Raw genomic sequence first — 72,089 nt, forward strand, 5'->3', positions numbered from 1 at the left:
TTGAACATTATATATTGTATTATCCTTAGGGCAAATATCAATGAACAATAGATTTTATTGTTTTCATATTATTTCTTGCTCTCTCCTTATTCTTCTTCTAACATGGTATCAGAGCCAACGCTCTTCTGAGCCAATGCTCTTCTTCTTTACAAATCTCACCAATTAAGAGAGAAGCGACTTTTAATCGCTCGTGATTTTTTTTCCTCGATTTTAATTCCCTCCTCTCTCGGTTTTAATTTCTCCTTCTAATTTCCTCCTCCTCCTCCAAACAATAACAGCCCCTTTCTTTTCTCCCACGTGCTGAACCCTCTCAGAATAATTCTTTACCCTCATAGCCCTATCTTCTTATTTTTCCTCAACTCTTCACGATCTAAGCGTGTAACGACCCGCCTTCTACTGACTAGGCTGTGAGGCCGATCGCTACATTATGCTGTGCTAAATTGCTATTGTAAAAATCTGGATTGAAATTTTACTAATCTGATTACTGTAAAATCTGAACTTAATATTCTAGGTGTACCTAGGAGTTGTACACATGCTAGGGAAGATAATCTACGCCTCTCGGATGTACTGCTAGCTGTAATCAGGCATTTCAATCGATCCATGAATCGATTGGGCCGTCGGATCGATCCAGTGATCGATCCCAACTTGATATCGCACGGAGAAAACACCGATCGGTGGCCGACCGATCCGTAAGCTATATCGCTTCAGATGCGGGGATCGGCCTCACCGACCGATCCAGAGTACACCGACGTTGGTAGATCGATTCAGGCTCACCGACGGTCGATCGACCGATCGGTGAGCTTTGGTACTCGCAGACGCTAACTCTGTTGGATCGGATCGGCCACCGACCGATCCGGCACACCCAACCGATCGATCTCAGATCGATCCGTTTCGATTTCGAATCAACCCCGATTTCAAGACTAGTTCGTGCCAAAATCTCATATAAGAGTTCTAAAATCAATTGAACTAAGTTCTAACATCTATTAACTAGCATTCCAACATAATTACTAACAACTTAAACAAATCTTCCATGGTTTAAACATTCTAAGGTCTAAAAGTGCATAAAGGTACTTGAGAAAAGAAACTAAGTTCTTAATTTGCTAAACTCCTTAAGGATCTTCATTCCAGGTTCCTACCACACACACCATCACTGCATTGACCTTCAGCTTCCTCTGCTAATCCATTTTACCTTTACCTTTATCTGTAGTATAAGGAAAAAGTATTTGTAAGCTTTAAGCTTAGTAAGAAACCATCTACCTCACAAAAACATGCAACGATGCAATCATGTTTTTAAAGAATGCTATTTACAAACATGCACTGAATTTGTTAAAGCATGACATACTGAAGTTACATGGCAAAAATACTAAAACATGGCATGCATAATAAAATCTAAGCATGGAGCTATCTCATGGTATCAACTAGGAGAAAATAAGCTGAAACTGTAACTGAAACTGAGTTAAAACTGAGCTAGTGCTGATCTTAAACTATAATCACATAACTAGATTATGAGTTTGAAAGCTATTATCATAATAAGTGAAAATAGTAATCATGCTGCTGTTTGGGCCCGGCAACTATACTTGCTGTGCGCGCATCCCTAACTAGACCCGGGTTTGCAAGTCCCGCATTTAGTAGGGTTTACTAGGTTATGAACCTAGGGACGACTGTGGGAGCCCAACCCAAATGGACATCTGGTCCAGTACAGTGCCACTGAAAATAAAATACTGAATATAGCTACTAATTGCTTATTTTGCTGTTTCTAGGTTATCTGAACCTAGAGCTAGGTTATCTAAACCTAGAGGCGACTGTGGGAGCCCACCCATTGGACCGTAGTCCCATGTAAGCTGCAACTAGACTAATATACTGATTTAAATGCTAATAATGCATTTAACTGAGCTGTTAAAAATATCTGAGGTGGTATTTAGCTACACTAATCATTTTGTCGAACACCTGGTGTGCTCCAACTCTCCCCTCTAATAGGGAGACCACCTCTACGCACCCGACAACGTCTAGAGCCTCCAACTGAAGGAGAACAACGTGTCTGGCCCATCTAGAGGTGCTCATCTAGATCCCTAATCTGTGAGGAGGGTTTAAACGCGTAACGACCCGCCTTCTACTGACTAGGCTGTGAGGCCGATCGCTACATTATGCTGTACTAAATTACTATTGTGGAAATCTGGATTGATTAAAATTTTACTAATCTGATTATTGTAAAATCTGAACTTAATATTCTAGGTATACTTAGGAGTTGTACACATGCTAGGGAAGATAATCTACGCCTCTCGGATGTACTGCTAGCTGTAATCAGACATTTCAATCGATCCATGAATCGATTGGGCTGTCTGATCGATCCAGTGATCGATCCAGCTTGATACTGGCACGGAGAAAAACCCTGGATCGGTCGGCTAACCGATCTAGAAGCTATATCGCTTCTGTATGCGGCTGGATCGGTCTACCGACCGATCCAGGAGTACACTGATCGGTCGGTAGACCGATCCAGTGGCTCACTGATCGGTCGGCTGACCGATCAGTGAGCTTCGGTACTCTCTGTTCGCAGACGCTAACTCTCTGTTCGCGACTGGATCGGTCAGCTGACCGATCCAGTGGCACAACCCAATTCTGATCGATCTGTAGATCGATCGGGTTTCTGATTTCGAATCATAACCCCTGATTTCAGCACTAGTTCGTGCCAAAATCTCATATAAGAGTTCTAAAATCAATTGAACTAAGTTCTAACATCTATTAACTAGCATTCCAACATAATTACTAACAACTTAAACAAATCTTCCATGGTTTAAACATTCTAAGGTCTAAAAGTGCATAAAGGTACTTGAGAAAAGAAACTAAGTTCTTAATTTGCTAAACTCCCTAAGGATCTTCATTCCAGGTTCCTGCCACACACCATCACTGCATTGACCTTCAGCTTCCTCTGCTAATCCATTTTCCCTTTACCCTTATCTGCAGTATAAGGAAAAAGTATCTGTAAGCTTTAAGCTTAGTAAGAAACCATCTACCTCACAAAAACATGCAACGATGCAATCATGTTTTTAAAGAATGCTATTTACAAACATGCACTGAATTTGTTAAAGCATGGCATACTGAAGTTACATGGCATAAATACTGAAACATGGCATGCATAATAAAATCTAAGCATGGAGCTATCTCATGGTATCAACTAGGAGAAAATAAGCTGAAACTGTAACTGAAACTGAGCTAAAACTGAGCTAGTGCTGACCTTAAACTATAATCACATAACTAGATTATGAGTTTAAAAGCTATTATCATAATAAGTGAAAATAGTAATCATGCTGCTGTTTGGGCCCGGCAACTGTACTTGTATTTGCTGTGTGCGTATCCCTAACTAGACCTGGGTTTGCAAGTCCCGCATTTAGTAGGGTTTACTAGGTTATCTGAACCTAGAGACGACTGTGGGAGCCCAACCCAAATGGACATCTGGTCCAGTACAGTGCCACTGAAAATAAAATACTGAATATAGCTACTAATTGCTTATTTTGCTGTTTCTAGGTTATCTGAACCTAGAGCTAGGTTATCTAAACCTAGAGGCGACTGTGGGAGCCCACCCATTGGACCGTAGTCCCATGTAAGCTGCAACTAGACTAATATACTGATTTAAATGCTACTAATGCATTTAACTGAGCTGTTAAAAATATCTGAGGTGGTATTTAGCTACACTAATCATTTTGTCGAACACCTGGTGTGCTCCAACTCTCCCCTCTAATAGGGAGACCACCTCTAGGCACCCGACAACATCTAGATCCTCCAACTGAAGGAGAACAACGTGTATGGCCCATCTAGAGGTGCTCATCTAGATCCCTAATCTGTGAGGAGGGTTTAAACGCACCCTGGGTGCGGAAAAAATCTGCATATAGCTAAACTAAAGGCATGCAATCAAACGGAAGCTACTTATACTGCAGGTGAGGGGTTTCTTACCTCTTACGCTAATTTCCTTACAATTCTATTCACTAGAATTCCGGTGGAGACGACCCCTTCGACGATCTTCTCGCGTCTATGCGTTCCTCTCGCGAAGAAGAGTGTCCTCGTGCTGGAGTTGTCGTCGGAAGATGACCTTGGGGCCCTAGGGAGGGAACCCTAGGATTGGCGCCGAGAGGAAGAAGAAGAGGGAGAGGTGCGGCGTGAGGTTAGGGTGAGGAGGAGAAATTGCCGAACCAAATAAAAATAAACCAAACCCCACTTAAATCTTCTATTTATATTAAGTGGGTAACTCGGCCTAACTTAAATATAAATATAATTGACTCCCCTTTCTTTCAGCACGGCCCTGCTGGATTCAACTGGTTACTTAAGCAGTCTAAAGGCTTAGCGGACCCGAGAGGTCCCGGGTTCGATTCCCGCTTAAGCTATTTTACTTTTCTAATTATTTTTGCTACTTCCGCTACTCTAAAAATTCTAGAAAAATATCTAAAAATTCCAGAATAATTATAGAATATTTCTAATATAGTTTTTAGAATTTTCGGGCGTTACAATCCCCCATACCTTATAAAAAGTTCGTCCTCGAACTTAGAATAATTCTGGGTACTTCTGTCTCATGCTGGCTTCTGTCTCCCAAGTTGCCTCTTCTGCTGTGTGACTGTGCCAAATAACCTTGACTAATGGTACTTCCTTGTTCCGCAATTTCTTAACTGCTCGGTCTATTATCTGAATAGGCCGACTGCCATAGCTGAGGTCTTCGCGGACTTGTACCAGCTGGGGCTCAATCACCTGGGTGGCATCTGGGATATGCTTCTTCAGCATAGAGACGTGAAATACATTATGTACAGCTGACATTTCCTGGGGTAGCTCTAGCTCATATGCTACCTTGTCCACTCTTCTGCTGATAAGGTATGATCCCACATATCTGGGACTTAGCTTGCCCTTCTTCCCAAAACGCATTACTCCCTTCATAGGAGCTACTCTGAGGAACACTGAATCCCCAACTAAAAACTCTAAAGGTCTGCGCCGTGTATCAGCATAGCTTTTCTGGCGGCTCTGAGCTGTCTCTATCCTCTGGCGGATCTGCTGTATAGCTGTTGTGGTATCTGTCACTAGATCTGTCTGAAGTTCTAGTTCTTTCTGTTCACCACTCTCATACCAGCAGATTGGAGATCTACACCTCCGCCCATAGAGAGCCTCATAAGGTGTCATACCGATAGTGGCCTGATAGCTGTTATTGTATGCAAATTCTGCTAGACTCAGATATTTGCACCAACTTCCTTTGAAATCTAGGGCACATGCTCGGAGCATATCTTCGAGTACCTGATTTACTCGCTCCGTCTGACCATCTGTCTGAGGATGGAAGGTTGTGCTAAACTTTAACTTAGTGCCCAAAGCTGACTGTACACACTCCCAGAAGTGTGATGTGAACCTACTGTCCCTGTCTGAAATAATGGTTCGTGGGACTCCATGTAGTCTACCGATCTCCTTGAGATATAACTGAGCCAGCTGCTCCATGGAGTAGGATATCCTGATAGCTAAGAAGTGGGCTGATTTAGTCAACCTGTCGACTATTACCCAGATGGTATCAAAACCATTCGTGGTTCTGGGTAATCCCACTATGAAATCCATAGAAATGTCTTCCCACTTCCATTCTGGAATCTGAATGGGCTGCAGAACTCCTCCTGGTCTCTGATGTTCTGCCTTAACCCTCTGACAGGTTAGGCAGGTGCTGACATATAGAGCGATGTCTCTCTTCATCCCAGGCTACCAAAAACGTTTCTTCAAGTCCTGATACATTTTGGTGGTGCCAGGATGCATCGCATAGGGAGTCTTGTGAGCCTCATCTAGGATTTTCCTCTGTAGTTCCTCCTGATCCGGAACACATAGCCGGTCACCGAAATACAACACCCCGCTATCTGATATTATGAACTCTCCACCTTCTGATTCTGCTAAAGCTTGGTTGATCCTCTGAATTTCAGGATCCTGCTCCTGAGCTGTCTGGATGTCACCAAGCAAGGTAGACTCTAATGTCATAGTAGAGAGCTGTCCGACTATGAGTTTGAGACCGAAATCTGAGATCTCCTTCTGTAGGGGCGGTGACATGGCTGCTAGAGATAATAGGGTAGCGCTGGACTTTCTGCTGAGGGCGTCTGCTACCCTATTCGTTTTTCCTGGGTGGTAGAGGATATCTATGTCGTAGTCTTTGACCAGTTCTAGCCATATGCGCTGTCGCATATTCAGATCCTTCTGAGTGAAGAAGTACTTCAGACTCTGATGATCTGTATACACTCTGCACTGAGCTCCATACAAGTAATGTCTCCAAATTTTGAGAGCGAACACCACTGCTGCAAGCTCAAGGTCATGAGTAGGATAGTTCTTCTCATAATCCTTGAGTTTTCTGGAGGCATAGGCGATCACCTTGCCATCTTGCATCAGCACTGCTCCTAGTCCCAACTTCGAGGCATCACTATATATGTCAAAGCTATCTGCATTTTCTGGTAGAGTCAGAATAGGTGCACTGGTCAATCTTCTTTTCAGCTCGCTGAAACTGTTCTCACAGTCCTCTGTCCACTGAAATTTTCTGTTCTTTCTGGTAAGAGCTGTCAGTGGGGAGGCTATCCTGGAGAAGTCCTCTACGAACTTCCTGTAGTAACCTGCTAATCCCAGAAAGCTTCTGATCTCGCTGGCGTTCTTGGGTCTTTTCCAGTTGCTCACAGCTTCTATCTTACTGGGATCTACCATGATACCATCCTTCGAGATGATGTGACCCAGGAAGGACACCTGATCTAACCAAAATTCACATTTTGTGAACTTGGCGTACAGCTGATTCTGCTGAAGGGTCTGCAATACTGTCCTCAGGTGCTCTGCGTGTTCTTCCTGAGTTCTGGAATAGATAAGGATGTCGTCGATGAACACGATAACAAACTTATCTAAATATTCCCTGAATACTCTGTTCATGAGGTCCATGAAAGTAGCTGGAGCATTTGTCACGCCGAAGGGCATGACTACGAACTCGTAGTGTCCGTATCTAGTCCTAAATGCTGTCTTGGGTATATCCCCTTCTTTAACTTTCACCTGATGATAACCTGATCTGAGGTCTATCTTCGAGAACACTGCTGCTCCCTTTAGCTGATCGAACAGGTCGTCTATTCTGGGAAGAGGATACCTGTTCTTGATTGTGACTTGGTTCAGTGCCCGGTAGTCTATACACAAGCGCATGCTCCCGTCTTTCTTCTTCACGAACAATACAGGTGCTCCCCATGGTGAGTGACTAGGACGGATGAAGCCCTTGTCAAGCAGCTCCTGTAATTGCTCATGAAGTTCTTTTAGTTCTGCTGGAGCCATGCGATAAGGCGCTTTGGAAATCGGATTGGTACCGGGAATGAGCTCTATCTCAAATTCAATCTCCCTGTCTGGTGCTAATCCTGGTAACTCTTCAGGGAAGACTGCTGGGTAGTCACATACGACTCGGACCTCTGCTAGCTTTTGGTCCTTGTCCTGACTGGTATTGACTACGTGTGCTAAGAACCCCGTACATCCTGAATCCATCATCCTCTGTGCCTTCATAGCTGAGAGAAACTTCTTGGCTTTTCTCCTAGGTTCTCCGACGAATTCGAACTATGCTTCTGCTTCAGGTTGGAATATGACTTTTTGTTTACGGCACTCGATGGAAGCACCGTATCTGATCAGGAAGTCCATCCCAAAGATAACATCGTAGTCAGTCATATTTAGCACTATCAGATCACAAAAGAGTTCTCTGTCTGCTATAATGACTGGCACTACTCTGAGCCAGTGCGTGGATGCCATAATTTCTCCTGAAGGTAACGTCGTCAGAAACTGACTACTGAGTACCTCTGGAGGTATTGCTAACTTGTTTGTGAATGCCCTGGCTATATAAGAATGGGTTGCCCCAGTATCGAATAAGACAGTTGCTATTTGCTGAAAAATACTAATCTGACCTGTAACAACTGTCGAGGCATTTGCTACATCCTCTCTGGTGAGTGAGTAGATCCTCGCATTCGTCGTAGCTGGAGGGGCTTCTAATCTGCCCTGACTGATATGTGGGCCATCTAAAGCGGCCTGCATCTGATGTAACTGAGCTGGCTGGCCTCCATATTGAATCGGCTGTGGCTGAGGAAGACTGTGTTGGTCCCTTTGGAGGCCGACAAGAGGGGAGGGGTGAATTGCCCTACAAGATAAAACAAAAAACCCTTCTCGGATATTCAACTAACTTAAAAGAACTTGTAATTAAAAGGGCAGAGACTAATTAAAACAGAAAATAGACACAGAGGAATTACTTGGTTTGCAATCAGAGGATTGCTAATCCAAGGCAAAGAAGGCGCACTAATTGATTCTCCTCTGGGCGGAGTAGCCTCTTACAGCGTTGAAAGCACAGAAAGAAATAACAAATGAAAGCACTGGATTACAAGTAGTTGTTCTTGATTAATTATTTTGCTTCTAGACCAAGGCTATATTTATAGCCTTGGTAGGGGCGCCTGGAAGGGTTCCGGGCGCCCTGGGGGGGATAAATTTTATCCCCCAACGTTCAGATCGAGTCAAAGCTCGATCTGCTCGAAAATCAACTTTCGGGCGCCCGGAAGGGTTCCGGGCGCCCCGGGCTGCTCCGGGCGCCCCGGAGCCCAAAGTCAACACAGTTGACTTTTGGCCCGGGCTCTTTGCTCCGGTTCAGTTCTCCTCGGTCCAGGTCTTGTTCGCTCCAGTCTCGCTAGCTTGGGTGATCTCGACCATCCGGAATATGGCTCACCCGAACCCAAGTTCCGGCCTTCTCCTCGAGCAGCCTTCCTTCCCGGTTTCTCGTCCCTCGAATGCCGCGCACGTTCTTCTCGTCCACCTGTGTACTCTTCCGCGGATACCTCGTCCCTCGGACGCACCGAGCCCGTCGGCTCTCTCCCGTGCCGTCCTTCTCGCTAGCCGCGTCTTCCGCTCGACTTCCTGTGTTCCTAAGTTCCTGCACACTTAGACACAAGGGTAAAACTACGCAGGACCTAGATTAACTTGTTTGATCACATCAAAACACCTCGGGGTTCCAACAATCTCCCCCTTTTTGATGTGAGCAACCCAAGTTAAGCTAGGGTAATACAGATGCAGTAAAAACAATTTATTTGTAATTAAGTCCAAAGATATTTCAATTTAATAAGTGTATACTTCCCCCTAGACTTAACATACTTCTCCCCCTTTGATCACATAAAAAATAGGGGTTTTCTAAACAAGTCTAAGGTAAAAAAAAATTTAAGTGAAAAAAAAAAAATTCTAAGGCAATTAATATTTATTTCTAAGGCAATGTTTCAAAAGAGAATATCTAGTTTAAAAAAATTCTAAGTCAATATTCAGAAAATTTTAAAGTGAATTTTTATAAAAGATTTTTAAGGCAATTTTCAAAGGAAAATGTCTAAGACAATATTCATAGAAAAATTCCTAAGTTAAAAAAAATATCTAAGTTAATTTAAAAGGATTTAAGTCAATTTCCAAAAAAAATATTATAAATTAATTTTAAATATATAAATTGAATAACTCTTTTAAAGCATTAGGTAAATTAAATTAATGCTTTTTCAGTTAGTCAATTAAACTTTTCATTTCGATACTTGGCTTCTAGGTCGTGGCGAGGCACTAGGCCTTCTTGGTTATTGGAGCAACAACCACTTCCTTAGACAAAGCTTCATAATGAAATTAGTCGTTTAATTTCCTTGCTGAAAATGCTAAGTTAAATTAAACAGGTTTTTGGAACCCAGTAGAGGTTCCTACCTACAGGGTTAACCAAGTATTTCCTAGGTACATAGATTTTTGATATATTTCTAATTTGACTTTGATGAAATCTATAATACCAATTTAAACCTCTATAATCTCTAAAAGTAGAAATATTTGAACTTTTATATTTTTTCAATCTTTCTATTTCTTCTTTTAGTTTTTCATTGTGAATTTTCAATTTATCAAAATCCTCTATTAGACATGATTTTGCTAAAATTCTTTTTGTTTCCAGAATTTCATTTTTTAATTTGATATTTTCATTTTCTAATTTATACATGGATTTAGTCATTGCCTTAATGCCAGAATAAAGTTGATCAGGGGGTAAGAGGCATACCTCACTTACCATATCAGACTTGAAGTCTGAATCTCCCCCTGCTTCGCTGCTCTCATCTGAGGTCGCTCCCCCTTCATCGATGCTAGGTTCTGACGAGCTTTGCCCTTCGTAACTTGCCATCAGCGCTATCCCAGCATATTCTTGAGCTTCTGATTCGGATGAAGAAGTGTCGTCCCAAGTTGCTTTTAGGTTGTGTTTCTTGGGTGTCTTCATTTTGACCTTCTTGAGTTCTGGGCAGTCTTCCCTTAGGTGTCCCTCCTTCTGACACTGGTAGCACCGCACCTTTCTTCTACCTTTTTGATTCTTTTGATTCTGCATTTTAAATTTATTAGATCTAAAAAACTTTTTAAAGTTTCTTACCATGTATGCTTCTTTGTCGTCTTCGGAGTCTGACTCGGGTTCATCCTTGTTGGTTGCGTTTAGCGCCATAGTCTGGGTTGTGTCCTTTGATGTCTCTGCACATCTAGTTTCGTGTAATTCAAGGGTAGAAAAATATTCCTCTAATGTACTTACCTCCAAATCTTTTGAGATGTAGTAGGCGTCGATGATTGAAGTCCACTCCGGAGTTCGAGGAAATGCGTTGAGCGCGTAGCGTATTGTATCCCGATTTGATACCTTTTCTCCGAGGTTCTCGAGACTAGTAATTAGTTCTTTTACCTTCGCATGTAGACTGGCTACTTTCTCACCTTTTTCCAGACGGATGTTCATCAGTTTGTTACGGAGGATGTCCCTTCTAGCGAGCTTTGCTTCGGACGTGCCTTCGTGGAGTTCCAAGAACTTCTCCCAAAGTTCTTTAGCAGACACATAGTTTCCGATGCGATTGACCTCTTGAGGCGGTAACACACTCAGCAGGTGATGTTCCGCACGGCTGTTTGCTACCGACTCATTCTGCTCCTTCTTTGTCCAATCGCTCTCTTCTTTTTCTTTTCCATCTTTATCTACTGGAGCTATAAAACCATATTTCATAATAAACCGAATTTCAAAATCTGTTTTTAGGAATACCTCCATACGACGCTTCCAGTCTGCGAAGTTCCCCTCGAATTTTGGTGGGACGATACTTGGTCCGGCCATCTTGTTGCTTCGATCGGCGGTTAGTCCTCCTGAAGCGTCCTTGCTCTGATACCACTTGTTGGTCCCTTTGGAGGCCGGCAAGAGGGGAGGGGTGAATTGCCCTACAAGATAAAACAAGAAACCCTTCTCGGATATTCAACTAACTTAAAAGAACTTGTAATTAAAAGGGCAGAGACTAATTAAAACAGAAAATAGACACAGAGGAATTACTTGGTTTGCAATCAGAGGATTGCTAATCCAAGGCAAAGAAGGCGCACTAATTGATTCTCCTCTGGGCGGAGTAGCCTCTTACAGCGTTGAAAGCACAGAAAGAAATAACAAATGAAAGCACTGGATTACAAGTAGTTGTTCTTGATTAATTATCTTGCTTCTAGACCAAGGCTATATTTATAGCCTTGGTCGGGGCGCCTGGAAGGGTTCCGGGCGCCCTAGGGGGGATAAATTTTATCCCCAACGTTCAGATCAACTTCCGGGCGCCCGGAAGGGTTCCGGGCGCCCCGGGCTGCTCCGGGCGCCCTGGACTGTTCCGGGCGCCCCGGAGCCCAAAGTCAACACAGTTGACTTTTGGCCCGGGCTCTTTACTCCGGTTCAGTTCTCCTCGGTCCAGGTCTTGTTCGCTCCAGTCTCGCTAGCTTGGGTGATCTTGGCCATCCGGAATAGGGCTCACCCGAGCCCAAGTTCCGGCCTTCTCCTCGTGCAGCCTTCCTTCCCGGTTTCTCGTCCCTCGAACGCCGCGCACGTTCTTCTCGTCCACCGGTGTACTCTTCCACGGATACCTCGTCCCTCGGACGCACCGAGCCCGTCGGCTCTCTCCCGTGCCGTCCTTCTCGCTAGCCGTGTCTTCCGCTCGACTTCCTGTGTTCCTAAGTTCCTGCACACTTAGACACAAGGGTAAAACTACGCAGGACCTAGCTTAACTTGTTTGATCACATCAAAACACCTCGGGGTTCCAACAGACTGATCTTGTTTGGACACTGTTTGGCCATATGCCCTTCCTGTCCGCATTCAAAGTATCCTCGTGTGCCCTTACGACAAACTCCAGGATGGAATTTCCCACAAGTAGCACACTTTGGATAACTGGGCTGCTTGCTGGCTGGCCCTCCTTTTGGGTAACTCCCTGGTTTGCGCTTGTTGTTAGAGTTCCCTTTCCAGTTAGAGCTATGGGAGCTGTGGCCCTGCTGTTTCTGAGTGCCTGAGCCTCCTTGACCTTTAGCTTCTGAGAGGACTTGCTTCTGCTGCTTAATGCTATTCTGGTAATGCTCAGTGATTAGAGCACTGCTCACTAGCTCCTCTGTGGTTTGTGGCCTATGAACACCACCAGCCACGTTCATCGCTATTTCCGGCCTCAGCATCTTGAGCATCAACCGGACTCGTTCTTTTTCTGTGTTGACCAGTTCGGGGCATAACCAAGCCAACCTATTGAATTTCTTCACGGCTTCCTCAACGGATAGGTTGCCCTGACGAAACTCAGTGTACTCGTCGTAGTGGTGGTTTGTGACCCGCATATGAAAGAACTCCTCGAAGAATTCTTTCTCAAAGTCAACCCATGACATCTAATTCACTGGGTGCTTCACTCTGATTCTCTCTCACCACATACTGGCGTCCCCTGTTAGGCAGAAGGAGGCACACTTCACTTTCTTCTGTTCTGGCCAGTCCAGAAGCTCCATCGTCCTCTCCAGTGTTTTGAACCATGCTTGAGCATCCCATGGTTCGCTAGGGCCTGAGAAATTCTCGGGCTTAACTCTCTGCCACTGGATCAGGTAAGCTTCCCTCTTTGCCTCTGCTACTGGGGCTACTGGTGCTGTAGGCTGGACTGGTGGAACCTCTATAAATGCTGGGGTTGCAAGGTCAGGTTCAGGGGTGACTGTGGGAGTATTCTGCTGATTAGCCTTAAGAGTGGCTATTTCGGGAGGCACTGAACTGCCTGCCTCTTGCTCGGGCTCAGTAGCTGGTGCCCTCTTAGCTGGGCGTCCTCGTGCCATTTCTAAAGACATGCAGGACATACATGACTAACAGAAGCATAATAGAGAAACTATTGTTATCATGTTAACTACTATCATAAACAAGCATGCTTTAATTATCTATAACAGAAAAGCAATAAACATACAAAGTGAGAGGTATTCTTACTTGGAAGCTGCAGGTACAATGCTGATGTGTGTGTAGGAAGTATGGAACACCGCTCTAATACCATGCTGTGCTAAATTACTATTACGAAATCTGGATTGATTAAAATTTTACTAATCTGAAACCTGAACTTAATATTCTAGGTGTACCAGGGTTGTACACATGCTAGGGAAGATAATCTCGCCTCTCGGATGTACTACGCATCAGCATTATCGTCCACGGACGAATTTATGGATCGATCCGATGATCGATCCGACGATATTACGGAGAAAAACCTCGATCGGTCGGTGGCCGATCCGTAGCATCGCTCAGATACCGATCGGCCCACCGACCGATCCAGAGTACACCGATCGGTCAGATCGATCCGGCATCTGAGCTCTGGATCGGTCAGCCGACCGATCCAGGGTTTTTCTCCGTGCCAGTATCAAGCTGGATCGATCACTGGATCGATCCGACAGCCCAATCGATTCATGGATCGATTGAAATGCCTGATTACAGCTAGCAGTACATCCGAGAGGCGTAGATTATCTTCCCTAGCATGTGTACAACTCCTAGGTACACCTAGAATATTAAGTTCAGATTTTACAGTAATCAGATTAGTAAAATTTTAATCAATCCAGATTTTCGCAATAGTAATTTAGCACAGCATAATGTAGCGATTGGCCTCACAGCCTAGTCAGTAGAAGGCGGGTCGTTACAAAGCGCTTTAAATGAACCTTTTTCTTTTCTCTTACACACTTTTCCCTTCTCAATTAACCTTTTTCTCCTACGTATTTTAATTTTTTTTATTCTTCTCTATTTTTCTCCACTGTCATCGGACAAATTATTTTTTATTTCAGATGTCAAATACTCAATGACATCAAAGAGGCCAAAAGCAAAGTTCAAACCAATGTCAGATTTGTCATATCGTTGGTCATACTGGAAATATATGCCCTAAAAGACTTGATTGGTCTCGGGTAAAATGTCAAATTTGTCTTGAAATTGGACATTTTGGTATTCAATATCCTAGTCCATTTGACTCAAATTTCATTGGTGGTTCTACAGCCTCAAGACAACCATCTATTTCACAAGTATATCCTAAAGTTCTTTCGTCTATGCCAACTTGTGGCAAAACCTTAGAGTTTTCATCTACTGATTGGTATATTGACACTGGAGCAACTCATCATGTCACATCAGATTATAATATCCTTACAGATGTAATGCCATATTATGGCTTAGATACGGTGCAAGTAGGTGATGGTTCAGGTTTGCAAATTGCTAATTTTGGAAACACATTTGTTCATTTATCTAATCAAACTTTTCACATGCGCACTGTCTTTTATGTTCCATCTATCACTAAAAATTTACTTTCTACATGTCAGTTTTGTCTTAATCACAATGTTATTTTTGAGTTTCATCATAATCATTATCTTATAAAGGATAGAGGAACAAATGCTATTGTGTTTTATGGGAGAATTAAAAATGGCCTCTATTGTCTTCAGAGTTCTTCAATCAAAGCTTTTGTTGGTGAACGCACAAATAAACCAGCTTGACATGCTCAACTTGGTCATCCTTCCCTTCGTATTTTTCAATCAATCATCAATAGATATGGTTTACCTACTTCTATTACCTCCTCTCAATCTCATTCATGTAAGGCCTGCATGGAATCTAAAAGTCATAAACTACCTTTCTATTCATCTGATCATGCTTCTACTTTTCCACTTGAAATAATCCATTCTGATGTTTGGGGCCCTGCACCTATTTTGTCTAATCAAGGTTTCCAATATTATGTTACATTCATTGATCATTTTAGTAAATATACTTGGCTTTATCCTATGAGAAGGAAATCTGATTTATTTGATATATTCTGTAATTTTCAAATTCAAGTTGAACGATATTTTAATCGTAAAATACTCTCTTTTCATTCTGATTGGGGAGGAGAATATCAATCTCTCCATCGTCTTCTTGTCTCTTGTGGAATTGTTCATCGAGTGTCTTGTCCTTACACTCTAGAACAAAATGACTCTGCTGAGAGAAAACATAGACATATAGTTGAAACTGTCTTAGCTCTTCTTCATCTTGCATCGGTTCTGCCCAAATTTTGGGATAAAGCTGTTAGCACTGCAGTATATCTCATAAATTGACTTCCTACTCCATTGCTCAATCATAAATGTCCTTTTGAAAAATTTTATAATCAAACCTCTGATTACACTTTCCTTCGAATTTTTAGTTGCGCATGTTATCCATGGTTACACCCCTATTCTAAACACAAACTTGATTCTCGTTTACTACAATGTGTTTTTCTTGGTTATAGCAGTTTGCACCATGGTTATCGTTGCTTGCATATACCAACAGGACGAATTTATATTTCATGACATGCTACTTTTGATGAGTCTCTATTCCTTTTTTCGGTAGCTTCTTCAATCTGTCCTCCAGATACAAGTGGCACCCTCTTAATGCCACCTAATATTATCAGAAGTGATGACATCGTAGGTCCTGCTCCGGAGCTCTCTAATAACTCTCTTATACCATCAGAATTACCTCAGGTTGCTGCTCCAATCTTAGAAGCCTCGCCGATCGAAGACAATATGCTCTCTGGTTTTGGATTCTCGGATAATGCTGTTAGGATCGTTCGTACTCGGCTAGAGAGGGGGGTGTGAATAGCCGCCCCAAATTCTCGCGTTCTTCCTACAGTTAGGGTTAGTCGCAGCGGAAATACAAGGAAGAAACTAAGGTGAAGAAAAACAAACCTCAAACAAACCGATGTAACGAGGTTCGGAGATAAACTCCTACTCCTCGGCGTGTCCGTAAGGTGGACGAAGCCTACCAATCCGTCGGTGGATGAGTCCCCGGAGAACCGGCTAAATATGAGCTCCTTATGGGTGGAGAAACCTCGCCACAACTACTTCTTGCAACAGCAAGATAAGGAGTACAAATACAAGAGAAGCAAGAAGTAAATACACAGCAAATGTAAACAACCCTTGCCTTCTTGTCGACTGTTGAAGAAGCAACAGCTTCTCAGACGCCAACCACAGCAGCAGCTCAGTCGGAGTCCCAGCCGAAGGAAGAAGCTCACGCGAAGCTTGCGAAGAAGAGCTCAACAAAGCTCAAGCACCAGAACAGCAGCTCTGTAGCAGAAGAGAAGAGAAAGAAGCTATAGCACAGAAGATGCCCTCGTCTCCTTTATACCTGCGAAGAAGAAACAGCGAAGAAACTAGCCGTTGCGTTGCAACGGCTAGAACCCTGATCGGTCTGTGGACCGATCAGGCCCTGCGCTGATCGGTCCCCAGACCGATCAGGCCACAGCTGGATCGGTCCACAGACCGATCCCAGCTCTTGGCTCCTTCCGCGACATCGTCTCCTGATCGGTCGCCACGACCGATCAGGGAAGCTCCTGATCGGTCCACAGACCGATCAGGCGTCTTTCTCACGGCTACTGATCACCTTCTGATCGGTCTGCAGACCGATCAGATACCGATCAGTAGCACACTGATCGGTTACTGATCGGTCACCAGACCGATCAGATAACTAGTGACTTGGTTTTTGCCCAAACCAAGTCCCAAGCCTTCCAAACCAACATTCGGTCAACCTCGACCTGTTGGTACTTCATTCCTAGCATCTGGTCACTCCCTTGACCTGCTAGAATTCCCCGCCAAGTGTCCGGTCAATCCCTTTGACCTACTTGGACTTTCCTCAACACCAGATGTCCGATCATCCCTGATCCATCTGGATTTTCCCTTGCCTGGCTTCACTCACCCGGACTTTCACCTGGCTTCACTCACCAGGATTTCCACACTGCCTAACATCCCAGTTAGGACTTTCTCACTGCCTGGCTTCACTCACCAGGACTTTCCAACTGCCTAACATCCCAGTTAGGACTTTCCCACTGCCTGGCTTCACTCACCAGGACTTTCCACCTGCCTAACATCCCAGTTAGGACTTTCCCTCGTGTCAAGCTCCCTGCTTGGACTTCTCCGTGCCAAGTCTCTATACTTGGACTTTTCCAGTGCCAAGTCTCCATACTTGGACTTTTCCAGTGCCAAGTCTCCATACTTGGACTTTTCCCGTGCCAAGTCTCCACACTTGGACTTTTCGCGTGCCAAGCTCCCTGCTTGGACTTTTCCAGTGCCAAGTTCCCTGCTTGGACTTTTTCCGTTGCCAAGTCTCCATATTTGGACTCTTTCCCAAATCAGGTCAACCAGGTCAACCTAGACCTACGGTTGCACCAATAATCTCCCAAACATCTATTCTTGTCCCATATCAAGAATACAACTCTTCCACGAGTGTCAAACATCAAAATACAACTCAACTAGGTCAACCTTGACCTAAGGTTGCACCAACAATCTTCCTAAGTCAAACATCAAAATACAACTTGAGTCAGGTCAACTCGAGTCAGGTCAACCAGGTCAACCTTGACCTAAGGTTGCACCAACAATCTCCCCCTTTTTGATGTTTGACAAAACCCATAATCAAGTTAGGTTAACCCGATAACCTAACTTAGGTTTTCCAACCATCTTCCAATGTCCAATGTTCTTTCCTTGAACATTCTCTGGACATTTCCCCTTAGGTTAACCCGATAACCTAACTTGGGTTCTCCAATAATTCTCCCCCTTTTTGACACACATCAAAAAGAATTCCAATGTTCTTCCTCGAACATTCCTTGACATTCTTCCCCTAGCTTAGGTTAACCCGATAACCTAACTTGGGTTCTCCAATAATTCTCCAATGAACACTCTCCCCTTTTTGACACACATCAAAAAGGAAAAAGAGGGTATCAAGGTCAAGAGTTTCTTCCTAATGAAAGTCCCATACCTTTCATTGAAACTCTTAATTTCCCCCTTGATACTAAACTCAACAATCAACTTAGTGATAATCCCATATCACTAATCCTCAAAAGTCTTAAGGAGTAAAAACTCCCCCTAAAAGTCAACTCCCCCTTGACAATTAGGTAAAACTCCCCCTAAAGGTCAACTCCCCCTTGACCATTGCACCAACAATGTCTTTGTGAGTTCCAAACCTTTAGAAATCCACAGAACCCAACTTCTAGCTGAACTTTCAGACAACAGACTGAAATCAGGCAAGTTGGCACGCCCTGATCGGTCCCCAGACCGATCAGAGTCCATCTGGACCGGTCCAGTGACCGATCCACACCTCACTGATCGCACTGGATCTCACTGGATCGGTCTGCAGACCGATCCATGCTTCCCTGGATCGGTCCGCAGACCGATCAAGGCTCTAAACACAGATTTCTGATTTTCCTCTTCCGAAATTCAGAAGCCCTTTAAAAATTCCAGAAAATTTCAAAAATTATAAAATTTTGAGGATACATTCCTCATAACATATACTATCATGGAAAAATAATTTTCTATGAAAATAACTTCTATTTTTCAATCTTGATACAAAGTTCAAAAACTTTGAAATAGTTCAAGTTTAACTCAACTTTGTATCACAATGTTCAATGATGAATGCAATCACTAAGATGGCTTCATCAAGGTTTTCCAAATCAATTTCAAAATGATTTTAATCCTTTTAATTTAGGACCATAATCTTGGGGCTAAATGTACATGACTTGTACACAAGCTTTCCCTATGATCCTCCATTTCTTGAATTAGGCTCATCTAGGTACAAGAACTATGCACCTTGATCCTAATTCATGATTCTAATATCTCACACACATCTAAAGTGTATCAAACACATCCATGGCAATTTTGATGTGAGATATGGGTTTAGGTATCTTAGACTAAGGTCTCATGCATTTTCAAAACACAAATTTGATCTCAATATCAAGATGTGTTTTTCATCCTTAAATCAATTCAATTGATTATTAATGCAAGAGATGATGACATGGGATAAAATGGTATCATAAATGAAAACATGTGCCAATGTCATGATGTCATGGCATAAAGTTTGAAACTTAAATAAACATGACATAAAAACTAGCCTAAGCATTATCATGACATTTCAAATGATAATGAAACTAAACATGATGTCATGACATGTGGGGGCAAACAATCATGGCAAGATTTAGCATAAATAAATATACCTAGATTACCTATCTAAGTATCCTTAACCACTTGGCTAACTTCAAATTTAATCCTAGATTGCCCCAAAATGCCAAAATCCTAATTTTGACACTTCTTGAACTCTAGATTAATTCATGCCACTTAAAGATCAAATTTATCCTCAAAACTTGGCATGTTTCATTTTTCCTCGAGAGTTCTCCAGATTTTCCCAAATTGTGCCAATTGATATTAAAAATGAAATTTCCAATCTTTAGGCACATTTAACTCTTCAAAGGAGTAAATGATAATTCCATTTCATTTTCAAAAGTTCTCAAAACCTTGAAAATGCTCCTTGAGTGTCAATTTCCTCAAAGTTGGGTTAACTACCCTTCTAATCGGAGTTGACACTCTCTAACCCATTTATGAGGTAGAGAAGATGCTCCTAGGAACCCAATACCTATTAGAGCTCATTGGGTTCACTAAATATTCACTAGGGATAACTTCCCTAGCAACCCTCCTAATGACCCTCTTAGGCTTTAAAGCCTTGGTCATTTGGGACTCATCAAGATCAACTCTAGGGGTGACTCCCCTTGTGACCTTGGTGATGATCTTCCTAGCCCTAGATTTTGTTCCATAATCGAATGGAACATTATGATAAGTGGGCTTGACCACTTGGGACTTAGGTTTGTGACCCAAACCTTTCTTGTCCTTGGACATTGGTTTTCGACCCTTAAACCCTAGAGATGACTTCTCCAAGTTCTTAAGAGCCTTTTCCAAAGTATCAAGTCTTGACCTCAAGACTTGATTCTCCTTCTCTAATACCTCAAGTTTTAATTTGTCATTGTTCTTTGAGGCATTCCTAGGCATGTGTCTAGATGATTTGGGATTTCTATCTAGATTTTCCTTAGCCTTAGATGAGTTAATTCTAGGGTTAGCATTTCTAGAATTGTTCTTATCTAGGCTAACATGCTTGGCTCCTAAGCACATGTATCGATTTCTAGTGTTAACATGCTTATCATTATTGACAATGGCAATAAGACTACTAGCATGCATCCTACTAGAATTGCAAGAATGAGCTTTAAATGTTACCTTAGGGTTTGCCTTAGCTCCCCCTTTACATGTGTTTGGCCTCTTGTCCTTGTGAGGTTGCCTCCCCCTTGGACATTGACTCCTATAGTGTCCCCGTTGCTTGCATTGGAAGCACACCACGTGCTTCTTGCTCTTGCATGTCGGGACTCCGGCTTCCTTGACCTTTGGTGCCGGTGGAGTCTTTCTAACCCTCTTTGGACACTTACTCTTGTAGTGCCCAAACTTCCTACACTCAAAACACATTATGTGTAATTTGCTTGAAATCATAGTGTTTGAGTTACCTAGGGTTGTGGATGTAGATGAGCTTTCTTCTTCATCCCTTCCGGAGGTAGATGCCTCTTCTTGCTCCGATCTTGAACAAGAGCTCTCCTCCTCTTCTTCCTTGGATGTTGAGTAGCCCTCAACTCCCAATTTGCTTCCTCCATGATGTGAGCTACTTGGCTCACTAGGCTCCTCTTCATGGAATTTTGCCAAATTGTTCCACAATTCCTTGGCGTTGTTGTACCTATCTATCTTGCACAAAACATTATTAGGTAAAGCAAATTCAATAATTTTTGTTACCTCGTCATTGATTTCGGATTGTCGGATTTGCTCTTTCGTCCACTCCTTCTTCTTGATAGGTTTTCCTTCCTCATCCATCGGAGGGGAAAACCCTTCTTGTACACAAAACCAATTTAACATATTAGTCCTAATAAAATACATCATCCTTACCTTCCAATATGTGAAGTTGTCGTGAGACTCGTAGAAGGGTTGAATCGTGACATCTTCTCCATAGAGATCCATCTCTAGCCCGTGCTCCCCCGGGTGTTGATCCGTCAAAGAGCGGCCTCGCTCTGATACCACTTGTTAGGATTGTTCGTACTCGGCTAGAGAGGGGGGGTGTGAATAGCCGCCCCAAATTCTCGCGTTCTTCCTACAGTTAGGGTTAGTCGCAGCGGAAATACAAGGAAGAAACTAAGGTGAAGAAAAACAAACCTCAAACAAACCGATGTAACGAGGTTCGGAGATAAACTCCTACTCCTCGGCGTGTCCGTAAGGTGGATGAAGCCTACCAATCCGTCGGTGGATGAGTCCCCGGAGAACCGGCTAAATATGAGCTCCTTATGGGTGGAGAAACCTCGCCACAACTACTTCTTGCAACAGCAAGATAAGGAGTACAAATACAAGAGAAGCAAGAAGTAAATACACAGCAAATGTAAACAACCCTTGCCTTCTTGTCGACTGTTGAAGAAGCAACAGCTTCTCAGACGCCAACCACAGCAGCAGCTCAGTCGGAGTCCCAGCCGAAGGAAGAAGCTCACGCGAAGCTTGCGAAGAAGAGCTCAACAAAGCTCAAGCACCAGAACAGCAGCTCTGTAGCAGAAGAGAAGAGAAAGAAGCTATAGCATAGAAGATGCCCTCGTCTCCTTTATACCTGCGAAGAAGCAATGAAGAAACTAGCGTTGCGTTGCAGCGGCTAGAACCCCGATCGTGTGGACCGATCTGATCGGTCCCGAACCGTCGGTCGATCTGAAACTCCGTGCGTACTACGTCGATGCGTGGATCGATCGAGGCCCCGGATCGGTCGCACCGATCCCGCTCTGGCTCCTTCCGCGACATCGTCTCCCGATCGGTGCCACGCGATCGAAGCTCTGATCGGTCCACGCCGATCAGCGTCTTTCTCGCGGACATCGATCACCTTCCGATCGGTCCGCAACCGATCGATACCGATCGAAGCAGCATCGATTCTTGATCGATCACCGGATCGATCAGATAACTAGTGACTTGGTTTTGCCCAAACCAAGTCCCAAGCCTTCCAAACCAACATTCGGTCAACCTCGACCTGTTGGTACTTCATTTCTAGCATCGGTCACTCCCTTGACTGCTAATTCCCCAAGTGTCCGGTCAATCCTTTGACCTACTTGGACTTTCCTCAACACCGGATGTCCGATCATCCCCGATCCATCTGGATTTTCCCTTGCCGCTTCACTCACCGGACTTTCACCCGGCTTCACTCACCAGATTTCCACCTAACATCCCAGTTAGGACTTTCTCACCGCCTGGCTTCACTCACCGGGACTTTCTAGCCTAACATCCCAGTTAGGACTTTCCCACCGCCTCAGCTTCACTCACGTGACTTTCCACGCCTAACATCCAGTTAGGACTTTCCCTCGTGTCAAGCTCCCGCTTGGACTTCTCCGTGCCAAGTCTCTATACTTGGACTTTTCCGAGCCAAGTCTCCATACTTGACTTTTCCCAAGTCTCCATACTTGGACTTTTCCGTGCCAAGTCTCCACACTTGGACTTTTCGCGTGCCAAGCTCCCTGCTTGGACTTTTCCAGTGCCAAGTTCCCTGCTTGGACTTTTTCCGTTGCCAAGTCTCCATACTTGGACTCTTTCCCGAATCAGGTCAACCAGGTCAACCTAGACCTACGGTTGCACCAATAATCTCCCAAACATCTATTCTTGTCTCATATCAAGAATACAACTCTTCCACGAGTGTCAAACATCAAAATACAACTCAACTAGGTCAACCTTGACCTAAGGTTGCACCAACAATCTTCCTAAGTCAAACATCAAAATACAACTTGAGTCAGGTCAACTCGAGTCAGGTCAACCAGGTCAACCTTGACCTAAGGTTGCACCAACAAATGCAAGTCCGTCATCTATATCACCATGTCAGCCTACTTCCTCGTCGTCATCAACAAGTGATTCAGATGATAATGCTCCTTGTCACATGCTTCCCATTAGTGATATTTATGAGTGTTACCCACCAAATGCAACTCGATATCCCCTTCCACGAGCTCTAGTGGTCTCTTCAAAATCTATTGAACCAACCTGTTTTACACAAGCAAACAGGATCCAAACTGGCGTAGTGCAATGGGTATAGAATTTGATGCACTTCTTCACAATGGAACATGGACTCTAGTTCCGCGCACTCCCTCAATGAATGTTGTGGGCTCTAAATGGGTATTCCGACTTAAGCATCGAGCTGATGGTTCTCTTGAAAGATACAAAACTTGACTTGTAGTTAAAGGATTTAGTCAACAACCAAGTATTGACTTTAATAACACTTTTAGCCCAGTCATCAAAATTACATTTGTCAGACTATTATTATCAATAGCTGTTAGTTCTAATTGGCTTGTACGACAATTGGACATTTCAAATGCATTTCTCCATGGTCATCTTGAGGAAACTATATTTATGGAGCAATCACTTGGATTCATTCATCTATAATTTCCATCTCATGTTTGCCAACTCAAGAAATCCTTATATGGTCTTCGACAAGCTCCTCGTGCATGATTTCATCGACTATCTAATTGGTTACAAACTCAAGGATTTTCTAGATCAAAGACTGACTCGTCTCTATTTCACAAATATAATGATGGAAATATGATATTTTTTCTTATTTATGTGGATGACATTCTGATAACCGGTAATGATCACAAGGGTATCACAACTTTATTAAGTTTTCTCAATCAAGAATTTCCTACTTGAGATTTGGGTATTGCTCATTTTTTTCTTAGTATTGAGCTTATTCCACATGAGGATGACTATCTTCTCTCTCAGAACTAATACATTACTAGACTTCTTCAAAGAGCCAAAATGGATGGAGCACATCCGGTCTCTACACCAATTGCTATAAACAACTCTCCAACTTCATCCTCTCCTGCTCTATCTGATCCACAGATTTATCGAAGTATTGTTGGAGCCTTACAATATATCACTATCACACTCCCTGATATTACTTTTGTGGTAAATCGTGCTTGTCAATTCATGCATGCTCCAACTGAACAAAATTGGGATAATGTAAAAAGAATACTTCGCTATCTCAAAGGTACTGTTCTATATGGTCTTCTTTTAAGTTCTCTTGAAGATAGACGCTCTACTAGTGGTGTAACGACCCGCCTTCTACTACTAGGCTGTAAGGCCGATCGCTACAGTTATGCTGTGCTAACTGTGCGGAAAACTGATCTAATTTAAATTTGTGTTGCTAACTGATAACTATTCTTGGTTTTACATGTACTGAAGGATGTAGTCTAAGGGATTCAAGGTGTATCCTACATCCCCTATGGACTAGAAGCTGATCTGCTAAGTTTCTTGATTGAAACTGAACTTCCCAATCGATCCAGACTGAACTGGGTCGATGGCTCTCTGTTGGATCGATCCATGGATCGATCCAGACTGCTACTGTGATCGGGTGATAATCTGGATCGATCGGCTGATTGATCCAGGCTCACTGATCGATCCGGTGATCGATCCAGCGTGCTTCTGTGCACGGGACTTTATTTGGATCGATCGGCTGATCGATCCCACATAAGTCAATCGATCCAATGATCGATCAAAAACCTTTCTGTTCGCGAGGAATAGCTTGGATCGATCGACCGATCGAACTGGATCGATCGGCTGATCGATCCAGAAGCCTTCTGTTTGCGGAATCAGCCCTCAATCGACCCATGGGTCGATCGAGGACCCCAGATCGATCCATGGATCGATCGGAGTTTCTGATTTCACACTGGAACTCTGATTTCAGCACTGGTTCATGCCAAAATCTCATATAGGAGTTCTAAAATCAATTGAACTAAGTTCTAACATCTATTAACTAGCATTCCAACATAATTACTAACAACTTAAACAAATCTTCCATAGTTTAAACATTCTAAGGTCTAAAAGTGCATAAAGGTACTTGAGAAAAGAAACTAAATTTTTAATTTGCTAAACTCCCTAAGGATCTTCATTCCAGGTTCCTGCCACACACACCATCACTGCATTGACCTTCAGCTTCCTCTGCTAATCCATTTTTCCTTTACCTTTATCTGCAGTATAAGGAAAAAGTATCTATAAGCTTTAAGCTTAGTAAGAAACCATCTACCTCACAAAACATGCAACGATGCAATCATGTTTTTAAAGAATGCTATTTACAAACATGCACTGAATTTGTTAAAGCATGGAATACTGAAGTTACATGGCATAAATACTGAAGCATGGCATGCATAATAAAATCTAAGCATGGAGTTATCTCATGGTATCAACTAGGAGAACTAGGCTGAAACTGAAATTGAAACTGAGCTAAAAACTATATTCACATAACAAGATTACGAATTTGAAAGCTATTATCATAATAAGTGAAAATACATAATCATATTGCTAGTGGGCCCGGCAACTGTACTTTGCTGTGCGCACATCCCTAACTAGACCCGGGTTTGCAAGTCCCGAATTTAGTAGGGTTACTAGGTTGTCTCAACCTAGGGACGACTGTGGGAGCCCAACCCAATGGATATCTAATCCAGTACAGTGCCACTGAAAATAAAATACTGAATATAGCTATTAATTGCTTATTTTGCTGTTTCTAGGTTATCTGAACCTAGAGCTAGGTTGTCTAAACCTAGAGGCGATTGTGGGAGCCCACCCATTGGACCGTAGTCCCATGTAAGCTGAAACTAGACTAATATACTGATTTAAATGCTACTAATGCATTTAACTGAGCTATTAAAAATATCTGAGGTGGTATTTAGCTACACTAATAATTTTGTCGAACACCTGGTGTGCTCCAACTCTCCCCTCTAATAGGGAGACCACCTCTAGGCACCCGACAACGTCTAGAGCCTCCAACTGAAGGAGAATAACGTGTCTGGCCCATCTAGAGGTGCTCAACTAGATCCCTAGTCTGCGAGGAGGGTTTAAACACACCCTGGGTGCCGAAAAATCTGCATATAGCTAAACTAAAGGCATGCAATCAAACGAAAGCTACTTATACTGCAGGTGAGGGGTTTCTTACCTCGTACGCTAGTTTCCTTATGGTTCTAGTCGCTAGGTTTCCGGAGAAGACGATCCTTTCGATAGTCTTCTTGCGCCAACATGTTCCTCTCGCGGAGGGAAGCGTCCTTGTGTCGGAGCCGCTGCCGGAAGATGTCCCTGGGGCCCTAGGCTTGGTGCGCCGAGAGAAAAAGAGGAGGGAGAAGGGGCGTCGGCGGTGAGGGTTGGAGAGGAGGAGAAGTTGCCGAACCAAACAAAATAAACCAAACCCCACTTAAATTTCTATTTATATTAAGTGGGTAATTTCAGCCCAACTCTAATATAAATTTAATTGCCTCCCTTTCCTTTCAGCACGGCCCTGCTGGGTTCAACTGGTTACTAACATTATCCATAAACCGTAGGTCCCAGGTTCAATTCCCGCTTAGGCCGTTTTCGTTTTCTATTTGTTTTTGCTACTTCCGTTACTCTAAAAATTCTGTAAAAATATCCTAAAATTCCAGAAAAATCATAGAATATTTCTAAAATAGTTTTGAGAATTTTCGGGCGTTACAAGTGGATATGCAATATTTATTGGACGAAATCTTATCTCATGGAATTCTAAAAAGCAACCTACGGTATCTCATTCAAGCACTGAGGCAGAATATAAAGCTATAGCAAATACAACGTCAGAAATTATTTGGCTTCAATCACTTCTCTCTGAACTTCATCTTGCATCAAATATTGCACCAAAAAGTTGGTGCGACAATATTGGAGCAACATATCTTACAGCAAATCTAATCTTTCATGCTCGTACAAAACATGTGGAAATTGATTTTCATTTTGTTCGTGAACGTGTGACAACTCAGCAGTTATCCGTCTCTTATATTTCTGCTGAAGATCAAATCGCTGACATCTTTACTAAGCCACTATCCAGACAACGTTTCAACAAGTTAGCAAGCAAACTCAACATCAGAGATCTCCCATTGAGTTTGTCGGGGGGGGGGGGGGGGAAAAGAGATAAAACAGAATTATCAAAATTGACCGAATCAAATTACCAAATCAAATCATATTAGTATTTGGATTATTCTAATAATTCTGTTATAATTATTATCAGAATTATTCTTAGAATAATTATGTTATTTATTAATTAGTTAATTGACCCAGTACTTTTTGAACATTATATATTGTATTGTGCTTAGGGCAAATATCAATAAACAATAAATTTTATTATTTTCATATTATTTCTTGCTCTCTTCCTATTCTTCTTCTAACAAAAATTACATTTGATCTATTTAAGGCTACTTATCAACCTTTTGTTGAGAATGTTTATTGTAAGGTGAATTAATTACAACAAGAGAAAAAAAGAAGAATCTTATGGACATCCCCCAAATGACTATTTATAGTTGAGTATATTTGATGGAGGACTGAGGGATGGTGATAAAAAAAGTTAGAAAATACCTTATTCCTACAATAGCAAAGTTTAAGAGTATAATGACCCTTTGAAGTTGAGCATGTTTGAAGGAGGACTAAGAGATGTTTACAAGTATCTTATTCCTGCACGAACAATATTTAAGAAATACTTCATTACTGAGCTTATTATAAAGGAATGGAACACTTAACTCTAATTTTAGTTCCATTTGAACATATCTCCTAATTAATTAATTTATTTAAATTATCTATAAACTCACTTATTATTTTTAATATATCTTATATATAAATTTATTTATTTTTTTTATATTTTAATTTTTAAAATTTTCTTTGACGTGATTCCTTCACCCTTTGGTCGGTATGGATGGATCAGGATAGGCATCGTTCTTTCAATTATGATAAATCAGATAGTTGGTTGCTAGCATTCATTGCAGAGTCAACTAGGAAAAACAATGGACAAGAGGAGAGGGGCATTGATCGTACGGACATTTATGAGGTATCAACACATATCGATTTAACTTTTTCTAGGAAAAAAAAAATGGTTTAATGATGCAGACTATTATGGTTGTAGTGCAGTGGTGCTACAGTAAAACCACCTTGTCCTCTGCGGTTTAGCTGTAATATTTAACTTCTCTACTGGTTTTAGACCATTCCAAACCACTCATCCTTTTTGTTTTCTTGGTCACCCAAGAACTTCTCTAGGTGGATCACGCCTTTTTGCCGTAGATTTCTCATGTTGGTTTGGAAACACTTCTTGAACTTGTTTCGTTCTCTCTTCTTCTCTTGAATGTTTAAATATATGACGATATTTCACTTTTATTTAGACATTGAAGTTTAATCTTTAGCATGATAGTTTGCTTTTAATTAGGATAAAAGCAGTGCTGATAACAACTTCTTGTACTTAAAACTAAAAGAGCAGAAGGTTTATTTGCTAGTTAATTTGTAGTGTAATGAGTGTTTCACATACTCGAGACGTTGCTGTTTAGCTTTACAGTTGAGGTGTAGAATCATGGCAAATTTTACTGTTCAAGTGGAGAGTGGAAGAAGAGGGAAAGATGGGAGTCCCTCAGTTGGTCCAGTGTACCGAAGTATATTAGCGAAGGATGCGTTTCTGTCTCTTGAACCTGGCTCGAACACCTCATGGGATGTCTTCAGGTATCTACCTATATTAATACTTTCTTGATGTCTTTGAAAGGTGCTTTGATATGCTTTGATCCACTTCCCTGATCTAATTTGGTCATATGCATTTGAATTATATTTCTAGTTCTTAAGCTTTTTTGTTTGTGTTTCAGGGTGGCAGCAGAGAAGTTTCCAATGAACAGGATGCTGGGATGGCGTGAGATGAAAAATGGGAAGGTAAATTATGCTCGATCAACATTCTTAACTTCAAGAGATGATTGTTAAATTGTTGATCTAACTTTAGTTGTTAATCTCAAATAGGCAGGGCCTTATTTATGGAAAACATACGAGGAGATTTACCAAGAGGTGGTGCAAGTTGGTTCTGCACTAAGTCATCTTGGTGTCAAACCTGTAAGCATGGTTCGACTAAGCGCGATATGTTTCCATGCGCTCGGATAGTTCTTTCTCACATGTTTATTTTTTTTAACTACAGGGTTCTAAAATAGGGATCTATTCAGCAAACTGTCCTAATTGGATAGTGGCCATGGAGGTTTGCCTACTATTATTGTCCCCAATTAAAGTGACTTTTCAACTCTGCAAACTCGATTCTCACCAAAAGGAATCTGTGCACAGGCTTGCAACGGATACACTTTTATTTGTGTTCCACTCTATGAGACACTGGGTAAGAAAATTGCTTCTGGAGCAATTATCAAGATTTGATATGCAAGAAATGATATGATGACAGGTGAAGGAGCTGTTGAATACATTGTAGAGCATGCTGAAGTTGTTGTTGCTTTTGTTCACGAGACGAAAATAAACCGAGTGAGTAAAGTGTCAATTGTTTCTAATTAGTTGTCAAAATAAAGAAGCCCAGAAGTGACAGCTTTAAATTGAATGGAGATCCAGTTTAAGTTGAGTATATAATATGCATCCATTATTTTGCAGATTCTGTCCAAATGCACATCCACTAAACATCTCAAAGGTGGGGATGCAACTCAAATTTAAGTGTTCAGATACATTAATCTTTCACTATTACAGTGTTGCTTTTATCATTCATGTCTATGCAGTAATTGTTTCATTTGGTTCGAGAACTATGGAACAAAATGCTGCTGCTACAAACATCGGAATGAAGCTGTACTCTTGGGATGAAATTCTTGAGATGGTTAGTTAGTATATTACGAAGTTATTAAGAGCACACATGTTAGACTGTTTCCTTGAATCCTTAATTCTAGCTACTTTGCATGATTTTTTGGTTTTGATTGAATAACTATATACTGATTCTTAGGGAAAAGAAAACACATCAGATCCGCTGCCACCAAAACCTCTTGATATATGTACGATAATGTACACGAGTGGGACTAGTGGAGATCCTAAAGGTGTAGTGCTGACTCATGAATGCCTTGCAACATATGTAGCAGGAACAGACCTATTCATGAAGCAATTTGAAGACAAGGTATTAATATCCGTACGTTGATTATTTTAGCACTTCTACATCCTTTAGCATAAGCTAAAATATCTAACTCGATGTATATGTTTCAGATGACAACAGATGATGTCTATCTTTCTTTTCTTCCCCTTGCTCACATTCTCGACCGAACAATTGAAGAGTATTTTTTCCACAATGGGGCTTCTGTTGGCTATTATCAAGGGGTATGGAAACCTTTTTTTTGTATAGCCTTTTTGGTTGATAATGATGTTGATGGAATTTCAATGACAAGGATATACAAGCTTTGAGGGATGACCTTATGGAGCTGAAGCCAACTCTCTTCGCAGGGGTTCCTAGGGTTTTTGAAAAAGTTTATGAAGGTATTTTACATTAACAAATGCGTTAACATTCTTCCCAATTAAATCTTAAACTTGCATGTTTCTTAAGGCAAGGATTTGGGTTTCAGGTGTCCTAAAGGCAGTGTCAGAACTCCTACCACATAGAAGGATGATATTCAATGCCTTATACAAATAGTAATCATTTTTTGTTCAAACTTCTAAATAGAATTATACTATTTCAACTGACATTTCATTTTCTTTTCCTCCCCATATTAGTAAACTATATTGGATGAGATTAGGATATTCACATAAGAATGCTTCACCCTTGGCAGATTTATTGGCTTTTCGCAAGGTTAATTATCATCTGTTTTTATCTCTCAGCTTTACACTAGCTGATCATTTACGAAAAGTTTATTCTGTATACATTTTTCTAGCTTTTCACAACGGTTACCATTGTTCCTTCAGGTGAAGGATAGGCTAGGAGGCCGTGTTCGCCTTATAATATCGGGAGGTGCTCCATTAAATACTGAGATTGAGGAGTTCTTGCGAGTCACTAGTTGTGCTTATGTTACCCAAGGCTATGGTAATGCATATAAAACCTGTTATTCACCTGCTAAAAATATGATGAAATTGGCTAGTGAGATGGTAACAATATTGTGAATGATAAGATTTTTTTTACTTTATGTTGCTTTTTTTCCCCCCTTTCTTTCTGATTTGTCTTTTGGCTTTCCCTCTAAACAATTCAGGTTTAACAGAGACATGTGGCGTCAGCACAGTTGGAGTTCCTGATGACATGTCATTGGTTGGCACCGTTGGCATTGCAGCTACCAACACCGAGGTGCGCCTTGAAGAAGTTCCAGAAATGGGATATGATCCGTTGTCGACTCCCTCTTGCGGTGAAGTATGTGTAAGAGGGACGACAATCTTCACAGGGTACTACAAAGACCCTGAGTTAACAAAGCAAGTGATGATAGATGGCTGGTTTCATACAGGTTAGATCATTAGTTTCTAATTCCAAATGTTATTCGGATATAATAACCCCCAAAATTCTTCATGTTGTTAGCAATAAATATGTCTTCCATTTAGGGGATATTGGAGAGATGAGACCTGATGGGGTTTTGAAGATTATAGACAGAAAGAAGAACATATTTAAACTATCACAGGGTGAATATGTTGCAGTTGAATTCCTAGAGAAAACATATAAAGTTTCTCCAATTGTCGAAGATGTAAACTTCAATCTCACTCTAAGACGGATATTTATAGTCAAACATAATCTGATATTGCTTCGTTCATGTATTTAGATTTGGGTTTATGGGAACAGCTTCAAGTCTGTGCTCGTAGCAGTGGTCACGCCCCATGAGGACAGTGTGAAAAGATGGGCACGAGCAAATGGCCATGAAGGATCTCTATATGACCTATGCCAACTCGGAGACCTGAAGAAATATATTCTTGAAGAGTTGAAGAAAGTTGCTGAAACTAACAAGGTAAACTGATATCAATCCTGGCTATTGATCATTCTGATATCAAACTTCCTGATAGACAAGCATGTAAAGAAAAAGAAAAAAAAAAAAGATTTCACAGTCAAATTGTAAAGATTAATTATTCATGATTGATTAAATTGTAGCTTAGAGGTTTTGAGCACATTAAAGGTATCGTAGTGGATCCTTTGCCATTTGACATTGAACGAGACCTTATTACTCCTACAATGAAGAAGAAAAGAGCACAAATGCTCAAGTTTTATCAGGTAAATTTGACAACACAGTTGTGTTCAGCTACATGTATATGAGTTGATACTACAACATACTATTTACATATGCACTTATGAATATTTAGCCTTAATTTTTTACGTGTGCAGTCAGATATCGACAAACTTTATCAAAATATTTCAGCAGAAGGCAAAAGATATGCCTGAACTATTAATCGCATCCTTCAAACTTAGAAGCTCTCAGCTTGAAAATAATGCACGTGTTGTTGACTGCTTAATTAGTTTAATCCTGCTTACTATGTCAATATATATATGTTAATGGAAACTAGTGTTCCAAACCTTTAATAAATTTATGCTTCCGTTGTCATCTGATGCAATATGATCTGTGTTGTCGACGCCACAGAAATTCAAGTTGATGGTTTTGCAAAGGTATGAAAAGATTCAGAAGAATTTTCTGTTAAAAAATTTGGTGGTTGCTGGGTCCTAGAATTGTGGATGGTTGGCTCGTAAGCTAATGATTTGGAATGCATTCATAATCTATTATTATGATTTGCTTAGATGACTGAATTTACTTAACTTATCAGGACAACTATGTATGATAAGTTAATAGTAGTTATATAAAACCTATCAATTAGCTTACAACTCACCATGTGAAACCTATCTATTAGCTCCGTATCATACGACATCATACGATAAGTAACATCAATGGTTAATTGGATGGATTCAGGTTAGACCAATTGATTTTTGTTTTATTGGATTGTTAGCTTTACCTTAAAAGTCTGATGATAGCTAAATCCTGTTATTAATGCATGATATAATTAATTAAGTTCCATGTATCTGTTAATGCTTTCAATAATATCTCTTTTGACTCCAGGCTGAATCGTACAGGCCATTAAAGCCCAAACTCTCAAGTTATAGGTAGCATGTGAGGTCAATTGGTGGCTACGTACACCATCACACAACCTCACTGTATGAGACTAAATTAAGGTGTTACAATATTATTATAACTTACTTAGAATAGAGAACTGATCTATTAACTTATCAGATTCAACCACTGGCTTAAAATCTGTAAGCCAAAACTAATAATAGCTAACTCATCTAAGGTTACAAAGTTCATGCATAAATTCACAACTCACCATGTGAAACTAAATTAGGGCATTATGTAATAACTTTTCAATAAGGCTTAATTTACTCATCGACAATGTGCGATGGATGTATGATAAACTTCCTTCATATTATGACAAAACCATCTTCTATTCTATGACTTGTACTGCCAATGAAGAGTTTGCAATTACCCTAGCTTGTAAATAAAGTCGGATACGCCCATTAGAGTATGCAAATTTGGCCAAAACTTAGTTTACATTGCAATGCATCAAAGTTTCATTTGCCATATGTTAATAGTATTTATTTTTTGGGGACCAAATTATATATATATTTTTTAAAAAAGGAAATTTTAATGGGGTAAATATATAAAAGTGCAAAGGAATACCTAATCTATTTATTGTTTTCATTCCCCTTTATTTCTTCTCTTCATGGGAGGCAGCGAGTCGTGCATCTTTTCCTCCTCCTCCTCCTGTAACGAGATAGAAGCCATGTCCCTTATCCCCGTGTCCCTCAGCTCACTACGCCCTTAACCCCTTCGGCTACCGTGATTTACCCCCCTCGTGATAGCCTTGGGCAAGGTCCACGGAAGCGCTGGGGGCGAGCGTTATCGCCTTTTTTGCCCAAAGAGATAGAAGCCATGTCGCTCCATCTCTTCCTTCTTCCACTTTGAAAATAGTTTCTTAATGTCATCTAGAAGTATACTGATCCTATTTAAATTTGACAAGATGAAGCGCTGGTGCTCTAGTGGATGAAGATGGTGAAGAAGATGAGTCCCGAGAAGCTAAAGAAGATCCGGTACGATGGATCTCCGGCGATACTCCGAGGGGTAATTAGGATTAAGATTGATGAAGAGGATCCAAATGCTGTGGATCTGAAGAATGACACCTCCAATAAAGTAGATTTGAAGAAGATGAAGTTCGGCGGAGCAGATCCGACGAAGAAGAATCCCAAAGAAGCAGATCTGCTAGAGAGGACCTCACCTACACACCACGAGATCCGCCAACCAAGCGTTAGTAACCTAAGACCGAGGTGGGAATCTCTGGCTAGGCCCTCCAACGCTCAAGTCAGTTCTCTCGTTGGAAGATGAAGGAAAAGGAAGAAGAACAGTAAAACTGAAGTGGAATTAGGGTTTGAGTGATGATGTTCACCTTACTTGGCCAGCGGAGAGGATTCCCCTTTTTATACTACCTCATATTACCTCCGTAGTCAAGAGGTGAACCCCGATTCATTAGAGTTTGTTAGGAGATGACGTCATCTCCAATAATAGTTTAAGGAATATTTTTTGTACCCCAGATATACCTTCTTTGTCGTTTAGTTCACCTGCAGAAGTCTCTAGAAAATATTTTTCGTCAAATGAAATAGACTGTCATATGATCACATATTGTTCACATATCATTAATATAACAGACGTATTCGTATATTGAGAATATTTTCTGTTAAGCTAATTTTAGTCAAGTATATGTAAAGGATGTAACAAGGTTATTTATGACCGGCTGAATTTTGCCAGGTCGATCTTATACTAATAGCCTTAGAAAAGTGCATGCTTATATGCCCGCCCAGGATTCTATCATCGAGCATATTATACCTATGCTCGACCGGATATTTCCAAGCCGAGCCTGTTCTGATAACCTTAGTAAGTTATATGCCTGCTCGCTGGCCCGAGATTATATTACCGAACGAATTATGTTCATGCTCGGTCGGGCTTCTACTACCGAGTGTATTATATTTATATTGTGTTTATGCTCGACCGAGTTTGGCCTGCTGAGCGTTCCTAGGTTCAATGGAGCTTTGTTGCTTTAGTTTAACCATTACTTTATGCTCGGTCGGACCTCAATTATCGAGCGTATCTGAACGCGTTAGTCCTTTATCCGTTTTTTAGTTCAGTTGGGCTTGCATTCTCGATCGAGCTTATATTCTCGGTCGGGATTTCATGCTTGACCGAGGCTTGCCTGCCGGCCGTACGTGTGCGTGCTAATATTTCACCTATTTTGGTTCGTCCGATACTCCACGCTCGGCCGAGCTTTGTCTGTCGAGCATATCTACATGCGTCGTGCCCTCGGTCGGTTTTAGTCCATCTGGTTCTACATTCTCGACCGGGATTTGCTTACCAAGCGTATTTATCTCACCCGAGCCTCCCTACTTCTTCTTTCTTCTCCTTATATCCCCTTTTACATTATTGTACGGGATCCGCTCCTTATTACTCATATCATATACATACTTTCAAAATTTTCAACATCTCTCTAATTGATGAAATAAAGCACAAGGGAAAAAAATAGTTAATTAGTTATCAGGTTTTTACCGAACCTAGTAGGTAAAGTTTGGTAAGTACTAAATCACGTAGGATACTTTATAAATTACTAAATTACGTATGTTATACCGATTTTATCCTCCCATGTATCTCTTGTGGTAGTGGCAGTGGCGGATCCAGGAATTCAATCATGGAGGGGCGACCGCGATCTGAGTGCGGCGAATTTTTTTTGAACAGTTACGATTTTTTTTTTGAACAGTTAATAACTTCTATGTAATTAAAAAAATATTTTTTAAATAACTTGGCATACAGGAGAAAAAGGTACAATATTATGAAAAAACTCGTACAATAATATTAAAATATTAAGCAGTCTACTAACGAATACGTGACAATTTCATTCTTCGAGACTCCATGTTCTGAAAACACTGTAAAATTGGCTCATTGTCGACAGTATTAAAAACATCTTTCTCGATATAGACTACTAAACTATCATTCATCCATTCATCTCTAATCCTATTTCGTAAATCTGTTTTGACAATATTCATTGCCGAAAACACTCTTTCAACGGTTGCAGTAGCAACTGAAAAAAGTAAGGCTAGCTCAATCATCCGATAAACCAAAGGAAACACACGGTTCTTCATTGTTTCAATCATTTTCTTTGCAAGAGCTCCCAAATCTAAAATGCCTTCAAACCGTTCATTTGATCTGACATCATCAATATATGTTTCAAGCTCTTGTTTAACCAACATATGCTCATTCCAAGAAAAACTATCCTCATAAAAATGAGCCAGACGCACTAATTTCTGTACATCAAATCTAGAAAACGAGTTCCTAGGATCAAGGCATGACATATAAATCAACAAATCTGTAGTTGTTTCAGAGAAACGATTATCCATCTCCTGTAGAAAAATATCGATAACCTACAATTTAAAAATCAAACAACAAAAGTAAAAATTAATAAATATGTTACTGTTTAAAAGAATTTAATTGATGGTAAACAAAAAAAAGAATTATGAAATTACCTCACAAAAGATTTCAACATGGTAGTAGTGATAAAAATTAACATTTTTCCCATCTCTCTTCAAACGACTACGGCTGTTGATGTTATCTGTCATATTAATTATTTCAATGGAATGAGTGTTACAAAACTTCACATCCTCAAGTAAAATATTCCATCCAGAATCTCTCAACTTTTGCAATTTGCATTTCACATTATTGATCAAACGCATCACATTCACAAAATTTTGATGTTTCTCTTGTAGAACGGTTGACAAATGATTTGTGATTGCCAATATACATTTCATCAATAGTAGAATAAACACAAATTCATACCTCTCCATTCTTTCAACCAAAGTTCTACTTAAACCCTTAGAAGAACGATCACCATCATCAATCAAATTTTGAAGAACCTCTATAACAGATGGCCATATTTGTTCAATACGACATAAAGTTGAATGATGAGACCCCCATCGTGTATCTCCAGGTCTAGCTAGACTAGTTTCTTGGTTTAGTCCTCTACCAGAACTAATCTCTCCTCTTTCAAGAAGTTTAACTTTTCTGTCATGTTCAAGTTGTCGAAGTTTGTCGGCCCTTTTGCAAGATGATGCAAATGTGTTCACAATCGAACCAATAATCCACATGAAATCACAAACATATTGATTTGCTTGAGCAACAGCTACAACCACTAGCTGGAGTTGATGAGCAAAACAATGAACATACAATGCATATGAATTTTCTTTCATTATCAGTGACTTTAAGCCATTAAATTCTCCAGACATATTTGAAGCACCATCATATCATTGACCCCTCAATCTTGCCACTAACAAATCATACTTAGCAAATAAAGAGTTGATTGCCTCCTTCAAACAAGCAGCTGTAGTTGTTGCAACATGAATTACAACCATAAATCGTTCAATCACCTCTCCATATTTGTTCACATATCTAATAACAATTGCCATTTTCTCTTTCACTGAACAGTCACGAGCCTCATCAAGTAGTAAAGTGAATCACCTATCTCCAAGATAAGCTAGAATAGTATTTGTGGTCTCAACTGCACAAGCATTCACCAATTGCTTTTGAATTTTTGGGGCAATCATTTGATTATTTCTAGGTGCATTCATTCCAACAACTGCCGCAACTTCTAGACACTCTGAGTTATACCATTTGAGCAATTTTAAAAAATTCCCTCTATTGGATGATGTCAAAGACTCATCATGTCCCCGAAATGGCAATCCTTGTAACAACAAAAATCGAATTACTTTTAAAATGGAAGTCAAGCGTTTGTGATAAGCAACTTCAAGCTCATGTTTGCCCGATGAAAATGAATACTCCACACTTTGTCTTTGATTCTTGAAACCCTCAAACTGTATTCTTGCCTCATTGTGCGCACTACCAACTCCACCTATATGCTCATTGAATTTTTCAATTGCTTTTTTACAATTTATGAAACCAGATCTCGTAAACACATCATCTCCTCCAAACCTTATATTACTAGGTCTAAAAAGATAACACCAGAAATACAAGGTCGCATCCTTTGAAACACTATACTCCAACCAATCACGGTCTTTAAACCAAACCTCTCTGAAACATCTATTGTCTTTACCCATTTTTTTCTTGGAAAATTATGGCCTCGAGGTTGACAAGGGCCCATAGCAACATATTCTTTTCGAATATGATCTCTAGCACTAACATCATACTCTTCAATCAATTTTCGTAAACTAGAATCAGCAATAATTTCTACTTCACTACTCAGATTTTCAATATTTTCAAATAAAATTTGCAGAGGAGGAGGTGGTGGTGGTTGTGGTGCAGGAGTAGACTCTTCATCCGGAACACTAGACGATTCAATTGAACTCCTAGGCCTCTTTGCAAAATATTTCAACATTTTCTACAAATTATAATGTATGGGAAAAAAATTATCAACATAAAATAATGTGAGCAATTTAACAATAACATAATTGAATTATTTAACATCATTCATCAACACAATTTTAAAAATAAAATAAAATTAATTTAACATAAATTATCAATATTCACAAATTACAATTAACTAACAGCTAATAAAAAAACTAATTATATATTCAGAGTTTATACAAAAACTAAATTAAAAATAATCCAACCATTAAATATACAAAATCTAAATTTTCAATTATCCAATAATCAAATACAAAAAGCAACTAAATATTTAAACAATCAAAATTTTAAATTGTTAATTGTATCATACATTGTAATCAAGAAATAATCAAACTATTATTAATAAAATAAAATAAAATAAAATAAAATCCACACCTGAATGAAGGCTGAAGGCTTCACCTTTGGCTTTGGTGCAAGAAGATGGATCAAAAGGGTTCCTCCTTTGATCGACACTCGGCACTCGGCAGAGAGAAAAAAGCTTTGGGCGTAGGGTTTCAGCTTTGCCGCTTTCACGCTTTGGTCGCCACTCGGCAGAGAGAAAAACTAAAGGGCAAGAAATATCACAAGGTTTTGTGAGAGATAAATAAAAATATAAAAAATAAACTGAGGAAACGTGTCAACATGATTCACAATAAAAAAAACGGAGGAGAGATAAATAAAAATATAAAAAATAAACCTTTATATATGTTTTATATATGGAAACGTGTGGATCGTGTGGTGATTCACAATTAAAAAAATGAACTGGCTTCGACTCTTCGTTTTCTCCGTTTACCATTCGACACTCACGTTTTTTCTTCGACTGGCGGCTGCTGCGAGCCTGCGCCCCGATTTTTTTTTTGTTCCACCGACAAGGGGGGCGACCGCCGACGTCGCCCCCCAGGTACATCCGCCCCTGGGTAGTGGCATGCTTCTGAACCAAATGGCATATCCGACTATGCTCGTTTTCTTTGTGACGTCTGCCCGAAGCAAAACCGTCTCCCAACAACGGTGCAACTTCTTCATCAAAAAAAGGTGGAGAGGAAACCTAAAATTTTTTTCGACCATCTATGACGCACCTTTCTCTGACTGTTTGTGGTGTGTTTCCTACAATTTTCAATGATAACTCAATGAAGACAAACGATCATCCCCTCTTGACCACTGAAGTCCTAATTGTTGAAACGTTTCCGACGGTTTGCAACACACTAGCTTCAACTCTAATGGTGGGCCGAAACTCAGCTCTGTTCTTTTGTCGGTTAGTGCTCAAATCTTCCTGCCAAATGAAATATCCTTAAATCCGAAGTGTGCACTTTGGTTTGGTATAAATTACTATCCGACCATCTCCAAAACTCCTGATGTAGACACATTACTCCAAAATTCCAAGCAATCTAGAAAAACTCCAAAGCACCAGTTGTTGGTGCAACCTTAGGTCAAGGTTGACCTGGTTGACCAGACTCGAGTTGACTTGACTCGAGTTGTGTTTGTTGGTGTAACCTTAGGTCAAGGTTGACCTGGTTGACCAGACTCGAGTTGACTTGACTCGAGTTGTGTTTTGATGTTTGACGAGTTATGTTTGACAATGTTTGACGTGAACAGAAAAGTTGTATCTTGATATTTTACAAGGATACAAGCTTGGGAGATTGTGGGTGCAACCCGTGGTCAAGGTTGACCTGGTTGACCCGAGGTGAGTTGACCTAACTCGGAAAAGTCCAAGCAGGGAGCTTGGCATGGGAAAAGTCCAAGCAGGGAGTTTGGCATGGTGAAAAGTCCAAGCAGGGAGTTTGGCATGGTGAAAAGTCCAAGCAGGGAGCTTGGCACGGAAAAAGTCCAAGTATGGAGACTTGGCACGGAGAAGTCCAAGTATGGAAGCTTGGCACATGGGAAGTCCTAACTGGGATGTTAGGCAGTTCTGAAAGTCCTGGTGAGTGAAGCCAGGCAGTCGGGAAATCCTGGTGAGTGAAGCCAGGTGAAAATCCTAGTGAGTGAAGCTAGGTGAAAGTGAAAGTCCTGGTGAGTGAAGCCAGGCAGTTGGGGAAAGTCCTGGTGAGTGAAGTCAGGCAGTTGTGAAAACCCTAGTGAGTGAAGCTAGGTGAAAGTCCTGGTGAGTGAAGCCAGGCAGTTGGAAAGTCCTGGTGAGTGAAGCCGGGCAGATTAGAAATCCTGGTGAGTGAAGCCAGGTGAAAACCCTAGTGAGTGAAGCTAGGTGAAAGTCCTGGTGAGTGAAGCCGGGCAAGGGAAAATCCAGATGGATCAAGGGTGATCAGACATCTGGTGTTGTGAAGGTCAAGTAGGTCAAGGGAGTGACCGGATACTTGGCACGAAGAGAAAAGTCCAAGTGGGTCAAAGGGATTGACCGGACACTTGGTGGGGAGTCTTAGCAGGTCAAGGGAGTGACCGGATGCTAAGCATGATGTACCAATAGGTCAAGGTTGACCGGATGTTGGTTTGGAAGGCTTGGGACTTGGTTTGGGCAAAAAAACCAAGTTGGATCGATCCGGGGACCGATCCTGATACGCTGATCGGTCGGTGACCGATCGGAACCAACAGAATGCTTGTGGATTATCGATCGGTCTCAAGACCGATCGAAGCAAAAAGAGAAGAAGGAGAAGGCTGATCGGTCCTAGGGACCGATTAGACTCCTCCTGGACCGATCAGACATAGCTGGATCATCCCGATCGGTCCCTGGACCGATCAAAGGAAGCTCTGATCGGTCCCCAGGACCGATCAGAACTATCCGTTGTGAGCCAACGGTCTTCTGTCTTCTGGCTTCTTCTTCGCAGGTGGATGCAGGTATAAGAGGGCTGAGGGCTTCTACAGTGTGGCAACTCTCTCACTCTTCCTCTGGTCTGAAGCTTCTGCTTCTTCACTGCTGTGCTCTTGAGCTTTGCTGAGCACCGAAGCTTCGGGTGAGCTTCTTCGACTGAGTTGCTTGTTGGCATTCGTCCGTGAAGTTGGTGCTTCATCCGGGACTTCAGTCGACGAGAAGGCAAGCGAGTATTTGTACATTCATTGTGTATTTTGTTCTTGCTCTTCTTTGTATTTCCATATTGCTGTTGCAAGCTATTGTGGCGAGGTTTCTCCACCCACAAGGAGTATTTATTAGCCGGTTCTCTGGGGACTCATCCACCGACGGATTGGTAGGCTTCGTCCACCTTACGGACACGCCGAGGAGTAGGAGTTTCATCTCCAAACCTCGTTACATCGTCGAGTTCGAGTTTGAGGTTTGATCTTTTCTTCTTGCGTTTCTATTTAGTTATTTCCGCTGTGCTAACCCTAATCGTAGGAAGAAACGCGAAGATTTGGGGTCGGCTATTCACACCCCCCCTCTCTAGCCGCGTACATCGATCCTAACAAGTGGTATCAGAGCGAGGCCGCTCTTCGTTGGATCAACACCCGGGGGAGCACGAGCTAGAGAATGGATTTATTTGGAGAAGATGTCACGATTCCACCCTTCTACGATCGCGACGACTTCGCGTTTTGGAAGGTAAGAATGAAGTACTTTCTTATGACTAACCTTGAAAATTGGAGTTGTGTTCAATTAGGTTTCAAGCCTCCGATAGACAAGAAAGGAGAAACCCTAGAGAAGAAGGAGTGGACCAAGGAACAAGTCCACCAATCCCTAGTCAACGATGAGGTATTGAAAATTTTTGAATTTTCTTTACCTAATGATGTTTTGTGTAGGATAGGTGGATATAACGATGCCAAGGAGTTGTGGAACAACTTGGCAAAGTTCCATGAGGAGAACTCCACTTCAAGTCATGAAGAGGAGTCAAGTGAGCCAAGTAGCTCACTTCATGGAGGAATGGATTTAGAAGTTGAGGGCCACTCAACATCTAAAGAAGAAGAGGAGGAGAGTTCATCTTCAAGTTCGGAGCAAGAAGAAGAAGCTTCTACCTCCGGAAGGGATGAAGGAGAGAGCGTTCATCCATCCTCAACTCTAGGTAACTCAAGCCATTTAGTTTCTAGCAAATTACACATAATGTGCTTTGAGTGTAGGGAATTTGGACATTACAAGAGTAAATGTCCAAAGAGGGTTAGAAAGACTCCACCGGCGCCAAAGGTCAAGGAAGCCGGAGTCCCAACACGCAAGGGCAAGGAGCACGTGGTGTGCTTCCAATGCAAGCGAAGGGGACACTATAGGAGTCAATGTCCGAGGGGGAGGCAACCTCACAAGGACAAGAGACCAAGCACATCTATAGGGGGAGCTAAGGCAAACCCTAAGGTATTCTTTAAGGCACATTATCGCAATTCTAATAAGACACATGCTAGTAGTTTTATAGCAATTGCTAATAATGATAAGCATGTTAATTTTAGGAACCAATACATGAGCTTAGGAGCCAAACATGTTAACCTAGATAAGGATAATACTAGAAATGTCAACCCTAGGATTAATTCATCTAAGGTTAAGGAAAATCTAGGTAGAAACCCCAAAACAACTAGACACATGCCTAGGAATACCTCAAAGAAAAATGAAAAATTAAAAATTGAGGTATTAGAGAAGGAGAATCAAGTCTTGAGGTCAAGACTTGATACTTTGGAAAAGGCTCTTAAGAACTTGGAGAAGTCATCTCTAGGGTTTAAGGGTCAAAAACCAATGTCCAAGGACAAGAAAGGTTTGGGTCACAAACCTAAGTCCCAAGTGGTCAAGCCCACTTATCATAATGTTCCATTCGATTATGGAACAAAATCTAGGGCAAGGAAGACCATCACCAAGGTCACAAGGGGAGTCACCCCTAGAGTTGATCTTGATGAGTCCCAAATGACCAAGGCTTCAAAGCCTAGGAGGGTCATTAGAAGGGTTGCTAGGGAAGTCATCCCTAGTGAATACTTAGTGAACCCAATGAGCTCCAATAGGTATTGGGTTCCTAGGAGTGTGATTTCATCACGCTAGATTAGTTAGGGTGTGCCAACCTTACTTGAATAGGTAGTTAACCTAATCATGGCAAAAGGTGGTACTTTAGGATTTTTCAAGGTATAATCAAGCCTTGAAAATGAAATTAAGAATTAATCCTAAGGTGATTAGAATGTGCCAATCAAATTTGAGGAGTTTTCTAGAGTCAATTTAGTTGGCACGTAGTGATCTAAACATCTTTGGTATATGATTTGAGGTCTATCACACTTAGGAATATAGAATTTATGGCAAAATGATCGAAATTATCAAAAACGGCAACTAAGGCTAGAATTAGGTATTTTCTATACCTTTACATGTTACTTGCCATATATTGTTTGCCATATGCCATGTCATGACATCATATTTATTTTATGATCATTTAAAATGTCATGATAATGCTTAGGTTAGTTTTAAATGTCATGCTTTATTTAAGTTTCACACTTTATGCCATGACATCATGACATTGGCACATGTTTCATTTATGATATCATTATATGCCATGTCATCATCTCTTCTCTTGCATTTAGGATCAATTAAATTGACTTAAGGACAAACAACACAATTTGATATGGAGATCAAGTTGTTGTTTTAAAAAATGCATGAGAACTTAGCCTAAGATGACCTAAACCCATATCTCACATCAAAATTGACTTGAATATGTTTGATACAACTTAGATGTGTGTGAGATATTAGGATGATGAGTTAGGATCAAGGTGCATGGTTCTTGTACCTAGATGAACCTAATTCTAATAGGGGATCATAGGGAAAGCTTGTGTACAAGTCATGTACATTTAGCCCTAAGATTGTGATCCCAAATTAAAGGGTTTAAAATTATTTCAAAATTGATTTAAAAAACCTTGATGAAGCTTTTCTAGTAATAGCCTTCATCATTGAACAAGTTGATACAAAGATGACTTAACTTTGAGCTATTTCAAAGTCTTTTGAACTTTGTGTCAAGATTGAAAAATGGAAGCTATTTTCATAGAAAACTATTTTTCCATGATAGTATATGTTATGAGGAATGTATCCTCAAAATTTTACAATTTTTGAAATTTTTTGTGATTTTCTAGAGGTTTCTGAATTTCGGGAGAAGAAAAATTCAGAAATCAGAAATCAGAGGTCGTGGACCGATCAGGAGGTTCTTTGATCGGTCCAGGTCTGTGTGGATCGGTCATTGGACCGATCCAGAGGGAGCCTGTTCGGTCCGGTGACCGATCAGGGCGTGCCAACTTGCTGAATTTCGACTGGTTGTCTGAAATTTCAGCTCGGGAAGTGGTGTTTTAGGTTTCTAAAGGTTTGAAACTCTCCAAGACATTGTTAGTGCAATGGTCAAGGGGGAGTTGACCTTTAGGGGGAGTTTTACCTATTAGTCAAGGGGGAGTTGACTTTTAGGGGGAGTTTTTACTCCTAAACACTTGAGTGATATGGGATTATCACTAAGTTAATTGTTGACCTTAGTATCAAGGGGGAAATTAAGGGTTTCAATGAAAGGTATGGGGCCTTCATTAGAAAGAAACTCTTGACCTTCATTCACTCTTTTTGATGTGTGTCAAAAAGGGGGAGAGTGTAGGTTTGGGAAGAATGTTCAAGGAAGAACATTAGAAAACCTAAGTTTGATTATGAGTTTTGTCAAACATCAAAAAGGGGGAGATTGTTGGTGCAACCTTAGGTCAAGGTTAACCTGGTTGACCAGACTCGAGTTGACTTGACTCGAGTTGTGTTTGTTGGTGCTACCTTAGGTCAAGGTTGACCTGGTTGACCAGACTCGAGTTGACTTGACTCGAGTTGTGTTTTGATGTTTGACGAGTTATGTTTGACAATGTTTGACGTGAACAGAAAAGTTGTATCTTGATGTTTTACAAGGATACAAGCTTGGGAGATTGTGGGTGCAACCCGTGGTCAAGGTTGACCTGGTTGACCCGAGGTGAGTTGACCTGACTCGAAAAAGTCCAAGCAGGGAGCTTGGCACGGGAAAACTCCAAGCAGGGAGCTTGGCATGGAAAAAGTCCAAGCAGGGAGTTTGGCATGGTGAAAAGTCCAAGCAGGGAGTTTGGCATGGTGAAAAGTCCAAGCAGGGAGCTTGGCACGGAAAAAGTTCAAGTATGGAGACTTGGCACGGAGAAGTCCAAGTATGGAAGCTTGGCACATGGAAAGTCCTAACTGGGATGTTAGGCAGTTCTGAAAGTCCTGGTGAGTGAAGCCAGGCAGTCGGGAAATCCTGGTGAGTGAAGCCAGGTGAAAATCCTAGTGAGTGAAGCTAGGTGAAAGTGAAAGTCCTGGTGAGTGAAGCCAGGCAGTTGGGGAAAGTCCTGGTGAGTGAAGTCAGGCAGTTGTGAAAACCCTAGTGAGTGAAGCTAGGTGAAAGTCCTGGTGAGTGAAGCCAGGCAGTGGGAAAGTCCTGGTGAGTGAAGCCAGGCAGTTGGAAAGTCCTGGTGAGTGAAGCCGGGCAGATTAGAAATCCTGGTGAGTGAAGCCAGGTGAAAACCCTAGTGAGTGAAGCTAGGTGAAAGTCCTGGTGAGTGAAGCCGGGCAAGGGAAAATCCAGATGGATCAAGGGTGATCAGACATCTGGTGTTGTGAAGGTCAAGTAGGTCAAGGGAGTGACCGGATACTTGGCACGAAGAGAAAAGTCCAAGTGGGTCAAAGGGATTGACCGGACACTTGGTGGGGAGTCTTAGCAGGTCAAGGGAGTGACCGGATGCTAAGCATGATGTACCAACAGGTCAAGGTTGACCGGATGTTGGTTTGGAAGGCTTGGGACTTGGTTTGGGCAAAAACCAAGTTCTGGATCGATCTGGGGACCGATCCAGTGATACGGCTGATCGGTCTGGTGACCGATCAGTAACCAAACAGAATGCTTCTGTGGATTATCTGATCGGTCTCAAGACCGATCAGGAAGCAAACAGAAGAGAAGAAGGAGAAAGGCTGATCGGTCCTAGGGACCGATCAGACTCCTCCTGGATCGATCTGATCGGTCCTGTGACCGATCAGGACCCTTTGGACCGATCAGGATGAAGCCTGATCGGTCCACGTCCTATCCATTGCGAGACAACGGCTCGTTTCTTCTGGCTTCTTCTTCGCAGGTGGATGCAGGTATAAGAGGGCTGAGGGCTTCTACAGTGTGGCAACTCTCTCACTCTTTCTCTGGTCCGAAGCTTCTGCTTCTTCACTACTGTGCTCTTGAGCTTTGCTGAGCACCGAAGCTTCGGGTGAGCTTCTTCGACTGAGTTGCTTCTTGGCATTCGTCCGTGAAGTTGGTGCTTCATCCGGGACTTCAGTCGACGAGAAGGCAAGCGAGTATTTGTACATTCATTGTGTATTTTGTTCTTGCTCTTCTTTGTATTTCCATATTGCTGTTGCAAGCTATTGTGGCGAGGTTTCTCCACCCACAAGGAGTATTTATTAGCCGGTTCTCCGGGGACTCATCCACCGACGGATTGGTAGGCTTCGTCCACCTTACGGACACGCCGAGGAGTAGGAGTTTCATCTCCGAACCTCGTTACATCGTCGAGTTCGAGTTTGAGGTTTGATCTTTCCTTCTTGCGTTTCTATTTAGTTATTTCCGCTGTGCTAACCCTAATCGTAGGAAGAAACGCGAAGATTTGGGGTCGGCTATTCACACCCCCCCTCTCTAGCCGCGTACATCGATTCTAACACCAGTGATATCTAAAACCACCCTAATTTGGGCGAAACTTTCCACTCTAATTAGTGACATGTATGTTTTCTTCTAGCATGTTTTAGATGTCTTTTTCGCTATTAAGTCTATAAATTTGTATTAAGATTAATATTGTAAATTTTATAGATGTTTTTTTCTTATCATTGTTTACACTTTATCTTATGGATCTAAAATGTAGTATTTGTTGATATAAAAGTTATTTGTTTCTAAAAGGAAAAAATTCCAAAAGGTAGTACAATAAAACTCATATTATGATTTTTCCATTTCTTCCACTGGACTATTGTGTTTTTAAAAAAATTACAATCTTAATTCAATTTTTGTTCGCAATATGATTAATTTTTTATTGTATCAATGCAGCGACGATCTAATTTCTAACAAAGTGCTCTCAATTATGATGCAGACTATGGAATCACAATCAGAGAACCCATACGTAAGCATTACTCCCAATATAAATATAAGTACTAGCAATATGACACCTTCAAGTTCCTATAGTATTGTGGTTAATATTGAAGAGATTATTAATTATAACTTCAATTTGAATGAACAAGCTTCTAGTGTTGAGAATAACCTAGCACATACGAATATAGTATTGGAAGAACTCTTTGAAGATATGTGGACTGAATAAGAAAATAATGACAATAGAATGGAAGAGGAAATTGAAAAGGATGTCTCTGAGGATGAATTCTTAGCAAATGATATGCAATATTCATTAGATGAGTCGGTCAACTTTAACGAATATAGAGATCTTGAAGAGCAGTTTCCATGAGCTAAAGATGCATATGAAATGAACACAAGACTTGTTCCATTGCTAATGGAAGATGTGGATGATTCTATTGAGGAATTTTTTGTTGGTCAAGTATCATATATTTTTTTTTAAACTTTCATAATGTCAACTCAAATCAATTTTAGTAGTACTAACATAAACGTATATAAATTATTATTATAGATATATGCAATACAAAAATATTTAAAAGATGTACTTACTGTAACACCCACAAAACTATAAGATAAGTATATGGGTGTTATTTGCTTTGGAACATAAGAGTAAGAAGAATTAAAGAAAAAAGAAATAAGAGAAATAAAAAGAAGAGGTGAAGGTTTGAACCTTGAACCTCTCACAAAGGATAGAAAGAAAATTATATATGATAACCACTAGGATAATGAATAACATATGAATGGAAAATGATGGGAATTGTAGTTAAAAGTGAAGATATAATTAAGTGAGGGAACAAGAGAAAATCAAGTAGCTTTCTTCCTCTTGTTTACCTCTTGGTTAAGGAAAAGGAGTAAGCAAAAGACAAGTTGTCTTTTCTATTTTTTTTTCTCCTTATTTTCGTGGGGATTAAGAGAGTGAGGATGAGGAGAATTAAGGGAGATGAATGAGGACATATTCTCATTAGAAAAGTATGTACATGAGTTAAGGAGAAAGGGAAGCAAAGTTCATATTTGTTTCTTCCACCCACTTAGCATAAAAAGGAAAGAAAGAAAAGGATTTCATTTTCTTTCTTCTTCCTCACTATTGCCGAAACTAGAGCTCTTCTCCCTCATCACCACAAGCCGAGTTTAGGTCTTCTTCTTAAGAGAAAACTAAGATACAAGAAGAAGCCTTCAAGGTGTACCCTTCCAAGCAAGGGAAATCAAAAGGAGTGCTAAAAGAAGAAGCTCTCTTCTTCCTCTTCACCAAGGGTACCATTTCCTTAAGGATTAGCAAGTGAACACTAGGTAAGCTTCCCCTCACCTGTGGTATAATAGCTTATATGGTTTTCCATGAAGATAGATTGCTTAAAAACCTAGGGTTGCTTTATGGAAATTTCGGCCAAGACAAAAGGAAGAGTCTAAGAAATTTTAAACTAGATATGCTTATTATTTTTCTTGTGACATGTATCTTATGTAGGAGGTTAATCTAATGTTTCCATGCTAAAATGATTAATTAGAACTTAGTGTTAGGACCGATGTGCCCGCTAGAGGGGGGTGAATAGCGGCTCACCCAAATCGTTCGCTTCCTACGTTGTTAGCTTGCGTAGCGGAATAATACAAAAATAAACAAGCTAAACAAAATACAAGACAAGAAAGAATGCAAACCAAGCTACACGATCATTTACGTGGTTCGGAGATAAAGCTCCTACTCCACGGCGTGTCCGTAAGGTGGACGATCCCTATCCGTCGGTGGATTACTACCCGGAAGACCTCCGGCTAGCTCAAACTCCTTGTGGGTGGAGAAACCTCACCATAAACTCACCAAGACCTCTTGGACACAAGGAAAACTCTTGAGCACTTGTAGACTACTAATTAGACCTTAACCAAGTCTAATTTCATCAAATCAAACCAAGCTCCCAAGCTTTGGTTTTATAGCCCGCGGGTTGAAAACCCCGCCTACCAGTCGACTGCTAAAACATGCAGTCGACTGCCCTTTGTGGAAATTGGACCGTTACACCCCAACGGCTCGATTTCACACATTCTGTTCGCTGCCAGTCGACTGCCCCAGTCGACTGCACCAGTCGACTGCTAAAACATGCAGTCGACTGCTACAGTACTGCTACAGTAGCGCTATAGTAATGCTACAATACTGCTACAGTGATGCTACAGTACTGCTACAGTAAACCCTAATTCTAGTATTTTACTCCGAGTACAATCTCTCAGCACTCGTCCCTGCCCGACCAACCTAGACCTAGCCTTCTAGCCTCCTCCATCAGCCTTGCGTCCCTCGGATGCCTCCCCATCCTTCACGTCTTGCCTTCTGGAGCTTCCATTGGCCTTGTCATTGTTGTCGGGTCTTCCTTTGCCAAGAGGTCGCGCCTCCGGGACTTCATCCATTGCCAAGTTACACTTGGACTTACGTTGCCAAGACTACATGCTTAGACTTACACCGCCAAGACTCATCCTTGGACTTTCCTCCTTTGCCAAGATCACACTTGGACTTCCTTGTTGTACTTGTATTCTGCACACTCACAATGCATATCAAATACAACAATAAACTTAACTTAAACCTTTGCCCAAACATCAAAACCTAGGGTCACTAGATTGCTCCAACAATCTCCCCCTTTTTGATGTTTGGCAAACCGTTTAAGTTAGGGAAATAATATATCAATAATAATACAAATAAACATGCAATCTACACATGCATAAATCATGGAACCTAATCCTAGGCTCCCCCTTCACCTAAGCTCCCCCTTGAGTTAGGATTTCTTGCAAAGGTAAACTTCTCCCCTTTTGCTAATAAATGAGCAATCGCTCCCCCTTCACCTAAGCTCCCCCTTGAGCTAGGATTTCTTGCAAAGGTATGTAAGTTTCCCACTTAAACCTAAACTTCTCCCCCTTTGCCATACATCAAAAAAAAGCTCCAACAATATCCCAATTATTGGACTCTTTGACCTATAATGACCATAAACATCATATATTAATCCCCCATAAGATTACATACATGTTCACCACTCTTTTGGTCATTTTCTAATGCTTGAAAAACATTTTCAGACCGTATCAGTCGACTGCAAGAAGTACCAGTCGACTGCCCCATGAAAACGAGCTTACAGAGACATTCTGTGCCCGTGAACAGTGTTACCAGTCGACTGGTAAAACCAGCAGTCGACTGGCCTCGTCAAAATGAGCTTACAGAGGTCCTCTGTGCTGAAAATTACTGTTACCAGTCGACTGGTAACTGTACCAGTCGACTGGTACTCTTTTTGGCAAAAATTAGCCTTTTTTACCCACTTTCAGAAATGCACCAAAAATTCCACAGACCTCCAAAAAATCCCAAATTTTGTGAAGAGGCCTATCTTATCCATTTCTACTTGGTAAAAATATATATAAAAATATATTTATCACAGATCCCAAGATTGACACAAAATTCAAAACTAACTAAATGGTTCAATTAAACCTTGACCTAAAGTCCTAGTTTTGGCTTCCTCTTGATGTATCTGCCCATACTAAACCATAATACATCCCTAGCATTAGTTTATATGGCATATATTCATCAAAAACTAATTTTCATGCAATATAAACCTAATTCATATTTCCATGCACGAAACACATCCCAATTGTGCCAACCCACTAGGTTAGAGGCTTAAGTCTGTCTCCTAACCACTTGGCACATTTGATAACTCATCTACCATGGGTCCCAGAGGCTCTTCCTAACCTTAGGAATCTTAGCCTTAGTCACCTCCCTTGGTGACTCATCTACTATGGCTAGGCCACTTCGGTGCACCTCGGTTGATACTTGGCCTACTAAACTCACCTTCTTAACCTTAGACACCTTGTCTTTGGTTAATTTCTTCTTGTCCTTAATCTTGGACACCTCATCCTTGCTATAATTATATGATATCCTAGCATATTCCTTCTTATTGGCCTTGGATGACTCTCCCTTATCCTTGGTAACACCTCCCATACCAATGTCATGTGCTGCCTTAACACTTGACCTCCTTTTGGTCTTGGAAAAGATTTTTATGTTTTCAAAGAGTAACTCCCCCTAAAAATATGGTCAAACTTCTATCATTGCACCAACAATGACTTGGGGTTCCTAAATAATTAGGAAAACCAAAACTAAAAGTTTTGAGGTTCAAAATTCAATAATGAAACTAAACCTCAACCGAAACTTCACTTTGGTTTTTCGTAACCAATACATACTTGTTTTCATCATGAAACCTCATGTAGACATTATTTAGGGTATACTTTATCAGGAAAAAATAGTTTTCTTTGAAAATACTTCCTATTTTCAAAGATTGACACAAATTTGAAAACTCTTAAAGAATTTCAATGATTTCTCCTAGTTTGTGTCTAACTTTCCAATGATGATTACTATCAAAAGATAGTCTTCACCAAGGTTTTTCAAAAGTATTTTGAAATCATTTTTAAAACCAATATCCAACCACGTTCTTTGGGCTCAATGCACATGACTTGTACATTAGCTTTCCCAATGATTGGAAGACACATAACTATGTGTTTTGATGAACCTAAAACTCAACAAGATGCACTAGATCAACATCTTGAGTTTAGTTCACCATCTTAACATCTCACTTGTATCTAACGTGTATTAAAACACATACAAGTCACCTTATAGTTCTTTGTGAGATGTATATTTGGTCTTGCCTTAAACTAAGGGATCATGCATCTCTATCTAGGCATTGTAAAAATCATGATCATCCATCTAGGATGCCACTTGATATAATCCCTCTTGTTGGGATATTTACCATTTATAATAGATGCCATTTGTCCTTAAATAACAAGGGAATTAAAGTAATGCATGATGTTTTATGGCATACATCAAAATAAGTAATTTTTTAAAAGAAAAATATGCTATAACTACATGATGTATGTATGACATGACATGATATTTTTATGTTTTTCATAATAAAGATGAATGAAAAAATAGATATGATGTCATGACATATGATGGGCAAACAAAACATGACAAATTAGTATACATAAGATACCTAGATTACCTATCTAAGTGTCCTTAAACCTAGCTAACTCAAAATTTAACCCTAGATTGCCCATGATTTCTCATGAAAATGCCAAAACCCCAACTTGGCATTTCTTATCCTTTTCTAAATGTGTCAATTTAAATTAAGTTCAAATCCTCAACGTTTGACATATTTTACTCTTCTAAAGAGTAAATATTTTACATTAGGACCTAGATTTCTCTTAAATCACTAAGAAGATACCAAAATCCTAACTTGGTATTTCTTATGATTCTCCAAATTGTGTCAATTTAATTCAAAGATAATTCCTTAAGATTTGGCACATGTTACTCTCTCCAAGAGTGATAATTTGGATTAAGGTTTACATTTCCCTTAATTCCATAATAAAATGTCGAATTCCAAATTTGACATTACTTTTGCTTCTCTCAAGTGTGTCAATTTAAATTAGATTCAACTCCTCAAACTTTGACATATTTTACTTTTTCAAAGAGTAACACTTATCATCCTTTTCATTTTCAAAGGTTAACAATCACCTTGAAAATGCTCTCAAGTGTCAACTTTCCCAAGGTTGGGTTAACTACCTTTCCAATTGGAGTTGACACTCTCTAAACCCATCTAGGGTGTAGAGAATATGTTCCTAGGAACCCAATACCTATTGGTGCTCCTTGGATGCTCTAGGTACTCACTAGGGAAGACTTCCCTAGATACCTTCCTAAGGACCTTTCTTGGCTTCTTAGAAGCCTTGGTCACTTCCACTAGGTCACTTCTAGGGTTAACTCCCTTTGTAACATTATTTGTGACTTTATTAGGCCTTTTTGGAGCCTTAGTTACCTTTATTAGATCAACTTTAGGGATGACCTCCCTTGTGACCTTCTTTGTGACTTTGTTGGACTTCTTAGAAGTCTTAGTCACATTGGTCTTGCCAAAAATACTCTTAGGGATTCCTTCCCTAGTATCTTTAACTTGACCTCTAAACCTAGGGTTGGTCCCATAACTATATGGAACCCTATGAAAGGAAGTCACATCCTTCTTGGCTTTAGGTTTGTATCCCAAACCTCTATAGCCATTGGATGGCCCTTGTCTAGCTTTTCCTAGGTTATGCTCATTTTGACCCCTAAGAATATTTTCCATTCTTGTTAAGGTCCTTTCTAAATTATCAAGTCTTGTCCTCAAGACTTGATTTTCACCCCATAAATCCCTAGATTTTGGTTTTTCATTGAATCCTTGAGCATTTCTATTTTTAGGCATATATCTAAAATCCTTGGTGTTATTGCCTAAGTTGTTATTTACCTTCCTAACCTTAGGTTTGGCAAATCTAGCATGAGGAGGAATATATTTATCCTTAAGGTTATCATGCCTCCTATTCTCATGATAAATAACATTAAGATGATAAGAGTTGTTTCTAGCATGCTTTTTATCATGTGTCAACGGAATGAATTCATTAAATGATACCTCGGTTTTTACCTTGGAAGCTCCCTTCTTCTCCCACTTCTTCAAGTACGCCAATTTCATGAGCTCTCCTTTCCTTGGGCACTTTGTGTGGTAGTGACCCCACTCACCACATGTAAAGCACCTAATGTGCTTCTTCTCCTTCTTCTTCTTCCTACAACTCACATTAGTTTCTAAATTAACTTTAGTGAGTTTAGGATTTACCTCCTTTACCTTCTTGAGTGAAGGACACCTACTCTTGTAGTGCCCTATCTTATCACACTCAAAACATTTGATGCGGTACTTTGTGCTCTTCTTGGTAGTTGAGGTGGAGGGTTGAGCTTCCAAGATCTCCTCTTCCTCGGATTTCTCTTCTTCCTCTTCACTTGAAGATGTGGATGATTCCACTTCTTCCTCCCTTGTAGATGTGCATGATACCTCCTCATCTTCCTTCTCCTCCTCGAATGTTGAACTTATGTCAACATTCGATTGGTTCTTCTCTTCTTGGACCAATGAGCCCTTCTCCTTGGGCTTCTCCTCTTCTTGGATTTGTGTAGGGTTCTCATGATGGACAATGATCTTTTTCCAAAGATCACATGCACTTGTGTATTCACCTACACTCAAAAGGATGTTAGAAGGTAATATATTTAACAAGATTTTTGTTACCTTCTTATCGGCCTCCGCTTGTTCCCGTTGCTCTTCGGTCCAATGCCGAGGTCGGAGGCGTTTACCCTTCTTGTCCGTAGGAGCTTCAAATGGGTCACTCAAGACAACCCATTGGTTCCAATCCATTTGGAACCATGTCTCCAACCGCTTCCTCCAATAATTGAAGTCTTCTTTGTCATACGGAGGTGGAATTCGGATATCCCATCCGAGCGGTCCATCAGACTTCATCTTCTTCTTCCTCTAGCTTCTTGCTCTCTTGGCAGTTAGTCCGTAGAAGAGCGCCCTCGCTCTGATACCAATTGTTAGGACCGATGTGCCCGCTAGAGGGGGGTGAATAGCGGCTCACCCAAATCGTTCGCTTTCTACGTTGTTAGCTTGCGCAACGGAATAATACAAAAATAAACAAGCTAAACAAAATACAAGACAAGAAAGAATGCAAACCAAGCTACACGATCATTTACGTGGTTCGGAGATAAAGCTCCTACTCCACGGCGTGTCCGTAAGGTGGACGATCCCTATCCGTCGGTGGATTACTCCCCGGAAGACCTCCGGCTAGCTCAAACTCCTTGTGGGTAGAGAAACCTCACCACAAACTCACCAAGACCTCTTGGACACAAGGAAAACTCTTGAGCACTTGTAGACTACTAATTAGACCTTAACCAAGTCTAATTTCGTCAAATCAAACCAAGATCACAACTTTGGTTTTATAGCCCGCAGGTTGAAAATCCCGCCTACCAGTCGACTGCTAAAACATGCAGTCGACTGCCCTCTGTGGAAATTGGACCGTTACACCCCAACGGCTCGATTTCACACATTCTGTTCGCTGCCAGTCGACTGCCCCAGTCGACTGCACCAGTCAACTGCTAAAACATGCAGTCGACTGCTACAGTAGCGCTACAGTACTGCTACAGTAGCGCTACAGTAATGCTACAATACTGCTACAGTACTGCTACAGTAAACCCTAATTCTAGTATTTTACTCCGAGTACAATCTCTCAGCACTCATCCCTGCCCGACAAACCTAGACCTAGCCTTCTAGCCTCCTCCATCAGCCTTGTGTCCCTCGAATGCCTCCCCATCCTTCACGTCTTGCCTTCTGGAGCTTCCATCGGCCTTGTCATTGTTGTCGGGTCTTCCTTTGCCAAGAGGTCGCACCTCCGGGACTTCATCCATTGTCAAGTTACACTTGGACTTACGTTGCCAAGACTACATGCTTGGACTTACACCGCCAAGACTCATCCTTGGACTTTCCTCCTTTGCCAAGATCACACTTGGACTTCCTTGTTGTACATGTATCCTGCACACTCACAATGCATATCAAATACAATAAAAAACCTAATTTAAACCTTTGCCCAAACATCAAAACCTAGGGTCACTAGATTGCTCCAACACTTAGATCCATGAACCTTAGACTCACGGCCAAGCATGAACAAGAGGACTAGATAAGCTAAAGACTCAAACTAAACATGCTCCCTTGTTCTTGTGTTATGTACCCTATGATAATGGTGTGGTTAACTTTTTCTCTCACTTGTATGTTGATTGAAACTCTATTTTCATGCTCATGAATATTCGGCCATGGAAGAACTAAAGGCCTAGGAGAGCTTTAAACATAAAACTAAGCATGCTATGATTTTTCCTAAGACAAGATATGAAGCTAAAATATTATGCCATGATTGTATGTTGGTTTTGAATTCTATTTCATGCTTATGAAGATTCGGCCATGTTGAGATTTGAGGCCTAGGAAAGTTTAAACCAAGTCTAAGATGCTCATGACCTTCTTGATGAAATGTTATGAAACTAGTTGATGTTCCTATGGTTGCTTGTTACATAGAAATTTGGTTACATGTAAGTTTCGGCCACACTAAGTTTTAGGGCTAGGATGCTTAGATTTTTAAACTAAGTTTACTCATGTTGTTTCTTGTAATGATGCCATGAAAATTGTGTAGGGTTTCCATGCTTTCAAGCCACGTGAAAAACAATTCCATGCTCACATGTTTCGACCACCATGGGTTTAAAGGCCTAGAGAAATTTAGAACCCAACTTAGATATGCTCATGATGTTTCTTGTGATAAATGCTATGAAATGTAGTTGTGTTTTCCTTGCTATTATGCCACTAGAAACCTAGTTTCCATGCTCACATGTTTCGACCACCATGGGTTTAAAGGCCTAGGGAAATTTAGAACCCAACTTAGATATGCTCATGATGTTTCTTGTGATAAATGCTATGAAATGTAGTTGTGTTTTCCTTGCTCTTATGCCACTAGAAACCTAGTTTCCATGCTCACATGTTTCGGCCACCATGGGTTTAAAGGCCTAGGGAAATTTAGAACCCAACTTAGATATGCTCATGATGTTTCTTGTGATAAATGCTATGAAATGTAGTTGTGGTTTCCTTGCTCTTATGCCACTAGAAACCTAGTTTCCATGTTTAATATGTTTTGGCCACCTTGAGTTAATGGGTTTAGGAAGTTTGGAACTTGAACCAAATGTATTATGATGTTCCTCATGAAATGTGTAGGATATTGGCTTAAGGTTCAACATTTTCATGCTACATGTAACCTAGAATAAGGCTTGCTAGGGTTCGGCCATGATAAGGTTAGAAGCTTAGGGAACTTAGAACCCAAATTAAACATGCTCAAGTTGTTCCTTATGAAATATGATGTGATATGAGTTTAGGGTTTATATGTTTGCATGTTGCTTAGAACTTGATTGCTCTTCATGAAGGTTTCGGCCATGAAAGAATTAAGAACCTAGGAGGGCTTAAAAATTTAGGTTAACATGCTTATGATCTTTCTTATGATAGGATGAGAAGTTATCATGAGTTTCTTATGTTTGTATGTTGTGTAGAGTTCATGTCCCTACTCTTGACTTTCGGCCATAAAAGGTTTAGTGACCTAGATGTACCTCACATGCTATGTTATGAATTAGGAGATGCTATTTAAATGATTCCATGTATGATTATGTCTTTCTATGATAAGTGATATGTTCATTATGTATGCTTATGACCCATGCATGTGCTATGTGCCAAATATGCATGCCTTATGATGTGATAAATGACATGTTCATTATGTATGCTTATGATCCATGCATGTGCTGTGTGCCCAAATATGCATGTTTTATGATATGTTAAGAAATATGATATGCATGAAATGATAAGAACTATGATATGTATGACATGCTACTTTACTTTATGTATGGCTTGTACCAAGGGTGGGCTCCATAAGCGCCCCGGGGTCGTTGGACTAAGAAACGGGCCTCGTTAGGGATGAGCTCCTAAGTGCCCCTAGGTCGATGGACTAAGAAACGGACCTAGTATATATGCCTTGTAGGGTTCAAGACTTGCTACCTTGGACCTACATAGGACGCGCGTATTTATGTATGTGGTACAAGCCGGGGCCCTAATCATGTTGAGATTATGTTTAAGTATGTATATTATAACTTTTCAAAAGACATGTTGCATATATTTCATGATACATGTTTAGGAACTCACCTTGCATATACTTTATGATTATGCCATGATAATTATGATGATGTTATGCTATGTCAGGATACATTTGATGTTCATGTTAGAATATGCTATGATACTTTATGATGATTATGTTACGATATGCCATTATATGCTGCTTGATATGGTAAATTGCTTCTATGCATTTTGACTTGTGTTTTTGATATGCTATATGTTTTTTTTTTGTGAGTAGGAAAGGAATTTACTGAGCCATGAGTGCTCACAGCTTACTTTCTTGTACCACAGATAAAGGCAAGGAATGGATGTACTAGGGGAGCAGCAGGAGGGGCTAGAAGGATGTGTGTGGTAGTGGCTTGGCTAAAAGGGAAAGACCTGCTTTTGTTAATAAAGAAATATGCCATGTTTATGTTATTTCATTATGACTCCATGACATTAACTATGTGTTTGGGTATTATGACTCAAAAATCACGATAAGTATGCTATGTGGTTTTATATGTCCATAGTGATTTTAAAGTAAGGAAAAGTTTTTAAATTCTCTAAGTAAGACTTCCGCTGTATTAAGTAAGTATGTATGTCCAAGTAACCCCCGTCGCCTTAGCAGGAGGGGCGGGGCGTTACAGTTTGGTATCAGAGCCAGGTTTAGCCTTTCCACTACACACATGTCAAGCCTCCATCCTGCCACTCCAAGTAAGATTCTACATGCTTAATTTAATTTTTGTTTCGATGCTTTAATATTATGCATGTTTATTTATTCTTTGATTTAGTTTAGGTATGCATGATGGTAGGATAGGAATAGTAATGACCTTATGACAGTCGAATAGGAATAACGATAATTTGTTGCTATTTAATGAAGATAAGCATGGCTAGGAGACGCACTACCCGAGCGGACGAGACAGTAACTCCACCAGATCTGACTCAGGTAGTTACCAACCTCCAACGTCAGATCACGGAACAACAACAGCTGATCACGACCTTGATGGGTCAACAAGGAACTCCTACCACCCCGCCAGTGATTCAGAACGCAGTGCCCGTCGTACCAATAGTTGCACCAGTACCACCGGTAGCCCCTGCCCCAGTGGTTCAACAAGAGACCTACTTGATACAGTGGCTGAGGCTGAAGCCGGAGAACTTCTTGGGTACTTGCGAGCCGTGGGATGCCCTGGCCTGGTTCAAGACGGTAGAAAGCACAGTGGAAACTACTGGACTGGCCTGAATCAGAGAAGATCAAATGCGTATCTTTCTGCTTCTCCGGAGATGCAAACTGCTATAGAAGGGACTTCGATCAGCCAAGGGAGATTGGAAGCCCCGCCAGCGACGACGAATGCCAGGGTTTTCGCGATTACTAGTGAAGATGTGGCGAACACCTCCACTGTCGTTACAGGTCAGCTGCCTATTTTTAATCAGCATGCTTTAGTATTATTTGATACTGGGGCGACACACTCGTTCGTCTCAACACCATTTACAAAGAAATTAGACATACCACCTCAAACACTAAATGGTACGTTCTTAACAACCCTACCATCCGGGGAAGTTATGCCATCGGATCATATGCTGCGGGCCGTACCTATCCGAATAGCAGACAGAGAACTCTACTGCAATCTGATAGTACTTGACATGCGGGATTTTGACATTATACTGGGCATGGACTTCCTGAGCAAGTACGGCGCCTCAATCGATTACCGTAATAGGAAGGTAGTCTTCCGACCTGAAGCTGAACCGATGTTTGAATTTATTGGGGAATCTGGGAAAGGAACTGAAAGATTCTTATCAGCGGTAAAGGCACAAAGTATGGTAGACAAAGGTTGTAATGGATTTCTAGCGCACGTGGTCGATACAGGACAAGCCGGAAGCCAGAAGCTAGAAGAGGTCAGAGTAGTATGCGACTATCCGGAAGTATTTCCTGATGAACTACCGGGATTAGCACCTGATAGAGAAATAGAATTTACGATTGAAGTAGTTCCGGGTACTAAACCAATTTCTAAAGCACCTTACCGGATGGCACCGACTGAGTTGAAGGAACTTCAAGAACAGCTACGAGAGTTACTTGACAAGGGACTTATTCGCCCTAGTCACTCTCCATGCGGAGCTCCAGTACTGTTTGTGAAAAAGAAGGATGGGTCTATGCGAATGTGTATAGATTACCGAGCACTGAACAACGCGACAATCAAGAACAGATACCCCCTTCCACGGATCGATGATCTGTTTGACCAATTGAAGGGAGCAACTGTCTTCTCAAAGATTGACTTAAGGTCCGGCTATCATCAAGTGAAAGTGAAACAAGAGGATATACCAAAGACAGCCTTTCGAACAAGATACGGGCATTATGAGTTTGTAGTTATGCCCTTCGGAGTGACAAATGCCCTTGCTGTGTTCATGGATTTGATGAATCGGGTATTTGCGACGTATCTCGACAAATTTGTGATTATCTTCATTGACGATATTCTCATCTACTCGAGAACCCAAGAAGAGCATGCCGAACACCTGAATACGGTATTCCAAACCCTTCGAGAAAAACCACTATATGCAAAATTCTCCAAATGTGAGTTCTGGCTCGATCGAATATCATTCTTGGGTCATATTATCTCCAAAGATGGAGTAATGGTGGATCCGAATAAGATTGAAGCTATAAGCAACTGGAATAGGCCAAAGAACGCTAGTGAAGTCAGAAGTTTTCTTGGGCTAGCAGGCTACTACAGGAAATTTGTAGAGGACTTCTCCAAGATAGCAGCCCCGATGACAGTTCTCACCAAGAAGAATAAAAAGTATGAATGGACGGACAACTGCGAGAAGAGTTTTACGAAACTGAAACGGAGACTGACCAGTGCTCCGATTCTTACTCTTCCGGAAAGCAACAAGGACTTTGATATGTATAGCGATGCTTCCTTTTTAGGACTCGGAGATGTACTTATGCAAGATGGCAAAGTCATTGCCTATGCCTCTAGACAACTCAAAGAACATGAAAGGAATTACCCCATTCGTGATTTAGAGCTAGCAGCTGTGGTCTTCGCTCTAAAGACATGGAGGCATTACTTATATGGGGCTCAGTGCAGGATTTATACAGACCACCAGAGTCTAAAATATTTCTTCATGCAGAAGGACCTAAATATGAGACAATGCAGATGGCTCGAACTAGTCAAGGACTATGACTGCGAGATCTTTTATCACCCTAGTAAAGCAAACAAGGTAGCCGATGCACTCAGCAGGAAGTCTGGTACCACCTGACGTAGCTATTTTAAGTTCGAGGATGAACTTTCTATGAGGTATGGGGTACTGTAACACCCACAAAACTATAAGATAAGTATATGAGTGTTATTTTCTTTGGAGCATAAGAGTAAGAAGAATCAAAGAAAAAAGAAATAAGAGAAATAAAAAGAAGAGTTGAAGGTTTGAACCTTGAACCTCTCACAAAGGATAGAAATAAAATTATGTATGATAACCACTAGGATAATGAATAACATATGAATGGAAAATGATGGGAATTGTAGTTAAAAGTGAAGATATAATTAAGTGAGGGAACAAGAGAAAATCAAGTAGCTTTCTTCCTCTTGTTTACCTCTTGGTTAAGGAAAAGGAGTAAGCAAAAGACAAGTTGTCTTTTCTATTTTTTTTTTCTCCTTATTTTTGTGGGGATTAAGAGAGTGAGGATGAGGAGAATTAAGGGAGATGAATGAGGACATATTCTCATTAGAAAAGTATGTACATGAATTAAGGAGAAAGGGAAGCAAAGTTCATATTTGTTTCTTCCACCCACTTAGCATAAAAAGGAAAGAAAGAAAAGGATTTCATTTTATTTCTTCTTCCTCACCATTGCCGAAACTAGAGCTCTTCTCCCTCATCACCACAAGCCGAGTTTAGGTCTTCTTCTTAAGAGAAAACTAAGATACAAGAAGGAGCCTTCAAGGTGTACCCTTCCAAGCAAGGGAAATCAAAAGGAGTGCTAAAAGAAGAAGCTCTCTTCTTCCTCTTCACCAAGGGTACCATTTCCTTAAGGATTAACAAGTGAACACTAGGTAAGCTTCCCCTCACCTGTGGTACAATATCTTATATGGTTTTCCATGAAGATAGATTGCTTAAAAACCTAGGGTTGCTTTATGGAAATTTCGGCCAAGACAAAAGGAAGAGTCTAAGAAATTTTAAACTAGATATGCTTATTATTTTTCTTGTGACATGTATCTTATGTAGGAGGTTAATCAAATGTTTCCATGCTAAAATGATTAATTAGAACTTAGATCCATGAACCTTAGACTCACGGCCAAGCATAACAAGAGGACTAGGTAAGCTAAAGACTCAAACTAAACATGCTCCCGTGTTCTTGTGTTATGTACCCTATGATAATGGTGTGGTTAACTTTTTCTCTCACTTGTATGTTGATTGAAACTCTATTTTCATGCTCATGAATATTCGGCCATGGAAGAACTAAAGGCCTAGGAGAGCTTTAAACCTAAAATTAAGCATGCTATGATTTTTCCTAAGACAAGATATGAAGCTAAAATATTATGCCATGATTGTATGTTGGTTTTGAATTCTATTTCATGCTTATGAAGATTCGGCCATGTTGAGATTTGAGGCCTAGGAAAGTTTAAACCAAGTCTAAGATGCTCATGACCTTCTTGATGAAATGTTATGAAACTAGTTGATGTTCCTATGGTTGCTTGTTACATAGAAATTTGGTTACATGTAACTTCCGGCAACACTAAGTTTTAGGGCTAGGATGCTTAGATTTTTAAACTAAGTTTACTCATGTTGTTTCTTGTAATGATGCCATGAAAATTGTGTAGGGTTTCCATGCTTTTAAGCCACATGAAAAACAATTCCATGCTCACATGTTTCGGCCACCATGGGTTTAAAGGCCTAGGGAAATTTAGAACCCAACTTAGATATGCTCATGATGTTTCTTGTGATAAATGCTATGAAATGTAGTTGTGTTTTCCTTGCTCTTATGCCACTAGAAACCTAGTTTCCATGCTCACATGTTTCGGCCACCATGGGTTTAAAGGCCTAGGAAATTTAGAACCCAACTTAGATATGCTCATGATGTTTCTTGTGATAAATGCTATGAAATGTAGTTGTGTTTTCCTTGCTCTTATGCCACTAGAAACCTAGTTTCCATGCTCACATGTTTCGGCCACCATGGGTTTAAAGGCCTAGGGAAATTTAGAACCCAACTTAGATATGCTCATGATGTTTCTTGTGATAAATGCTATGAAATGTAGTTGTGGTTTCCTTGCTCTTATGCCACTAGAAACCTAGTTTCCATGTTTAATATGTTTCGGCCACCTTGAGTTAATGGGTTTAGGAAGTTTGGAACTTGAACCAAATGTACTTATGATGTTCCTAATGAAATGTGTAGGATATTGGCTTAAGGTTCAACATTTTCATGCTACATGTAACCTAGAATAAGGCTTGCTAGGGTTCGGCCATGATAAGGTTAGAAGCTTAGGGAACTTAGAACCCAAATTAAACATGCTCAAGTTGTTCCTTATGAAATATGATGTGATATGAGTTTAGGGTTTACATGTTTGCATGTTGCTTAGAACTTGATTGCTCTTCATGAAGGTTTCGACCATGAAAGAATTAAGAACCTAGGAGGGCTTAAAAATTTAGGTTAACATGCTTATGATCTTTCTTATGATAGGATGAGAAGTTATCATGAGTTTCTTATGTTTGTATGTTGTCTAGAGTTCATGTCCCTACTCTTGACTTTCGGCCATAAAAGGTTTAGTGACCTAGATGTACCTCACATGCTATGTTATGAATTAGGAGATGTTATTTAAATGATTCCATGTATGATTATGTCTTTCTATGATAAGTGATATGTTCATTATGTATGCTTATGACCCATGCATGTGCTATGTGCCAAATATGCATGCCTTATGATGTGATAAATGACATGTTCATTATGTATGCTTATGATCCATGCATGTGCTGTGTGCCCAAATATGCATGTTTTATGATATGTTAAGAAATATGATATGCATGAAATGATAAGAACTATGATATGTATGACATGCTACTTTACTTTATGTATGACTTGTACCAAGGGTGGGCTCCATAAGCGCCCCGGGGTCGATGGACTAAGAAACGGGCCTCGTTATGGATGGGCTCCTAAGTGCCCCTAGGTCGATGGACTAAGAAACGGGCCTAGTATATATGCCTTGTAGGGTTCAAGACTTGCTACCTTGGACCTACATAGGACGCGCGCATTTATGTATATGGTACAAGCCGGGGCCCTAATCATGTTGAGATTATGTTTAAGTATGTATATTATAGCTTTTCAAAAGACATGTTGCATATATTTCATGATACATGTTTAGGAACTCACCTTGCATATACTTTATGATTATGCCATGATAATTATGATGATGTTATGCTATGTCAGGATACATTTGATGTTCATGTTAGAATATGCTATGATACTTTATGATGATTATGTTACGATATGCCATGATATGCTGCTTGATATGATAAATTGCTTCTATGCATTTTGACTTGTGTTTTTGATATGCTATACGTTTTTTTTTTTTGTGAGTAGGAAAGGAACTTACTGAGCCATGAGTGCTCACAGCTTACTTTCTTGTACCACAGATAAAGGCAAGGAATGGATGTACTAGGGGAGCAGCAGGAGGGGCTAGAAGGATGTGTGTGGTAGTGGCTTGGCTAAAAGGGAAAGACCTGCTTTTGTTAATAAAGAAATATGCCATGTTTATATTATTTCATTATGACTCCATGACATTAACTATGTGTTTGGGTATTATGACTCAAAAATCACGATAAGTATGCTATGTGGTTTTATATGTCCATAGTGATTTTAAAGTAAGGAAAAGTTTTTAAATTCTCTAAGTAAGACTTCCGCTGTATTAAGTAAGTATGTATGTCCAAGTAACCCCCGTCGCCTTAGCAGGAGGGGCGGGGCGTTACACTTACTAAATATGCCATGAATAGACACTTCACATATAAAAAAGGAAGGACACTAGGAAGAATAGAGTTAAAGCAATCTGTGATGAAGAAAATTGTACATGCACAATTATTGCAAGGGGAGATATTGAGTTCATGGTTACAAAATATTTAGAGTGACATCCTGCATGCATATCTTCATTTATAACTTCTCAGATTGAAAATCATTTTGTGTCATTAATAGATTATAGACCTATAAACATTTAAAATGAGTTGAAATCATGATTTAGAGTGAATATATTATATCGAAAGCTATACTATGCACGTGTAAAAGCTATATATAAGGTGGTAGGTGATCTCGATAAGGAATATGGTGATCTCCCTAAACTATTTTGTGAGCTAAAATATAGAGACCCATATACATATATTTCATTGAAAAAAATTGTGATAAATTCCAACGTTATTTTTGGGCTTTTAGTGCATGTGGAAGAGTTTTTTGAACATATTTTTAAAAATTAATTGGAATTGATGCAACACACCTAAGGGGAAAGTATCCTAGTGTAACACCCGAAAGTTCTCAAAAGTATTTTAGAAATATTCTATGATTTTTCTAGAATTTTAGAATATTTTTATGGAATTTTTAGAGTAGCGGAAGTAGCAAAAATAAATAGAAACGTAAATAACTTAAGCGGGAATCGAACCCAAGACCTATTGGGTCCTACGACTTATAGTGGACTCTAGTAACCAAGTGAACCCAGCAGGGCCGTGCTAAAAGGAAAGGGGAACAATTATATTTATATTTGAGTTGGGCCGAATTACCCACTTAATATAAATAGGGAATTTAAGTGAGGAATTGTTATTTTCTTAAACGAGAAAACTTTTCCCTTAAACCCTCACACATCCGCCGACCCCTCTCCCTCACCCTCTCAGCACCCAAGTCCAAGGAACCTAGGGGTTCCGTCTAAGGGTTCCAAGAGCACCTTCCGGCGATAACTTCGGTTACGAGGACACTTCTCTCCACGAAAAGAACGCGCAGACGCAAGAGAATCGTCGAGAAGATCGTCTCCACCGGAAAACTAGCGACTAGATTCGTAAGAACACTAGCGCAGGAAGTAAGAAACCCCTCACCTGCAGTATAAGTAGCTTTCGTATGATTGTGTGCCTTTAAATTTGCTATATACAGATTTTTCTCGACATACAAGGTGTATTTAACCCTCCCCACAGATTTAGGGATTAGTCGAGCATCTCTAGATGGGCCGGACATGTTTTCCCCTTTAGTTGGAGGTTCTAGACGTTGTCGGGTGCCTAGAGGTGATCTCCCTAATAGAGACGAGAGATGACGTACACCAAGTGTTCGATAAAATAACCAGTATAGTTTTAGACAGTTTAACAGCTCAGTTAAATGCAACAGAAACATTTAAGATCGTATAGTCGTTTTGCTCCAGTTTTTATAGGACTAGATGTCCAATGGGTGGGCTCCCACAGTCGCCTCTAGGTTCAGACAACCTAGTTCTAGGTTTAGACAACCTAGTAAGAGCAAGACAAGCATTATTAGCTTATGTTCAGTATTTTACTTTTAGCAGTGGCACTGTACTGGATCAGATATCCATTGGGTTGGGCTCCCACAGTCGTCCCTAGGTTTAGATAACCTAGTAAACCCTACTAAATTCGGGACTTGCAAACTCGGGTCTAGTTAGGGATGCGCGTATAGCAAGTACAGTTGCCGGGCCCAAACAGCAGCATGATTATTACTTTAACCTATTTATGAAAAATAGTTTTCAAAACTTCACAAATAGTTATGTGAATTCAGTACAGCTTTAGCATTAGTTTAGAATTAGCTCAGCTCAGTTTTTGTATCAGTTTAGTTTCCTATTGATACAATATGATAGCTTATGTTAGCACTTGTTGCCATGACTAGTTTGTTTGTATGCCATGCTATGCTTCTACATGTTCAATATTCATATGTTTCAAATAGCATGTTTTAAAAGCATAAATTGCATTGCATGCATGTTTTGTGAGGTAGATGGTTTCTTACTAAACGTAAAGCTTACAGATACTTCTTTCCTTATACTGCAGATAAAGGTAACGGGAAGATGGATTAGCGGAGGCTGGAGGTCAATGCGATGAAGATGTGTGTGGATGGAACCTGGAATAAAGATCTTGGATAAATTAGCAAACTAAGACTTTAGTTTTTATATAGTGTTATTTTTCGCATTTCTAGTTATTTTAATGCCTTGAATCGTGAAAGACTTGCTTAGATTGTTAGTACTTATGCTCATAATCCTAGTTATGTGTTATTGGTATATTTCCAGCTAATATAGAACTCTTGTAGGTGAGTTTGGCACGAAACAGTGATGAAATCAGAGTTTTGCTGCAAAATCAGAAACCCTAATCGTTCAGTGGATCGATTGGGGGCCCTCAATCGATCAGCGGATCGATTGGGAGCCTGGTTCCGGGAACAGTAAGCTTCTGGATCGATCAGCCGATCGATCCAGACGCATTCTGTCGCAAACAGAGAGTTCCGGGATCGATTGTTCGATTGATCGGGAAATCGCTCTCGCGAACAGAAAGCTCTGGAATCGATCACTGGATCGATTGGCCAGTCTGGATCGATCAGCCGATCGATCCAGATTATTACCCCGAGCACAGTAGCGATCTGAATCGATCCAAGGATCGATCCAATAGCTTGCAATCGATCAAGTTCAATCTGGATCGATTGGGGAGTTGGGTCTCGACCAAGAGACCTTGTAATTCAGCTTCTTGACCATAGGGGATGTAGGATATGCCATGTATACCTTAAATTGCATCCCTTAGCACATGTAGTACCAAGAACTTGTATTAGCTTAGCAAGGTTTTTAATTGGTACAGTTTTCCGCACCTAGACTTAGTAATGGCCATGGATATAGCTTAGCACAGCCTAATGTGACGGTCCGGCCTTGCAGCCTAGCCAGTAGAAGGCGGGTCGTTACAGAGTGGTATCAGAGCAGAAAATTCTATACTTCCTACACACACATCAGCATTGAACCTGCAACTTCCAAGTAAGAATACCTCTCACTTTGTTATGTTTATTGCTTTTATGTTTGTAGATAACTAAAGTATGCTTATCTGTGATAGTAACTAACATGATAGTATTAGCTATGTAAACATGATGCTTTAGTTATGTATGTCCTTTGTTCCTTTAGAGATGGCACGAGGACGCCCAGCTAGAAGGGCCCCAGCTACTGAGCCCCAGCATGAGGTAGGCAGTTCAGTGCCTCCCCCAGACCTTACGATAGTAGTGGCTCAGTTACAGAAGCAGCTAGCCGAACAGCAACAGGAGATAGCCACCTTAAAGGCTAATCAGCAGAATACTCCCACTGTCACCCCAGAACCGAACATAGCAACCCCAGTAGTTATAGAGGTTCCCCCAGTCCAGCCTACAGCAGGCAAAGAGAGAAGCCTATCTGATCCAGTGGCAGAGAGTCAAGCCCGAGAACTTCTCAGGCACCAGTGAACCATGGGATGCTCAAGCCTGGTTCAAAACACTGGAGAGTACGATGGAGCTTCTGGACTGGCCAGAACATGAGAAGGTGAAATGTGCCTCCTTCTCCTTGACAGGAGATGCACGTATGTGGTGGGAGAGAATTAGAGCGAAGCGCCCAGTGAACCAAATGACGTGGGCTGACTTCGAGAAAGAATTCTTCGAGGAGTTCTTTCACATGCGGGTCACAAACCGCCACTACGACGAGTTCACTGAGTTTCGTCAGGGCAACCTATCAGTGGAGGAAGCCGTGAAGAAATTCAATAGACTGGCTCGTCTATGTCCCGAACTAGTCAGCACCGAAAAAGAACGGGTCCAGTTGATGCTCACGATGCTGAGGCCGGAAATAGCAATGAACGTGGCTGGCGGCGTTCTTAGGCCGCAAACCACCGAAGAAATAGTCAGCAGTGCTCTGACCACCGAACACTACCAGAACAATATCAAACAGCAAAAGCAAGTCCTCTCAGAGTCCAAAGGGCAAGGAGGCTCGGGTACTCAGAAACAACAGGGTCACAGCTCTAATTGGAAAGGGAACTCCAGCAACAAGCGCAAACCAGGGAGTTACCCGAAAGGAGGACCATCTAGTAAACAGCCTAGTTATCCCAAATGTGCTACTTGTGGGAAATTCCATCCTGGAGTTTGTCGCAAGGGTACACGAGGATGCTTTGAATGTGGACAGGAAGGGCATATGGCTAAGCAATGCCCGAACAAGACAAGTCTTCCTCAACCACAGCCGATACAGTATGGAGGCCAGTCAGCTCAGTTACATCACATGCAGGCCGCTTTAGATGGTCCGCACATCAGCCAGGGCAGACTAGAAGCCCCTCCAGCTACGACCAACACGAGGATCTACTCACTCACTAGAGAGGATGTAGCAAATGTCTCGATGGTTGTTACAAGTCAGATCAGTATTTTACAGCAAAGTATAACTGTCTTATTCGATACTGGGGCAACTCATTCCTATATATCCAGGATGTTTGCCGAAAAGATAGTGATACCTCCAGATGTACTCAGTAGTCAGTTTTTGACAACATTACCTTCAGGAGAGATTATGGCATCCACGCACTGGCTCAGAGCAGTGCCAGTCATTATAACAGACATGGAACTCTTTTGTGATCTGATAGTGCTAAATATGACTGATTACGATGTCATTTTTGGAATGGACTTCCTAATCAGATACGGTGCCTCTATCGAGTGCCGTAAACAGAAAGTCATATTCCAACCTGAAGCAGAAGTACAGTTTGAATACGTCGGAGAATCAAAGAGAAAGGCCAAGAAATTTCTCTCAGTTCTAAAAGCACAGAAGTTAATGGATAGAGGATGTACGGGATTTTTAGTGCATGTAGTCAATGTCAGTCAGGACAAGGACCAACAGCTAGCAGAGGTCCGAGTCATATGTGACTACCCAGCAGTCTTCCCTGAAGAGTTACCAGGCCTAGCACCAGATAGGGAGATTGAATTTGAGATAGAACTCATTCCCAGTACGAATCCTATCTCCAAAGCACCTTACCGCATGGCTCCAGCAGAACTGAAGGAACTTCATGAGCAACTATAGGATCTACTTGACAAGGGCTTCATACGTCCTAGTCACTCACCATGGGGAGTGCCTGTATTGTTCGTGAAGAAGAAGGACGGGAGCATACGCCTGTGCATAGACTACCGGGCATTAAACCAAGTCACGATTAAGAACAGGTATCCTCTTCCCAGAATAGATGACCTGTTCGATCAGCTAAAGGGAGCAGCAGTGTTCTCTAAGATAGACCTCAGATTAGGTTATCATCAGGTGAAAGTTAAAGAAGGGGATATACCCAAGACAACATTCAGGACTAGATACAGACATTATGAGTTCGTAGTCATGCCCTTTGGCGTGACAAATGCTCCAGCTACTTTCATGGACCTCATGAACAGGGTATTCAGGAAATACCTAGATAGATTTGTTATTGTGTTTATCGATGACATTCTTATTTATTCAGGAACTCAGGAAGAACATGCAGAGCACCTGAGAATATTATTGCAGACTCTTCAGCAGAACCAGTTGTACGCCAAGTTCACGAAATGTGAATTTTGGTTAGATCAGGTGTCCTTCCTGGGTCACATCATCTCAAAGGATGGTATCATGGTAGACCCCAGTAAAATAGAAGCTGTGAGTAACTAGAAAAAACCTAAGAACGCCAGTGAAATTAGAAGCTTTCTTGGACTAGCAGGTTATTACAGAAAGTTCGTAGAGGATTTCTCCAGGATAGCCTCCCCACTAACAGCTCTCACCAGGAAGAACAGAAAATTTCAGTGGACAGAGGACTGCGAGAACAACTTCAGTGAGCTAAAGAGGAGATTGACCAGTGCACCTATTCTGGCTCTACCTAAAAACACAGACAGCTTTGATATTTATAGTGACGCCTCTAAATTGGGACTAGGAGCAGTACTGATGCAAGATGGTAAGGTGATCACCTATGCCTCCAGACAACTCAAGGACTATGAGAGGAATTATCCTACTCATGATCTTGAGCTTGCAGCAGTCGTGTTCGCTCTCAAAATTTAGAGACATTACTTGTATGGAGCTCAGTGTAGAGTGTATACAGATCACCAGAGTCTGAAGTACTTCTTCACTCAGAAGGATCTGAATATGCGACAGCGTAGATGGCTTGAGTTGGTCAAGGATTATGACATAGACATCCTCTACCACCCAGGAAAAGCCAATAAGGTGGCAGACACACTTAGCAGAAAGTCCGATGCTACCTTACTATCCCTAGCAGCCATGTCACCGCCCCTACAGAGAGAGATCACAGATTTTGGTCTCGAACTTATAGTGGGACAGCTCTCTACTATGACATTAGCACCTAACCTGCTTGGTGGCATTCAGACAGCTCAGGAGCAGGATCCTGAAATTCAGAAAATCAAGCAAGGGTTAGCAGAATCAGGAAGTAGAGAATTCAGAGTGTCCGATAGTGGGGTATTGCACTTCGGTGACAGACTCTATGTTCCAAATCAGGAGGAACTAAAGAGAAAGATTTTAGATGAGGCTCACAGGACTCCCTATGTGATGCATTCGGGTTCCACCAAGATGTACCAGGACTTGAAGGAACATTTTTGGTGGCCTGGGATGAAAAGAGACATCGTTAGATATGTTAGCACCTGTCTAACCTGTCAGAGGGTCAAGGCAGAACATCAGAGACCAGGAGGAGTTCTGCAGCCTATCCAGATCCCAGAATGGAAGTGGGAAGATATTTCCATGGATTTCATAGTGGGATTACCCAGAACCACGAATGGTTTTGATACCATCTAGGTAATAGTTGACAGGTTAACTAAATTAGCCTACTTCTTAGCTATCAGGATATCCTACTCCATGGAGCAGCTAGCTCAGTTGTATCTCAAGGAGATCGTCAGACTGCATGGAGTTCCACGGACTATCATCTCAGACAGAGACAGTAGATTTACATCACACTTCTAGGAGTGTGTACAGTCAGCATTGGCCACTAAGTTAAAATTCAGCACAGCCTTCCATCCTCAGACAGATGGTCAGACGGAGCGAGTAAATCAGGTACTCGAAGATATGCTCCGAGCATGTGCCCTAGACTTCAAGGGAAGTTGGTGCAAATATCTGAGTTTAGCAGAATTTGCATACAACAACAGCTATCAGGCCACTATCGGTATGGCACCCTACGAGGCTCTCTATGGTCGGAGGTGTAGATCTCCAATCTGCTGGTATGAGAGTGGTGAGCAAAAGGAACTAGAACTCCAGACAGATCTAGTAGCAGACACCACAGCAGCTATACAGCAGATCCGCCAGAGGATAGAGACAGCTCAGAGCCGCTAGAAAAGCTATGCTGATACCCGGCGCAGACCCTTAGAG

The 72,089-nt window shown here is 41.0% G+C and overlaps 2 protein-coding genes across 4 annotated transcripts; one reads left to right on the forward strand and one right to left on the reverse strand.

Annotated features, from left to right (window-relative positions):
• The first annotated feature begins 28,091 nt into the window (after positions 1 to 28,091).
• Positions 28,092 to 32,411, forward strand: LOC122001392 (long chain acyl-CoA synthetase 1-like). 3 transcript variants are annotated; one of them, XM_042556107.1, is made up of 20 exons: positions 28,092 to 28,191; positions 28,451 to 28,611; positions 28,749 to 28,812; positions 28,897 to 28,986; positions 29,069 to 29,125; positions 29,209 to 29,257; positions 29,321 to 29,397; positions 29,521 to 29,557; positions 29,643 to 29,737; positions 29,861 to 30,028; positions 30,115 to 30,225; positions 30,294 to 30,381; positions 30,468 to 30,534; positions 30,616 to 30,691; positions 30,805 to 30,922; positions 31,086 to 31,331; positions 31,426 to 31,565; positions 31,641 to 31,823; positions 31,964 to 32,083; positions 32,195 to 32,411. In XM_042556107.1, the coding sequence occupies exons 2-20, from the start codon at positions 28,466 to 28,468 to the stop codon at positions 32,249 to 32,251; spliced, it is 1,989 nt and encodes a 662-aa protein (XP_042412041.1). In that variant the 5' UTR covers positions 28,092 to 28,191; positions 28,451 to 28,465; the 3' UTR covers positions 32,252 to 32,411. The 3 variants fall into 3 exon arrangements, with proteins under 3 accessions (XP_042412041.1, XP_042412040.1, XP_042412039.1); XM_042556106.1 differs by having other exon boundaries at positions 28,101 to 28,191; positions 28,443 to 28,611; XM_042556105.1 differs by lacking the exon at positions 28,092 to 28,191 and having other exon boundaries at positions 28,228 to 28,611.
• A 3,359-nt stretch (positions 32,412 to 35,770) lies between these two features.
• Positions 35,771 to 37,354, reverse strand: LOC121999370. The gene is made up of 3 exons (XM_042554059.1): positions 37,253 to 37,354; positions 36,461 to 37,084; positions 35,771 to 36,316 (listed from the first exon to the last, which is right to left on the reverse strand). Exons 1-3 carry the CDS (start codon positions 37,352 to 37,354, stop codon positions 35,771 to 35,773), a joined length of 1,272 nt encoding a protein of 423 aa, XP_042409993.1.
• Positions 37,355 to 72,089: the final 34,735 nt, after the last annotated feature.

This window comes from Zingiber officinale, chromosome 7A (assembly GCF_018446385.1).
Source record: "Zingiber officinale cultivar Zhangliang chromosome 7A, Zo_v1.1, whole genome shotgun sequence".
Taxonomy (NCBI): domain Eukaryota; kingdom Viridiplantae; phylum Streptophyta; class Magnoliopsida; order Zingiberales; family Zingiberaceae; genus Zingiber; species Zingiber officinale.

What these genes read in the sequence shown, in the direction of transcription:
- LOC122001392 (XM_042556107.1), top strand. Translation starts at nt 28,466, where the DNA reads ATGGCAAATTTTACTGTTCAAGTGGAGAGTGGAAGAAGAGGGAAAGAT. An exon ending in ATCCACTAAACATCTCAAAG is followed by an intron (nt 29,558 to 29,642) that starts GTGGGGATGCAA and finishes ATGTCTATGCAG; the next exon opens with TAATTGTTTCATTTGGTTCG. An exon ending in TGAAGCAATTTGAAGACAAG is followed by an intron (nt 30,029 to 30,114) that starts GTATTAATATCC and finishes TATATGTTTCAG; the next exon opens with ATGACAACAGATGATGTCTA.
- LOC121999370 (XM_042554059.1), bottom strand. Translation starts at nt 37,354, where the DNA reads ATGGCAATTGTTATTAGATATGTGAACAAATATGGAGAGGTGATTGAA. An exon ending in CAGCTGCTTGTTTGAAGGAG is followed by an intron (nt 37,085 to 37,252) that starts GCAATCAACTCT and finishes CATCAACTCCAG; the next exon opens with CTAGTGGTTGTAGCTGTTGC. An exon ending in TGAAGAGAGATGGGAAAAAT is followed by an intron (nt 36,317 to 36,460) that starts GTTAATTTTTAT and finishes TTTAAATTGTAG; the next exon opens with GTTATCGATATTTTTCTACA.